The sequence below is a fragment of the Trichomycterus rosablanca genome, chromosome 2, assembly GCF_030014385.1.
Source record: "Trichomycterus rosablanca isolate fTriRos1 chromosome 2, fTriRos1.hap1, whole genome shotgun sequence".
Taxonomy (NCBI): Eukaryota; Metazoa; Chordata; class Actinopteri; order Siluriformes; family Trichomycteridae; genus Trichomycterus; species Trichomycterus rosablanca.
Genome location: NC_085989.1, coordinates 5,290,120 through 5,346,752, shown reverse-complemented (window position 1 = coordinate 5,346,752; position 56,633 = coordinate 5,290,120). Strand labels below are relative to the sequence as shown.

General features: G+C 37.7%; 1 protein-coding gene across 3 annotated transcripts; it reads right to left on the bottom strand.

Moving 5' to 3' along the window:
• Nucleotides 1-6,134: 6,134 nt before the first annotated feature.
• On the bottom strand, nt 6,135-29,487 carry sfpq (splicing factor proline/glutamine-rich). Of its 3 annotated transcripts, XR_010014761.1 has the most exons (12): nt 28,649-29,487; nt 26,566-26,754; nt 25,975-26,276; nt 25,796-25,891; nt 25,479-25,675; nt 25,282-25,393; nt 25,081-25,195; nt 24,534-24,570; nt 23,188-23,297; nt 7,341-7,389; nt 6,878-7,087; nt 6,135-6,791 (listed from the first exon to the last, which is right to left on the bottom strand). XR_010014761.1 is itself a non-coding variant. In XM_063010324.1 (10 exons), exons 1-10 carry the CDS (start codon nt 29,342-29,344, stop codon nt 19,261-19,263), a joined length of 1,974 nt encoding a protein of 657 aa, XP_062866394.1. In that variant the 5' UTR covers nt 29,345-29,487; the 3' UTR covers nt 18,894-19,260. The 3 variants fall into 3 exon arrangements, 2 of the variants coding, with proteins under 2 accessions (XP_062866394.1, XP_062866400.1); XM_063010324.1 differs by lacking the exons at nt 6,135-6,791; nt 6,878-7,087; nt 7,341-7,389 and adding an exon at nt 18,894-19,380; XM_063010330.1 differs by lacking the exons at nt 6,135-6,791; nt 6,878-7,087; nt 7,341-7,389 and adding an exon at nt 18,894-19,380 and having other exon boundaries at nt 25,309-25,393; nt 28,649-29,486.
• Between the last annotated feature and the right edge of the window lie 27,146 nt (nt 29,488-56,633).

The window sequence follows — 56,633 nt, the reverse complement described above, 5'->3', positions numbered from 1 at the left end:
TTGAAGGGTTTCACAAACCGTTAAACTGGGCTGGTTCACAGAGGACCTGGATCCACACAGAATTTTGTTCATTTTTTAAAACTTGTATAAGGGTCATTCTATAATTTGGGGTACATTCCATGTCCAATGATAATAATTATATTTATTCTAACTATTTTCTTTAAAAATGTCATATTTTACCTATTAATGGAAAACATGTTGTAATATCACAAAAACATTATGTGCATCTTATGCTTCATTTAGCTTGAAATTTGTCATGATCTTCCTAAATGAACAGTTTTTGCTGTGTCCGTTTTTTAAGTTGACGGTGCCTTGGTTTCAAAATAACGAACAAAATCATTAAGGGCAACAACATCTATTTTTTTTATTTATTTCAAAAGTTTAAATACTAAAGAAAAAAAATATTTTTTAAATTGAGTTTCTCTTTTAAATAATTTAAATATCTTTATTTATTAATGTCTGCAAAACTTCTGTCAACTATGTTACTAACAGAACTCCACTCAGCAACTCAAAAATGGTTCTAAAACTATGTGACCAGCATTACATGATATATTTTTTCTCTGTGGTTGAACATTGAACTGTGTTGAATGTCCTCTTATTTTTTAAAATATTTTATCTATAATAGAACATTGTCAATGAGTATATTAATTGACTGTCAACTATGTTACATACATTGTCATGGTTACAATTTTTTAAAATAATTTTTATTCAAATGTATGTTCAAATTAAACGTTATTCTGTTCAAGAAATGACATGTGGTCAGCCAGGCAAGGTCTACCACTGAAGTTATGGGTCAAAATAGGGAAATTGTCAACTATGTTACCTGTCAACTAAGTTACCTAGTAGTCTACATCTACTGTCCCTTTTAAATAAAAATTTAAAAAAATAATGTTTAAGCTTTGCAACTAGTGGATATGTTATACTAAAGAATATATTAACTTGAACCACTGATTGTTTTATTGAGAGAGAACACTGTTTTTGTACTTTTTTGGTGATGTGAAATGTACCCCAAATTATAGAATGACCCATAACCATTACTGACAAAATTACAAACAATCACCAACTTAGTTGCATCTTGTAACTATAAAATATATAAATTTGATGTCTGCAACAAGTGGCATGTTTACCAATGTGTTTGGAAACAGAGGATACTATTTGTTGATGTTTTGCAAATTCAATTTTCTGAAATATCCATGGACTTTCTGAGAAAATGTCACCTGGACGACACATTAGACAGTATTTTTTCTAAAATCCCAATATATGCCTCAGAATTTGCTTTTGTTCTGCATCTCTTGTTGCAGCAGCAGACTGTGCTAAGTGAAAATGGTTTTCTGAAGTACTCCTGAGCCCATATGGTATTTTTTTATTACAGTAAAATGATGTTTTCTCATGCAATGTCATCTGAGGGCTTGAGGGTCACATGCATTCAAAAGTGGTTTCCAGCCTTTCATACACAGGCTAAGATTTCTCTGGATTACCTGAATCATTTACGGTAAATGTGGAAAAACCCAAATTACTGACCATGACCATCCAAGGGGTGAGCCACAACCCATCTTTTCTTGCAGAGACTGAGCCTTTGGTGGAGCCTACTTTTACTCTTGGAGACATGCCTTGGGGGAATATGTAAATAGTTATGGACTGGATAAAATAAAGCAATAAGCCACGAGAGGTTGTGCATTACTGTGATTTTAGCACGGGGATGACGTTTTTGGCACGACGCGAAGCGGAGTACCTAAAACTTCTTTCCCCGTGCTAAAATCATAACAGTAATGCACAGTCTCGAGTGGCTTATTGCTTTTATAAAACGGCGGTCAACATAAAATATAATAAATACAACAATGTTTAATTCATAAATGTATTTATTGTGTATAAACTTACAATAAAGCATTCTTCCGCGACGCAAAATAGTTCGATTAACAGTGTTGCTAGGCAACATGAGGGCGAAAATAACATTAACTTTTTGTATTCAGTGGCGTATTAATATGGAATGATGTGAGGTGGTCCTAGGTGTGCGTTTATCGGGGATTTTACAACGGCTTCGAACGCGGCTCAGCCAATCAGATTTTAGGACCGGAACTATCCGTTTTATAATAGTCATTTTATGGGGCTTGACTGATTTTAATATCAGTGATGCTTAGGCATAGTTTTGTACTGTGCCCATTGTTTCCAAATGATGCCACGACCCTTACCAGAATAAAGCTGTTAGTAAAAAACTAATGGAATAAGGAATAAATGGAAAGGAATAAATGAATGAATAAATTAATGTATAAATAATAAAAGCAGAGACAGTTTTATAGAGTTTTATTTCATTTACGTTTCATTGCAGGCCCGTGGTGATAAACATAACGACAAAATCACACACTTCATCGCTTCATCATCAACTGTTCCAAATTAGTTCCTAGAGATGTTCCAGCACTAGACTGTCCACTTCTTTTAGTTTTTGTTTCTTGTTTCTTCAGGATTGCAATTTTATGATCAACTTCGTCCATGAAACCCTCGTCAATAGACTCACTGTCTCTGTTATCTTGCTCTTCAGTGAGCTCGACTGGTATAAAAACATGCAGTTGCTTTCTGGTCATGGTGGGTACAGGCCTGCTGAAACATGCTGTTCCTCTTATTGATAAATCCTCCTGAAATCGAGGCTGTTGATTTTGCTTTACCAAAGGTCGAAGCACACGCTGGCTATTATAAAGCCTCCAAGACGGGCTATCGACGGATTTGGGCTTGGAAATAGGCCGAAGTGGATGAGAGAAGTGAGTGTACACAGGTCGGTATTCCTGTCGAGGTCCATCTCTGGGTTCTGGAGTAAGAGTGTGTTTTTGGAAGGAAGGGTGCCATTTGCAGGAAAATGGCTCAGACAGCAGTCGCTGGGACGGTGTGAACAGAGAGGGGTCACTGGTGCTGGTGATATTTGAAAGAGATGGAAAAAAAAACAGATAAGGATACAAACTGATGATTTCATGAAGATAATCATTGTGAAAAGTTTTATTAAATTGTACTTTTTAATATTTTACATTTTTTTGTACTTTTATAATAACATATAACGGGCAATGCCAAACTGCTTTTGTTTTGACTTGCATTCAAGAAGTTGGCTGTAAATAGTATCAAGCTGAGCATCTGCACAATAGTAAGGCAGTAGCCAGGAAAGGACATGCCATGGCATGACTGTAAACTCTCTAGATTTGCAGTAAGGTTTTAAAAATACACTGCTCAAAAAATAAAGTCTGTCCAGTTTCGAAGCATAAGCGGATGTGAATCAATTTCACCTGCCTCGGTGCCAATTCATTTGACAACAGGGGCACCAAAGAGGGAAAAAGAAGACAACCACCAAAAAGGAAACGTAGTGGATTGGTGCCTTGTCCAGTGTTTTCCAGTGAAACCAGACCCACGCTACCCCAACCAGAATATTGTGATTGATTAAAATAATAATAAAAAATACATAATTTATTTTAGCACTGTCTAAACTAGTCAATAAGTTTTATAGACAATACGCACGTTTAAATCAAACGAACAAAATGTGTTGTCTAAAGTTAATTTACACAAAGCTATGGAAATATCTAAGCAAACCTCACAACTGACATCAAAGTACTGATAAAGGCACTTGGATGCATCAATGATTTAATGTGCTAGACCATCACCAGAGTGACCAAGCTTTGAGTCCTGACTCAAATACTCTGGGCTGTCAGCAAAAAGAAGTGACCGGCAGTTTTATATTTGGTGAATTAGGCATGGTCTAGGCTGTGACCCTTCTCATCTACCATGGGAGCTGTGTATGTGGTGTGGGTCGTGAATGCAGTGAGGAATGGGAATTGGATTAACTGAGATAAAAATGCAAAAGACTGACCAAAAACACTGACAGGCAGATTAAGATATCTGACCAAGACAAAACCATTTATATTAAAAAATAATAATGCTAAAATATGCATCAAATGTAACACTGCAGGCTTTATCTTCCCAATGTTTGTTCCTAAACATTATTAAAACTGGCAATTCAGTTAGCATATGCAAATGAAAACAAATATATATAAAATACCGCAGGACTAATACTTATTTGCTAGTCTTGACTGGTTTAGTTGGTCTTCAGCCTACAAAGCTTAGGATGGCCTGGTCAACCTGTCATTCCCAGCCTAAATAAAAAGAACTCCTAAAAAACAGCTTTTCATTAACAAATAAGAGTTTATTAAACGGTAATTATATGGTTGTAGCTGTTACTCAGGTTTGAAAAATCTCCCATTTTCCTTAAGACTGATGAAATAAATATTTAACCTGGTTTTACTTGTAGGTGTGTTGAACAGCACAAATGACATTTTTATATCTTCATGGCTTTCATTGCTCGTTATACAACACTGCTATCACTACCATCTTACCTGAGATGCTGCAGTGTTCTAGTCAACAATGGAAGTTTAAAAGATTCAGAGACTTCAGTTCCATTTGACGCTGGCGCAGGAACCACTGAGCTAGAAAGCAGGTACATTTGAGTTTTGGTACAACTACTCCTCATCAGTTGCAGCTGTTTTCTCTTTGTAGCATCCATGCCTATGCCAGGACGATCTGGCACTGCTCATGTCTGGACAAACAAAACAAACGTTCCTGTCTCTGGGGGTGCATGTGTTGAAACAAAAACATCAATGATGAATGAGCATTAAAGATGCAAAACACTGGTCCATTGGCCACATGCTACCCAATTCTCTCTTCCTCTCCCACTTCCGCAGGTCAGGTTACGAGCGGCTGCAGGGGGCAAGATGCCCCACAACATGGACGTATTGGTCCACAAGCCAAATCACGTCTTAGGGAAGTGTGTGGGTTATTTCATAATATCCTTTTCAAAATGTATGTAACGCTAAGGCTTTTAATTCAGTGATGCAGAAAGTTCGTATTTAGTTTATTATGATTGTAGATTGTGACTTTTTTGGTGCCTATTTAAATAGAGGTAGTTTGACTGCACATCACACAGTACATAAAAGTATATGCATCAATGATTTGCTCACAGAACAAATGTATGTTTGTGTTTTAGTGGTTGTAAGTTCCCAAACTGTCCCTCGATTTGGGGATTTCTAATTCCCAATTACAATTTCTCCTGCATGCAAGGATCATAGGCTAGCACAAAGCTTTTTGTGTGTAAATGTGAGGATCATATCTGATGGTGCCTCAACCAGTCAAAGAGTCAGCATTCCATCCAGCCTTTCCCTTTTTTAGATGTTAATAAATAATGACAATACTTGATGTTTGAGACTCCATACAGTTATTAAAATCTTCCAGCACTTTCTGGTTGGCAAACATTTTCCCTTTGACCTCATCAAGTCTGGAAAAGTGCTTTTTCAGTCATCTGTAATTATTTTACGTCCTTGTTTACCTGATGTAAGCAACTTGAACGAAAGTCTGGTGTTGTGTGATACGTGTAATACACCCTCTAGTAACTGTTCAGTTATGCAGAACTGTGGCACAAGTGTTTAGCAGTTTGAACGTGTAAGACATGCTCATGTTATATTAAGTGATTAAGTCAGTCAATGTTTGCTTTTGTTGCTAATAATAATGCTGTATTTTCTCCATTAAACGATAATAAAATGGAACTTTTATGGGTCTTCTATAGTAGCCCACCACAGCTGTGCTATCAGTGTATGTTCACATACAATTCTGCTTTAAATCCAGTGTTTCCGTTCAGTGTGACCAGTCATTAAAAATAAATATTGACTATTAAAATGTTCATCGAATGCAATAGTGCAGGCTTTATTTTTTCAAGGAATGTTCCAAAGCATTGCTGACTATTAAATTAGTATACGCAAATAAAAACAACTGAATGTATATAAAATACAATGCAATTAGAAGTTCTTTTGTAACAGGAAACAAGGAGATAAATTTTGGTAGCAGAATTCACCAATAAAAATTTTTTTTTAGGTAACAGTTCAAGCTTTTCCTTTTGGCCTTGCAAAGATTTTAAGTGGTGTGTTTGTCGTCTGGCTAAAAAGTCGAGGGGGTGAGAGCAGAAAAGCGAATTAATTAGTTAATTAAAAAAAGTATCGTCACAAATTTCAAATTATCGATGAACAAACCAACTGTAGGAAAAATGCATTGTATAACAGTGTATTATATATATATATATATATATATATGAAAAAAAAAAAAAAATCACCATAAAGCTTTAAATAGAACATTTATTAGTGTTATAAATGTAATTTGACACATACAGGAGAAACAAACTTGAAGTTTTGACAGTTCAGAAACTGATCAGCTAGACGGTCAGACAGAAACAGTTCCGTTCACGGTCACGTGTGTTGTGCGCTGTCAGCTTGCCGTCCAAAACAATCAGAAGCACCGACAAGCCAGAGATTTCCAACAGTGATAAAACGAGTGAAACGTAAACCCTTACACTTAATCCCTCACAACACTCCACATGTTGCCAAGATACACACAGGTCAGTCTTCAACGAGAAACACAAGTCTTCTAAAATATCACAACAGTAACACGAGCATGTGATCTTCAGGTTTTGTGATGCACTATATGGCTAAAAAGACACAACAGTCCGACAGATAACAGGTCTTTCATCCAACATGTCTGACCAATGATTTTTTTTATTCTTTTTTTTTTTATTGAATGAGTACAAATTCCCATTCCCAATCCACACCAGACTCCACTCCTTTAAGGCGGCTTCCTGCAACATGATTCCGCTTTGCTCTGGCCATATAGTGTAACACTGAAGCAGAAGGAAATTATAAACACACATGAAAATCTGTAATTAAGTCGGCTGCAGAACTCCTCACATCCCTCTTCACCGTTTCATTCAGCCACTCTACCTATAACAGAAACAAATGCTGTATTAGTATTACTCTGTATATGAAGTTAATAAAAAAAATCTACATTAACAGGTCGTCACACTCACATCTGAAGATTCTTCAACCTGGACTTCATTCTGAAAACCTACTGGATCGTGATTATGAAGTGCAGTCAAGTCGACTCAAGACTCCCGGTGAGCAAATGGACAGAGTTTCTCCACAACATCCTGTACTCTGTTCAGGTCTTAAGGCTTCTTTAGAGATCGGTCATTGTTCCTCTATTTGGATCCACCAATAGATTACTGATATCCAATGATCTAAAAAGGAAAGCATTAAATGTAAAATACAGCAGTAAAATGAATTTATTTTTTTTCTTTTACCTAAATAACTAACAAATGTTTGAAAGCTTTAGTAAGGTAGCTTTACCTATGTTGTTGGATTCAGTCCCATCTTCTAATAGAGCACTAGCTAATGACTTCATTTAAAAGCTAATTTATAAAATTGCAAAAAATCATCATGTAAAACATTTGCAAATTTTCCCCAGAAGACATATTTTTACAAGGGACTAACCTTAGCTCCAAAGGTGCAGCACTCAGCCTCCACCAATAACTCGAGGACCCTGCAGCGACAAACAAAGTGAGTATGTGCACACAAAAACCACATGGTCTTCAAATAAACTGAGAACAGACTGTAGAGTAAGTCAACTCAATAACCTAAAGATAAAACAAAAAATTATATTTTAATATAATTTTTAAATATTTTAATATACAAGTGAAAAAGCAGTGATTTTTTAACTTGAAACTTGACAGATTAGGGGTGCAAAAAAATACATCAACTGATTGGGAAAATTTCTCGATTAACATCCCAAATCTGTCGCCACATTCAATTTGTCTAGATAGAGGAGCAAAGTGTAAAAACAGTTTGGCTGCTATCGTAAAGCAAAGAACAGCCGGTTACTTACTACCAACACTGATATACCACATTGCAGTGTGTTTTACATCCGAGCCTAGTTATGATTACAAACTTATTTGGTGCATATAGGGGGAAGACGATTGAAAAGTGGCACATGTGAAATTTCTGCTGTGGCCATTGAAACCTCTTTGCTTTTTTTTTTTCAGCGTTTCTGTGACGTTTCAAATGTCTAGAAATCTGCTCCTTTAAGGCTTTTAGACTGCCAGTCTGCAAATATTGGTCATAGCGAAGCAGATTTATCTGTTTAAACTTAATCTCTAACACGGTCTAATCTTGTCAGCTGAATGCTTTGAATTTACACAAATAAAGTGGACATAATTGAGAAGCACATTTATGAATTTCAGGGCAGCTTTGCTGCCAGTATGTGCAACTTCTGTATGAAAAATTAACAATGTAAAGCATCAAAAAACATCTGTTTGTTACACCCCTAATGTATATGCACATCAATCATATCAATCTTAAGATTGATAAACTGTTAAAACTGCAACCTAAATATACTTTTAGAATAAATCCTAGAACTACCTACAGTCCATGAATAACGACAGAGTGCAGACATGGGTAGGATAGAAAGATGTCACACGTTGGTAGTTTGCTTTTGTGAAAACACCGAGTACATTGTTTAGTCATGGAGTAAAAGTTGCTATGATTGTGGACATGTAGAACCTGAAGAACTGGGTCAAACTCCACTTTTCCCACAGATGACTGGCAAAGTGGGTAGTTCTGGCATCACACTCCTTAACCAATAAATTAAAGCTAACTGGAGCAAGAAAGAAAGAAATGGATCACAGTGCAGATACAAACACACAATCCTGGTCAGCAGACACACTGATCCAGGGAAGATTCTGGCCCCTCTGTAGGGAGCACATACACCAAACACCTAGTCGGTACAGCAGCTGGATTAAAACATTTTGTTGTCACAGTGTTGTGGGTTAATACAGTGAGTGGGATCTTACACAGAAAATATCAAGAGTGGAATCACAGAATAAACAAGCAACAAAAAGTGAATAGTGGTGTCAAACTCGCTGTAGTAACTGCTACTACATGATCTGTAGTCTGATATACATAAATTGGGTAATAAAAAAAGTCTCAAACTGGATATATATATTTGAATTAGACAGTAAATGGTTTCTGGATAAATTCTTTACTGAGCACCCCCCCCATTATTTACCCAATCTAGTCAAGGCCAATTGGAGCTAATCTTTCTCTTTTTACTGCTGCTGACAGGTCAGCAGAAGCTTTAACTGCCCAACGACAAAAAAACCCTGTTTCAGCCATTGTCCAACCCTCTACAGACAAACAGCCAACTGTGAGTGTGTCCCTGGCAAGCTGATAGCAGAGCTCTCGAGAGCTTATGATCTCTGCACTAGTAAAGAACTGACATCTTAAATCAAAATTGACAGTCATGTTTGTTGAGTAGCACTAATGCACAAAAGGAAATGTTTCACTTGTTTTGTCCACCTTTAGCTATGAAAAAATTCTATTATATGTTGACTTACAGTGAGATGTGGGTTTGTCAATTGTAATTGTACTGTATTATGTGTTAGTCACGAGCTGACAAAACATTTGAAGAGTCATGTAATTAGCACCAGTAAAAAAAAAAAAAACTTGGGGTAACTCATAGCAGTAAATTATCCTAAAACAAGAATACAAAAACTTGGCTTCAGTGGTTTAAAATTCAGCCCCTTGTAAGATAGTATATTTTTTTAATTTACTGAATTATGGAGTCGAAAAAATAATAAAAATATAAAAAGGCCTAATTTATCCTTCCTCTCTTAAAAACTTAAAAAATTTCTTCTTTGGCCCACTGCATATCTCTTTACCCACTCCTTAATTCTTTTAAACAAAGACAATCGTTAAAAAAATTGAACAAGCTTAACTTCTGGAAGATGTATTCCACCTAAACACACAAAACTGAGGATTGCTTCATTCAACGTTGCATTGTTACTGAGAAACGATGCTTAGATGGTGGATTTTTAAGACCACTTATATTTCATTAAATAATTCGTAAGCAAGACACAGTGTGTTCTAAATGAAAAGTAAAAAGTGTGTCTATCATAACCATTGGTTACAATATGCATACAAGATTGTTCCACAACCTTGCAGGTGAAAATTCAATGTTTTAACTAAAATGAATCCATTCAACAATTCTTTTCCTTACCACTGTAAATCTAGGTACTAGAGTATTGCACCACCCCGGAAACTTGGAGTGGGCACTCAGTTCACATTGAGCAATTAAAACACATTATAATGAGACTGTTTGTATTATCTGCTAGTTAAACTACAGAAGTAAGAAACTTCACCTTTAAGTTAGCTGAAGCTGATTAAAGATGACAAAAGCATTTTCATCTGCTGTTTTTTTTGCAATACGATTATAGATACTTGCTCCTTTGGTGGCAGTCTAAAACTACATGCTAATATGCTATATCAGCAGTAAGTTTTTTTTTTTTTTAAGATTTATAACTAATTTGCCTGAGACCTGTAATCTGAAGTCAAAAGAGAGAAAAAAGGAAAAATCAGGCAATAAGCCACAGGTTGTACATATTGTGCCATTGTTAGCAACGTAAAAGAAAAAAAATCCTAGGATTTCCCAAACACCAACACATTCATGTTCAACACTGTTGCTTTCCTAAAACATGTGAAATCTGCCCATCATAAACCCATCCCCGTCACCTGCTGATTTTATGCATTTATTCGCTGCAAAGGTCACTGCAGTTCACAGAAGAAAACCAAAGGCACTCATTAGCCATCCTGAGTTCACACCAACAACAGATCTGCACTGTGAATCCATTTTCAGAAGTGTGACGCCAGAACCCCAGAACAGTCTTGATGGACTACAACCCTTATGTTTTCATCTTCGTTGGACAGAAGACATGTGCACTTACCTTCTCGGACGACATGAAAACAAACCTCTTGATGAAAACAAGTCCAGGCTCAACTGTCCACTGATCTGCAGAACTACTCATCTTGTGTCACTGTAACCAACTGCTGGGGTGTCAACTGTAGAGCGGGGCAAAGCTGGACACTGGTTGCTACTGCTTTAAGCTACGGCACCAACGTCCTCGCCATCCACGGTACACACACATACACACAATAGCTCTTCTCACACAGAACTGATAAGGGCATGCTTGGATGCCAGAAGCCAACGTTTGCTGTTGGATGTTACTCCTCTACACAACTTAAATGCCAATATGTTTGTAGTGTCCATTAGAACACCATGTGTTTTATTTACATATTAAGTAGAGATTAGTTCCCCCCCCCCTTTTTTATTAGTGTATCTAAAATGCACAACATTTTTGAAAATAATTTAGTTCTACAAAAGTTTGGCTACTAAATTTAGCACCTTTACAGTTATTGGCACCCCTAAAAGATGTTAAAAGTAGTGGTCTGAGATGTGGGGCAGTTTTTTCTTTGAAGGCCCAGGGAGTCAGGGGTGCCAATAATTATGGAGGGGACTAAAACTATAGCTGATCGGGTGCAGTCCTAATGATTAATCTTTAATCCTAACCTTTTAATTACAATAAATCTTCCTTAAAATTTGTTCTGTAGTTCACTCGGTGAAAACAGTTGATTTGCCATAGAATATCAATAATCATTTATTATAATGTGCCATGATGTGGCTCTTCTATTTGACATTTGAAAATAACCGATTTAACAAGTTTGTGTTAGGTTTCCTTAAAGCATAAAAACTACTGGAAATACTAATTTATATAATAATAATAACAATAATACATACATTAATTATTATTGCAATATTACTTTAATAAAAAAAGAATTATTAGTTGTGCAGGTGGACAGTACGCACACAATCTGCTTTGTGAAATTCACATTAGGGGTGGGCGATATGGCCCTAAAATAATATCACGATATTTCAGGTTATTTTTGCAATAACGATATTTTTGGCGATATAACAAAACACTGAAAAATATTTTATTTAATTCGAGAAAACACTATAGCAAAAAAATATATAATGTTCAGGTTTTTTAAAATTAATTTAAGTTAACACATTGTAAAAAAATTTAGGAAGTATGTAAGAATTACACACACTTTTCTTTATTTTGTCTTTCCAGTAAAAATAATGTAACGGCGAAGTCAGACGATTTTCATAGGGGTGGCCAGACAGACCATTGCTCACACAGGGGTCGCACAGAAACTGATACTTTTTTTTTTATGTGGTCACTTATTTATTTACCTATACAGGCAGTGAGTGCCATGTAGAATTACATCACGAATACCTGCATACTAATAATAAGCTTTTTTTCTCTTTCTATTTTCACTGACAAGTAAAAAAAACCAAAAGAAAATATAGCCTATAACCTTAACATTATGAGAAAGAATTTCAAAGATATTCCTTTGCAATACTTGATCATTTGGCTGCTAACTTGTGTGTAATTATGACACTCAGTTGAACCCCAGAACATGCCAGTGTGAATGCATGGAAAACACATTTTAATTTTCTTTTAACAATATGATAGACTGACCAACACTATTAAGCCAAATGAGCATTGAAAATTGACTTTACTTTTAATAGCCTTCTACAATGCTGGAGCTTTTTAAAACGGAATATTTTCTTTTAAATAGAAGTGTTATTTAACTGCTATTAAATTGTTTGGCGGATAACCGCCCAACCTGGCAACACTGGAACGCGCAGAGCCCGGTGGGCCTTTACTCGTAGCGCGCCACAATTACTACTAAGTACAGTAGTATTAGTACTAAGTAATAGTAGTACTACATCTGTGTTGGTGGTTGACATTATTGTTGAGAGTATTCCTGCACTGGTTGGTGCAGGTGCTCGGTTGAATTGCGTCCCTGTGTAAACCTGCGTGCAGAAATACTTCAGCAAAAAAGTTGCCGGCGGGTTTGGGTTGCCAAAGATTAATTTATGGTGGATTTGGAGTTTTTGGAACGAGCTCCTCCACCGCAGAGCCACGTTCTGCCATACTCGTTACTGTACCCAATTGACCCACGTAACGAACGTACGCAATTTGCATAACTGTGTGACGTCATTACGTAAAGTACGCAGAATATCGCTTTTATCCCGATATGGTACTTTTTGTATCGTTTGAAAATTATACCGGTATTATCGTGAACGATACGATATAGCACACCCCTAATTCACATGCAATTATTTTGCACTCTAAAATACAAGATGAATTTATTTCATGTTTGCAGTGCCAAGTAAAGCATATTTACACTGTTTAAAGCACTGGGAAAACAATTTAACGTTTTGGAAGGGAACGTTAAGGGAATAAAGACTTACTACTTACTACTAAACTACACTTACATTAAAAGCAACTGATTTCCAGAGTTTTGTTCTGCCTTAATTTTTTGACTTTGTTTTAGCACCTCGTTATCATTACCAGGGTTGCAGTACGAAACCAGCTTGACTTACTTTGTTGATTGATCCATTAACTCTTGCAACTTGAAATAAAAATTTTAATTCTCACAGTGTGAGAGAAAATCACTGACTACAAAAGTTCTCTGGTACTGAAGTACTCAATGGACCAAAACTGTAAGGTGAGTGTAAATGGTGTAGTGCCAGACCTGTCAGTTCCAAGTGAACCTCCAACAAGTACCTTGCTGATCCTGGGGCTAGTACACAGGCTGAAAAACCTGTAATGTAAGTATGCAACGTGAAGAAAATGGGACATTGCTAGAGGTCTGTTCAACGATGAATTATCTTTAAAGGCTTTGTTGCTTTGGCAGAACTTAGTGTCCTCACAACAAAACATTTAAATCAAACACTGTACACGGTATTGCCCAAGTATGACTTAACCTTGGGCTGCTTTCAGATTTCAAGTTCGTAGATGAATGCGTTATGCATGTTCCCATTTAGACTGCTGTCTGCAGTCACAATGCATTTGCTGTTTTAAAGCGTTGCCTTATGCTGTTGCAAGGTATCCCTTAACGCACATCACTGACTTCTGATCACTGAAAGCTGATTTCACATGGTTTTAATGGTGCTGATAGTGTGCAATTTCTATTGTTGAATTGTTTATTTGCACAAATATTTGTAGTATGAAATTAGAGCAAGTTTCTGCACTAAAAACAGTCGCCTCCAAAGCAAAATGCTGACATCCTGGAATCACATGAAGCCCAAAGGACTGTCTCAATGCTGCAGTGTATTTAAACACCCCATGCCCTCAAAAGCCTGTGTAACAGAGCTGCACCATAATGACTTAAGTGCCAACTTCATAGAAGACTGAAAGTTGTATAGGGCCATTATATGCAAGGTTCATGACCAAAGGATTAAACCAAAAAAATATTAAGCTTACACTTGGTATTGCCATACTGTGCTACACTTTTGTTTGCTTTGGCCTATTATGCCGATTGCCTCAAGTGTGTTAGCAGGCAACAAACCTTTGTGACTAGGTGTAAAAAAAAAAAAAAAAAAAAAAAAAAAAAAAAAATCTGGGTCTTATGCTTCCACCTAAGCATTTCATGCTTTAAAACAAGCCCAAAAACCACTGACCATGTATAATATAGTACTACTGCTACTAAACAATATCTTCTTAAAATGAATAACTGGGCTTTTGGGAGGTCAGCCTTTAAATTTATATTCAAAAAGATCAATGAAACAAGTTGTGTTTCATTAGAAGATGTGGCTGAGGCTGTTACTGCTAACTAGTATCATGTTAGCACAGAAAATCCGGAAGACTCAAAGGTTTTTCCCCAAATTACAAGCCAACGTGCTGAGGCGAAGCTAAAAAAAATTTGCTGTCTAAGGATGCACAAGTAAAATCCAAGATTTCTGTTGTCAACACAACAAATGGGAAGGTGACCTGTTGAGAAAGAAAATGTACAAAACCAAAAACAATAGCAACAACACGTGTTATAAATTAATTCAGCTCTCACCAAGTACATCTTAAGCAAGTGCATTTACCACATTTAGCAAACACATTTAGTCTACAAACTATATCAGTATAAAATAAACAAATTTCTATTTGACTTTTCTAAGCTGCTTTGATAAGTGTGTTATAGTAAAACTAAATTCATGGATCCAAGTAGAAATACCTCATGCGAAAGAGTCCTTTGCATGCTTAAGAACCATTCCATCAAAAGGGAGGGTACTGTGACGTCTTGTTTACTTTGCATCTCGTCCATCACATGATAGACCCACTGCAATTGGTTGGCTCCAAAAGTCAATGACTATCAAACAAGCTACAATTCTCTCAATAACATTTGATGTTTAGCGCTAACTTGGTCAGCTGACCCAGAACAATTTATATATTATTAATCTACAGATAAGGCTTCAGATAAGCTAGTTACATAAACTGATCATTGTTGACCATTGTGACTAAAAGGCTTTAATCATCTCATTTATTCTGATATGACGGACATTTCACCTTAATATTCAATGACGGCTCAATGATTATTTTATAAAGTCTGTAGGCAACGGTCAATAAAAGCCGAGTAAAGCGTAAAATTGGAAGCTATGTCCAAGATGCACTGGCTGCTTATGCTATCGCTTGAAAGTGAAGCCAGTACAAAATGGCAATTTTAGCTTGCTACATGGCTACAGGACATAATCTGAATGGTGAAGCTTTATGCATATGGATGAGGTAGGATCAGATAAACAAATGGGTTTTTGTACTGTAGTTTTGCTGGTCACTAAATGCATTATTGCAAACATCCTGCACCATTTAGGTTTTTTGTTTAAAAGAGGAAAGGGTCCTTAAGTGAAAGTCGCTTAAGATTGCTGGTAGCCTGTACTCTGGGCTGTGATCATTTTCCATACCAGCTCATTAATCAGAAAACAGGGTGCCTTGCTCTTTACTTGGTTTTGCCTTTTTTTATTTGTAAAATGCTCCAACTAATGAAGAATCACCTTGATGTGCCCCGCCTCATAATCGTTTCTTCTGTATTTAATCACAACATTCTAGTAAGTTTCTGAGCAACCAAAAAAATAGAACTCAAGCCAAAAATATTAAGCTTACACTTGGTATTGCCATACTGTGCTACACTTTTGTTTGCTTTGGCCTATTATGCCGATTGCCTCAAGTGTGTTAGCAGGCAACAAACCTTTGTTACTAGTTTTAAATAAAAAAATAAAAATAAAAAAAAAAATACGAGTCCACATATTGCTGGGTCTTATGCTTCCACCTAAGCATTTCAAGCTTTAAAACAAGCCCAAAAACCACTGACCATGTATAATATAATACTACTGCTACTAAACAATATCTTCTTAAAATGAATAACTGGGCTTTTGGGAGGTCAGCCTTTAAATTTATATTCAAAAAGATCAATGAAACAAGTTGTGTTTCATTAGAAGATGTGGCTGAGGCTGTTACTGCTAACTAGTATCATGTTAGCACAGAAAATCCGGAAGACTCAAAGGTTTTTCCCCAAATTACAAGCCAACGTGCTGAGGCGAAGCTAAAAAAATTTGCTGTCTAAGGATGCACAAGTAAAATCCAAGATTTCTGTTGTCAACACAACAAATGGGAAGGTGACCTGTTGAGAAAGAAAATGTACAAAACCAAAAACAATAGCAACAACACTTGTGTTATAAATTAATTCAGCTCTCACCAAGTACATCTTAAGCAAGTGCATTTACCACATTTAGCAAACACATTTAGTCTACAAACTATATCAGTATAAAATAAACAAATTTCTATTTGACTTTTCTAAGCTGCTTTGATAAGTGTGTTATAGTAAAACTAAATTCATGGATCCAAGTAGAAATACCTCATGCGAAAGAGTCCTTTGCATGCTTAAGAACCATTCCATCAAAAGGGAGGGTACTGTGACGTCTTGTTTACTTTGCATCTCGTCCATCACATGATAGACCCACTGCAATTGGTTGGCTCCAAAAGTCAATGACTATCAAACAAGCTACAATTCTCTCAATAACATTTGATGTTTAGCGCTGACTTGGTCAGCTGACCCAGAACAATTTATATATTATTAATCTACAGATAAGGCTTCAGATAAGCTAGTTACATAAACTGATCATTGTTGACCATTGTGACTAAAAGGCTTTAATCATCTCATTTATTCTGATATGACGGACATTTCACCTTAATATTCAATGACGGCTCAATGATTATTTTATAAAGTCTGTAGGCAACGGTCAATAAAAGCCGAGTAAAGCGTAAAATTGGAAGCTATGTCCAAGATGCACTGGCTGCTTATGCTATCGCTTGAAAGTGAAGCCAGTACAAAATGGCAATTTTAGCTTGCTACATGGCTACAGGACATAATCTGAATGGTGAAGCTTTATGCATATGGATGAGGTAGGATCAGATAAACAAATGGGTTTTTGTACTGTAGTTTTGCTAGTCACTAAATGCATTATTGCAAACATCCTGCACCATTTAGGTTTTTTGTTTAAAAGAGGAAAGGATCCTTAAGTGAAAGTCGCTTAAGATTGCTGGTAGCCTGTACTCTGGGCTGTGATCATTTTCCATACCAGCTCATTAATCAGAAAACAGGGTGCCTTGCTCTTTACTCGGTTTTGCCTTTTTTTGTTTGTAAAATGCTCCAACTAATGAAGAATCACCTTGATGTGCCCCGCCTCATAATCGTTTCTTCTGTATTTAATCACAACATTCTAGTAAGTTTCTGAGCAACCAAAAAAATAGAACTCAAGCCAACTGGGACATGCAGTAGCCCAGATGGAGTAGCTACTGAATTGTTTGGGCTAATCCATGATCAATGGAGTCGTTTGCTCCAATGCATTAACAAAGTTTCTCTCAGTTCATGAAGCTTTTCCATTTGCATGACTAAATGCAATGTCTTCTGTATTGCGGGCCGCTGGAAGCCCATATCCAACTGCTGGTGCTAATTTCTCCTTAAAATTTGTGCACGTGCAGCCAAACTTGGCTGAGTGGTCCTTTAATTCTTTAACATTACATTAAGGTTGACAAAACAAGCAGCAAGAAGGATTAGATGGAAGGCAAGATGACCAGTGCAAAGCTGATCATTCTGTAAACAAACATACCTACCAAAAGTGTGTCATTAACTGCAACGATGGTAACACCCAAGTTATGGAGAGCAAAATAAAGTTGTTGCCAGACTAAGAGATACTAAAGCTCCAGTCACACCAGAAATTTGCCACTCACAAAGCTTTGCAACAAACAAAATGAACTCTGCTAAAAATGAAGACTGCTCATAAATGCAACTCAAGTGTACAGCGAGATTTTCAGGTTGAAAGTTTGTAGTGTATTGGCTTTGCCAAACAAAGAAAAAAATGCCACAAAATTGACTCCATTTGGACCAACTGCAAACTATTGTGTTAATAGAATAATAATTGAGCCAGTTTGTTAATGTATAAAATAGCAGTCATTGTACTGGCTAATCAATGCTGGGCCTGAAAACCCCATAACAAATTTTGTTTGAAAAATGGCCTCTAAAATCTGATGTGACCGTGGCTTTACAGTAAATAGTGATGTTTTACAAAAAAAAATTAATGATTTCCAGCTGGACAGTGTAGTTGTGGCTCAGCTGTCAGGGTACTGGACAGGTTAAGGGTTTAAGCCCACTCACCACCAAAGTGCCACTGTTGGGCCAATGAGCAAAACCCTTAGTTGCTTGACTAGGTGTAAGCTGCTTTGTGTAAAGGCATCAGCTTTTAGTCTAAATGTAAACATGCTAAGTAATGCAAGATAGAAGGGCTGGGACGTTTTAGTAATTGCTAATAAATTGCTATTTTTAGAAATTAGAAACAAATGAGGGATTTTCCAACATACAGCGGATGACAAAAGGAAATAGAATCTCAAATATTATAGGATTCAGGTCTTCAATGCGTGGGAAAAAACAAACAAAAAAACTTCCAAATATTTAAGAAAGGACATTTTCTGTCCCAGACAAGTTCCATAAATACATGGTTGGATGAGTTTGGTGTAGAGGAACACCAGAGCCTTTGAACTCAATAAAAGATCAATAATATTGAACCTCAATAGTGAATGAGGCCTTTTTGTCAATCATTAATGCCTAAACGCTCAAATTCTCAAAGGAAAAGCCAAAATACTGCAAAAAGTCATTGGAGATAGGCAGAAATGACAAATGAGGCAATATACTAGTTATTTTGGCATATTTAAGTTGTCCCAGCCCTATTAGAAACAATAATAAAATATAGAATTTGTAAATCACATCTTTCTCAGATTTGCTGAGAGAAGGTTTAGGACTGAGTCAAACATCTAAAACGGTTAATGGGGTTTAAACAACCAAGTGTTTTCTTTATTGTAAATGTACATGAATTAATTCAATATGTTGAATGGCACAGAAAACTATAAAAGACAAGAACACCTTACAAGTTTAACCAGCATAAGTAACATTGCAATATATAGTGGAGGAAAGATTACATGGGATGTGTTAAGCAAGAAATCTCTCGCCAAGTAATTTTATTTTTTACTTCTATCTAATTGAAACACAGAAATTGCTAAGAAAAAAAAAAGTCTTGCCACAGGAAGGATCTTCAGGCTAAAACTGCAAAGAAATTTGAAACTTAAATACATTAATTATGACACCAGAATTTCTGGGAATCCACAAATAAGCTCTGCTATATAAAAGTGCCAGTTTAGAAGCGGGGCTTCTTGGCAGGTGTATCGAATTCCTCACGAACTCTGCCAAATCCTGAATTGCCAGGGCCTGAGCCCCTTGGACCTCCAGGGCCAGCTTGAGGAAAGCGCTCATTGCGCTATAGTGACAAGTTTTTTTGGGACATTGTGAGTTTCATGTGTCCATGGATGAAATAATGGGCAACATTGGCACAAGTTCGACGAGTTCATATTTTGAGCCAAGTGTATTAAAGCGGGAAATCCAAGGGAAACATTCGACGAAACATTCCAACACGCAGATCCACGGTCGCCACAGGTAACATAGAAAAAGGAAGAAAGGGTAATGGATTTGTTAGCAATATTCTACTATAATAGAATGTAAATAGGGAGCTACAACCTAATGAAGTAGTCCAGGTCAAGTTGTACTGAGTTCCGTTAAGAAACATCTAGTTTGCTGAATATTATTAATCACAATGAACACAAACTTCTACTAAAATGCAGCTGTATCACAATTTTAGATAGCTCACTTGAAATCATATTAATAGCAGCTCATTTGCCATCAAAATATATTTTCACCATGCCATAATAAAAGCTGAAGGTGAGGATGCTTTAATCTCACTCAAATTTGATTTCAATTAGACTACAGTCCACTCTGAAGTGATTAGAACCAAGCCATACACCTTCAAAAGGATACGACCCTGACACACCAATTAAGGGTCCCAAACTTATATTGCCATTTAAAAAAATTTTAAGAAGTACCGCTTGGTAAACTCCATCAAGCAGTAAATTTACCACTCAATCGGGCCCAAAATGTAATGTTCTCTAGTTTCACTTTCATTCTTCTTCTTTTGTGACTTATACAAAGAAAACTGAGAAATAAAAGGGCTTCTAAAACAGCAAACCCAGCAGATAGCAAACTGTCCAATTCAAAGAAAGACAAAAACAGACTTCTAAAACAGGCAAATGCATGAGGAATTAATCTGAGCAGCAGGTTTTGCCCTGGTGCTTGCTGGTCATCTTAATATAACCAGTTTACTGGGTATATAGTTTTATATTGGTAGTTTTAAATGATCAGATTATGAAGAACAGTGTAATCAAACAGTGTAAAAAGACACTGCAAATGGCTCAAGGGGTCGTCTGTTCAGGGTTCATCACTTCAGAATGGACCACAAATATAGCAGTGACCATTAAAATTGGTAAAGTAGTTACACTAGATAGATTTAGTCTCTAAATAGCTTTTCTAGAATCAGTACTTAATCTCGCTGAATCAAGTTTGACTTGTAAAGGGACATATTTTGTATACAAGTATAAAATGAATCTAGTATTATTATATGATGACCTACAGCCCTAAGGATTCACAAGCATTTATAGGAAGTATAAATGAAACAGATCTAAAAATCTACTGACATTTAACACCAACCATTTTAATGACCAAAACTGTCATTAATATACAGATGGATAAAAGAATGCAACATTTATTGAAATCACTTGGGCTTGTACATTTAGTTGCAGGTGACTGGATCTCATTGTCAGCTTTTTCACTATGAATTTAAAAAGTTATTAATCAAGCAAAGATGTGACCAATCCTTAAATATCACACGAGTGTCCTTCACATAGCAAAACAACAAATTCAGAAAGCAAGGGGGAAAGCTTAACGTACCAACATTGCCAAACATCAATAAAAACCAAAACAAGACAAAAAACTACTTCCTCCCTTTGGGAGTGAATATTTTAGAGGGTGTATATCATCAGAAAACATGGCAACAACCAACAGTAAGCTTTTTCTGACTTAATTACATTAAAAAGGAGTGGGATGCAGAATTAACAGCTTGAAATTACATGTACTATACCTAACATGGCAAACACAAAATGCTGAAACTGCAATATAATGTAGGAGGTGCTGAACTGTACATGCTAGGCTTTACATGCTACTGTAAACCAGATGTAAAACAAATTAGTTTTAACTGTCAGGTGTTCTTCATCTTGCAATAATGTAATAAGTGTGTCAGTGAGGTGAGGCAGATAAAGCAGTAGGTCATCACTGTTTATTTCTACTTGTAAGCTCAGAGATTCAGTCTAAAGTTGCATTTCTTTTATCCATCAGTATATCAATGACGTGTGGGCTAGAAAATCAGTAATATTAAACATGTTACCTTCAAAAACATTTACATGATTATGAACCTAATTGAATAGCATCTAATAGTCAATTACTCATCAGTAACTCATCTACTGCAACAAACAGTGTTCAAGTGAGAAGCTGCAAGTGTCAAACAGTGCATTCCAAGTCCAGGAACACTTTGCAGGCCAAAGAGAATCACCAACACAGAAATCACAAAATCCATGGTTATCACATAATGTGGGCATCATTTGCAGGTATTACCAAATCCCATCAACCTTTAAGGAAGGTTGAAATTTTCCAAAAAAGAAAAAGGAATTCCAAACTATTGCCACCAGTATCATTATTGTCTCGTCTTTGCCTTGGGCATCTTTAAAAAGCCGACTTATACAGGATTTTAAAGGATGATGAATGAATTATCTGCATCAGTAATCCTCGCACGGAATCTTGCGTTATTAAATACTTCAATCTTAAATGAGATCAATCTTAAATATTATGTCTTTGTAACATGAGCTTTATAACTCAATGACAAATTAGGAATGTACAGTAATTATACCAAGTCTGAGTGTTGGTGTATTTAGAATACAATTTAATTTAATCAATAAAAGTAAGTAATACAGACTGATCAGAAATAATTCATCATGGAATCTGATTGTTGTATGACAATCAGCTGAAGTTTGCAGTTGTGCAAAGCCTAATTTGAAGCGTGTAAGGAACAACTTTTGGATTTGGGAACTTATTAGAATCCATGAGTATCACACGTCTTTTAGATGTTGTTTAGCAACATATACAAATGAGGTAGGCTACAGTTTTACGTCATTTTAGCATCGTTTAATCATTTAAACAAGCCTTCCAACACAAACAAAATGTATAGTGCTAGGGGTTCGAAAAGTGATGAGCTGTGATGAGACGATTGCTCTTTAAATATTGCCATTACAAATATATCAATCTGTTGCAATACTAGTCTTTTCTTAGACGCCATTAAAGGCAAGACTTACAAATTAAAGTCAAAGACTGTTAAAGACTTGGCAATTTCTTGAATTATCATCACTTAAGCCATTTCCAAAAATGGTCATTTACACCAGCAAGTGTTTGTATCACATTCAGAGGATCTGCTCTGAGCTGGCATGAGATTAAAATGCAGCAACCACAAACCACAAAAAATAGCAACCACAAACATGACTGTACCAGTGACACTCACAAAAGCTCAGCATCCTCATTAATGAAGTGTTTCAAAATGTATGACCTTTTGCTTTACATCAGTCTGCACTAAATCCCTTGTCTTAAATACAGTGTGCCAGTTGGTCCACTCCATAAGGGAGGTATTATCATATCACCAGCCATTACAAGTCACCACGGTCAAACCTGCCAAAGTGCTAGAAAAGTATTACTGCCCGCAGAGGTACAGAGGTGTTTTAAGAAGAGTCCAGGTCTAGGTTTGTTTTTTGCAAAACTCCTAGATCACATTTCTACTCGTGCCATGCAGAATGTGCCCGTCTTTGCTAATTGTTTCAGACAGGACTTACAAGTGAGTTCTGTGAACATATCCAAGTCCAAGGTTCGGGATTTAGTACAGACAGACATTTGAAGCAAAACACGGTAGAGAAGCTAAGCTTAGAGACTGAGGATAAAACTGGGTACATCAGCCAAACTCTTGCAAGGAAGACGTCCACCAAGTTACTGAATCATCCACAGTAACCAAACCTTTCCTAGTGGCACTGCAATCACTCAACCCATAAAAGATCAAACTCTCTAGGATAGAAGTAGGCCATAACTGAGATCATTCATACAGCATACGGTCACTCTCACGCTACATGATGGGATACATTACCATTTCGTTGGGGCCCATTCCGCCAGGCACTGCTCCACCGAGTCCCTGCTGACCATCAAAGCCCATTCTAGCAAATGGGAAGTTCTGGGTGGGGGAGCCAAAAGGCATATCTGAAAAGGAAAAAAAGGTTTGATGCTTTAAGACATACCAAGTCTTGTATTTTGTCTACTAGTGCTTGCCTGACTAGCTAGACTAAAGTCTGCACAGCTCTGTTACAATGCCAGATACTTCTAAAGTAACAAAATAAGACTAGTATTAGGGGTGGGCGATGTGGTGATATACGATACGATACAATGTAAACTTAAAGTACAATGGCTGGTCACTGCTCGTATTTTACCTTATATTGTTTATAAGTTCTCTTAAAAACACACAACTTTGTACTTCTGATACATTCTGACTAATTAGTGTTTATATTTTGTATTATTATAAGGCTGTATTTGTATTAATATTGACAATATTTACATCAAACAAACCAGCAGAATCTCAATCACATTAATACTGTCTGTTTTACTTCAAATAAATGAGCATGAAAAAATCCCGAAAACATTTAATATTTGATCATGATTTGCTATCATTTAATAATGAAAGCGTGTCTGTCAATTATACAACAACCAATGAAGAGAGAGCTAAATTCGAAGTTCTGATTGGTTCATACATCTGAATCTCTGAATCGGAGTTGTCTGAAGAGAGTCGTTTCTGACTCATTGACTCAGTCATTCAGTTTCCATGCTCATACGTGAAGGAAAGCTCAGCGCTTTTGGGTTTTAAACGTTCTCAGAAGGTAACCTGTGTATTCTGTTCGTTCAGACAGTTTTTGTTCTCACATCATTCTCGGACTCGCTCCTCGTACTCACGCCGGTGCTTTTGCTTTAGGTGCTGAAATAAATGTTATGTTGCCACCGTTTGTCATCATCGTATTTTTGTACGTTTTGCAAGTTAGTCGTTTGTTTGGAGTCTGACCTTCTGTATCCGAAACACTTCCACACTAGTGATGTAGCTCCGCTTTTAGGGACTAGCTCATCCTCAGTGCTAACTCCGGTACTACTCTCTGCATCGGTCGCCATTATTTCACTGTTACGCGCTTGAGAGCGAGTGACGTGCGTTTGCTAACAATATCGCGATATGGCAAAAATATTTTCGAGTTTACAACTATACCGGTATTATGGTGAACGATAATACATCGCCCACCCCTAACCAGTATGAATACTTTTAGAACTTTTACTACCTTTGAGACCTAAAATCTGTGCAATTCAAAAAACAAACAAATCCTTGGGGGTCGACATGGGTATAATTTAATTAATTTTTGGAGATTTGAGGTTTCTATAGAAAAAATCTATAACTTTTACCTGCCAGTCCAAGACCACCGGCCATTGCCCGATCCCTCTGTTAAAAAAATTGAAAAGATAAAAAGATGCAGTTAGACAGTCAGTACAATTTAGACATGTAAAGACACTTAATAAACAAAAACTATTAATAAACTCTTTACTGTCCATTCAAAGGCAACAATTAAAGTGTGTAGGGATGCATCAATACCATTTTTTCCACACCGAGTACAAGTACATGTATTTTTGTACTTGCCGATACCGATACCAATACCAATACCTATTGGATCAGATATCTGACATGCTAGAAAACTCGATCCGGTCGCCGAGTTGCTCCCGAGCCGGCAAATCTAGCGCCGACCAGTCGCCCAGCGAAAATCAGGGCAAAAATCGTGTAGTGTGAACTAGGCATAACGCAGCAACGTGCACTAGGCACACGGTATCGGATGTTTAGTATCGGAGCCTCGTTTGCGAGTACGAGTACAAGTTAATGAGCGCGGTATCGGGCAAATACCCGATACCAGTATCGGTACTCATGCATCTCTAAATGTGTCTTCAATAATTAACTTACATTGTCCATGAATCCACCCATCCTGTAGGACTCTTCCCGCTTACGCCTTATCTGTTCTTCGATTTCCCTTTGGCGCAACAATTCCTCGTCCCGTCTGCGGCGCTCCTCCTCTTGCCTGTTGATTAGAACATGACAGATTATCAAACTAGTCATTAACAAACACCCATTTCAATAGAATGATATCAAAACGGCCATACATACATGAGCAGAAACGGGGGTGGGGTGTACCTGATCTGCATCTCCTTGCGTTTTTGCATTTCTTGCTTATGCTGCTCTTCCATGCGGCGCAGCTCCTCTTGCCGCCTGAGCAGATCTGTGATGGGTTTAAAGAAGTGTCAATTAGCGTCTATGCAAAAATGTCTGAAACGATAGTGGCTGATGTACACAAAGACACCCACCCTGACGGAGCATGTTGGCTTGATGATCGTGGTACGCGTCCTCCATCTCTGTCTCCAGCTTTTCACGAGCTTCATTGATATTTTTCTCCACTTGCTGCCTCTGCTGTTTCTCCATGTCATCAAGAGACTTCCAGCGCTGGGAGTATTCAAACTCAAAGGTGCCTGGTCTGGCAAAACGAGGTGGCTGCTCTCGTTCTCTGCAAATTAGAAGCAAAAAGACCATCTTAACCCCACTTCCAATTAGTGCTCCCAAATCTGTATTAGTCCGTATTAATACTCCTGCATTAAACCAGATATTCATGCATCACATAACTTACTTCTGATAGTTTGGGTTCTTCTGTGCAAGTTTTTCTGGAAGACCATCTTCATCATCAAACTGTTCCAAAGGCTCAACAACAACTGGGCGGGGTGACCTGGAGGTAAAATAAAATTAATTCAAAGCCCAATAAATACCAAAGGCAAAGTTAAGACAAATCCATAATGTGAATCATCTTACGAGGTGAGCAGGAACACTCCATCGTTGATCCGGTCAATCGCCTTTCTTGCAGCTGACTTGGTAGCAAACTCAACAATGCCCTTCCCAGTTGAGCGTCCACGGTCGTCCACAATAACTACTGCCCTCTCAACAAGTCCGAACTGGGAAAAGGCTTCCTCCAGCAGCTCGTTGGAGACAAATGGGGACAGGTTGCGCACAGACAGTGCAGCAGAGTGGGTAGCAAAGCGGACCCTGAGAGGTCTGCCTTTCATGGGGGTGTCGTCCAATTCAGCTTTTGCAATCTCTGCCAGAGCACGAGACTCCTGCAAAAAGAAAAGAATGAGTTCAGCTCTGCCCTCAAGTTATCAATGGAAGGCAAAAACAGCATTGGGATTATAAAATAACATGACTTGAAAAAAGTGCTAGAGTTGCATGCAATTCATTACTCTGATAACTAATGTGCTGAATCTGTACATGATGTACAATGTACATGAATGATGAAATTGTAATGATGTAAACATATGTATAAGAATATGTTTTTACTATTGGCTAACACCACATTACCACTAGAAGACAAAGGACAGGGTTGCTCTGTGCAAATAAATGTCTTACCAGTCGGATGAATCCGAATCCCTTCCCTTGATTAATGAAGGTCTCACTGGGCTCTCCGTACTTGGCAAACAATTTTCTGAACTCTGCGTCACTGATGTCGTTGGGCAAGTTGCCGATGAACAAGCGGCAGCGTTGGGTGTACATCTTCTCACCAGGTTTGAGAAGCATCGAAAGTGATGCCTTAAACTCCTGTGAACATAGTTGACATTAACCAGTTGCTGAAGACGACAATTATCAACTACAATGTTAAACAGAACTATCAGTGGTGTTCAGTTACACTTAATACTTGACTTAAGCAAAATTTCCCCTATTTTACCAGCATCAAAATGTGCTGCCTTAAAGAAATAAGATATTGACTACAGTGCATATTACACAATAATGTATCAGTTGAACCTTGTTTATGTTAAAAAGGTGGACATTTTATTGTGGCATAAGCAAAGTTACCTCATTATGCCTTGACTTGTTACTCAGGTTGAGGGTTGCTTAAAACTACAGTTTGAGTAGGTTGTTATTAAAGTACCATTTAGTAAAGTGTCCAAACATTTAAGCACACCAGCAGGTCGAGTATTTAAAAAAACATAAATACATAAAATGACTTTTGTTTGGTTTGTTTTTAATATTTCTTCACAATGTACCAGTTTAAACGCTAAATACATAAAACGTCTCAACTGGTCACTTACAGTACAAGCAATTGCTAACGCATAATAGGGCTAAAGGTTAGGTTATTTTACTAAAAAAAAAAGATTAAATACATTTTACAGTCCACAAAGTCAAGCTTGGAGAGGTTATACAAATTACTGTTTGCTAGTCACGTAGAAACGCTTACAAACAGGACAAAGTATCATAAAATATACTAAATATAAACGTTTAAGAATTAAACTATATATTTCAATTATTGTATTTATATATTCTGCACAACTGAGGCACCACACCCCGGAGTTACCAGGCAGCAGAAGCACAATCACAGCAAACCAAACATTTAGCCTGTTAGCTCAAAAACGGACAAAATGTCTGCAGACCGAAGTGAGCAAAAGGGCCGCGTCCCAAATGTGCGCCTTTTTAATTCAAGTAGTGCACTAAACAGGGCGCAAACCATCGAGTCAAACACTAACCAGCGCACTTACATAATAAACGCGTTTGTAGTCCCAGCTTCAATTAATACATATTAACATATTTAATTAAACATATATCTGTATGCATTTTGTAACCAATTAGTTCAATTAATATGCTAAAATGTTTTGTTTTTGTGGGTACGAAATATTTCGCATGTTAGCTTCTAGCGCGACAAAATGGCTGCACACAATGGTATCTCAAAGGGGGCTGTGTTCTAAATACCTCCGTATTCAGTATCATAGTGCGTACACGGCTATTTCACACAGTAAATACTATATTTATATAAAACATTAAAAATTATTCACATTTGTAAAAATGAGTCTGTATTGCTACTTATTTAGCAATGAATAAATCGCATGTTTTAAAGCCATTTCTGTTAACCGGTGCAGTTTGTAGTGTAGTGCACTTGTATAAGAGCTGCATTTGTAATTTGTTGTGTTTCGATAACGCTTCATGGTCAGGAAAACTAGCTTTAACCATGTTGTAGGCAACAACTGAAAAATTCAAGTTTATTTCGAAAATATATTTTCCATCTGATGAAACCAGACAATGGTGCTTTTGTTAGACGAAATGGTTGCATCCCAAATGCAAAGATTTGTTTTAAACAACATTAGCAGTTTAAAAAAAGAACAAATTGATGTTGTGGGTGAAGTTTCTGATGAGTGTCGAGATTAATATTATTTTGAGGTAAAACGTATGCTCAGGTTTCATCGCGATTCCATTAGAAATACAAAGGGCCGCGTTTCAAATACTGTCAACTTGCTAATCTAGTGCACTACACAGAGCGAAGACACAATTGCGTTACACCCTACTTAGTAGACTTGTTGAAGATGAATATTTGCTTTTGGAATACGGCCCGAGTCAGGCCTAGTTTAGCTTAGGTCTATTCACTCCAAAAATATAAATCTTAAAGCCAACAAAAAGACGGACATTGTTTAGTCTTTATAACATATTGAATGGTTTTCTTTACCTGTTGTTGTCCCGCATTCTTGTCGTCAGTTTGATGAGTCTGAGGAGGCCGGTCATTAGGTTTATGTGCACTGTTCGGTGGTTTATGTAGATTCGAGCGTTGTTGGTTCTGATTCTGCGGGGTTTTAGGATCAGTTTTTGGGGTGCTATTTTTCGATGGAGGAGACTGGAGCTGTGGTGGTGGTGGTGGTGGTGGTGGTGGCTGCTGTTTCTGCTGCTGCTGTGGGGGTGGCTGCTGTTTCTGCTGCTGCTGTGGGGGTTGCTGGGTTGGTGAAGGTCCTTTGTTCTGAGCTGGTTGCTGGTTCTGCTGCTGGGGTTTCGGTTGCTGATTCTGGTTCTGTTGTTGTGGTGGTTTTGGTTGCTGATTCTGCTGCGGCGTTTTCTGTTGTTGATTCTGCTGCTGTTGTTGATTCTGCTGCTGTTGTTGCGGCTGGTTCTGCTGCTGCTGCTGCGGTGGAGGAGTCTTCACCTCAGGCTTTGTGGTCGCATTTGCTCCATCCTGCTTCTGCGGGGTGGTCTGGTTAGCCTGATTGGGTTTAAACGGCCCAGCAGTAGACAACTGAGGCCCTCTGTTCTGGAAGGAATGCTGGTTCTGGTTGCGATAGTTCGGGTTGCCCATACCGCCCCTGATTCCTCCTCCACCGCCGCGGCCTCTCTGCTGAAACCCACCGCGGTTTCTGAACCGGTCCCGAGACATGTCTAGTTTAAAACCGTATTAAGCTACTGTGTGTTTAAAAATAAGAATCTTTCTGTTACAGGGAACAGAAATGTGTTATTTAAATGTGAGTGCGAAGAGCTGCTGCTATACGACGCTAGACGAACGCACTCTGTAAAATGGCTGCCCGTCTGGAACAAAGCGCTTCATATACTGCTTGGCTAGCCGTTGAGTCTGTTGACGTAATTTCCGGTCGGTGAATGTGAGAACGCCCTCTACTGTCTGCTAGTGGCAACTACAGAGCCGAGAGAAAGTATTCAAAAACAAACCACATAAACACCCGCATAGAATTATCAAGTGAAAACAAAATAACTGTTTAAAAAACAGCTGTAAAATGATAAAATTGCTTATAAAATATGAGTAATTATGTTTAGTTTTTTCCACCTCATGAATCTGGCTTGTAACCCACTCAGTCCCTCAGTCGTTTAGCATGAGGCGCTAGTTTATATTTAGTAGTCAGTGGTGTACAAAGTATAAAAGTATATAAGTATAAAAGTAATTTCCTTATTTTAAAAGTACAAGTATCTTAGCAGAAATGTACTTTCATACAGTGGTGTATAAAGAATAAAAGTATATAAGTATTTTCCTTAGTTTAAAAGTACAAGTATCTTACCAGAAATTTACTTTGATACAGTGGTGTATAAGTATTAAAGTATAAAAAGTATATAAGTATTTTCCTTATTTTAAAAGTACAAATATATTACCAGCAATTTACTTTGATACAGTGGTGTACTAAGTATAAAAGTACAAGTATCTTGTCAGAAATTTACTTTGATAGAAATAAAAGTAGGCCTACAGTACATTTATATATGTATGTATGTATGTATGTATGTATGTATGTATGTATGTATGGATAGATAGATAGATAGATAGATAGATAGATAGATAGATAGATAGATAGATAGATAGATAGATAGATAGATAGATAGATAGATAGATAGATAGATAGATAGATAGATAGGTCACTTTATTAATCCCCTAGGAAAAGTCAGTTATTACAGCAGCTCAAGATACTTTAAAGCAAAAAGTATTAAAGTACACAAGTATTAAAGTACAAAAGTATTGTTGGACAACACTATGTATTTAAATAAATACAATGAAAAAATGTAGTATGTAATATACATTTCTGTATATAGGTTCCAAATAAGTTAATGAGGTGGTAAAGCAGACAAAAAAATGAATGAATGAATTATTCTGTATATTACTTTTTTTTTTAAAGTAATCAGATTGTTATTACACAATTACTTTGCATGTAAATATACTCTGTACAGTCCTTTATAAATTGGGAGTAGGTGAAAATGTTTGGACCAGCTGCATCCTAATCTTGTTTCTTAAATTAGTTCTTAAATGCTCATTTACAGATTGTTAATGGTTCTGTGGGTGTAGACAGTGCAGAGTAGGGTGGTTGGCTGATGGGAATGAGGTGAGAATGGTTAGAGACTCTTAAGGTCTTTCAGATTTGCAGTAGATTGTGTTAAGACAATTGAGTGTACACCCATGAACTGTAGGCTGTTCTTTTGTCATTTAAATTTTTTGGCACGTTTTAGACACTTTTTAAACCCTTTTCAAATTGATAAAGTAGATGTAGCTGTAAACCCTATAAATGAAATAAAAATAACTGAAAACGTTTTAAGAAATTAAACTGTTCAAGTCTTCAGGAGAGTCAGTATTGACTTTGACCTGAATCGTTTTACAGTATCATATATGGTAGATAGTAAAAACCGTATGATGAGAAATGCTCTTTGATTGACAGTTCTCTGATGGTGAGCCATAACCTATCTTTGCTAGCAAAAACTGAATCTTTGGTGAATCCTCATTTTATACCCTCACCTGTTACCACTGCTTATTGCGGAATGTTTCTATACTAATCTTTTTTTTTTTGCCAACCTGAATTTTTTGGGTGTTGATAAAAACATATTAATTTTCATATTAGTTTTAAGTTTATCTAAGTTTTAAGATTGCAAATCAAGTTTCAACAAATTACCCACAAAAGGAAAGATGTCTCAGCTGCAGTTGGGTAAGGGGTTAAGGGCTTAAGTATGGCTACCTGGCAGTGATGGGACTTAAAACAGTGATATTCTGATACCTGGAGCTTATGTTGCCTTGGTAACTAAGCAGCACTTGAGATAACATTTATATGAAACCAAAATAGCTAGAAATTGAGCCAGACTAAGTATGTTTGTGGAACAGCCCTTAGATTTAAAGTGTAATATCTAGACAACCAGTTTTAAAACCTCTATCAAATTAATTACACATAAGCAAAGAAAATCTCTGCATGTGCTGCAGTTTATACAAACATGATGCATGATGATTAAATGAGCACCCTTCAATTTGCATTTTATATTAACCACCAACATTAGAAAACACAACTTGGTGAGTTAGTAATTAGATTCCACTGCATGATATGTGAGGGGCAATAAACTGATGAGAACAGCCATTGTTTTGAACTGTGCACTTTTAAAAATGCATGGGGGCTCTCGGCTGTGTGTTGCTAATGAGCTATGTCTGTAATATTTGATTGGTTCTGTTTAATCTTGGAAAATATTTTAATTGTTGTTAATAACTGATGCAGAAAGAATATATGTAAAACACATAAGCTACATTAATAAGCTTGTTTTGATTAATTATTTCTGCCTAATGCACCCTGTAACGTTTCATGTGAACTGGTGGGGTAATGTTAATTTGTTTGCACTTCAGAGCAAAACCATTTCAATTTCAAAGTGTGATTAGCATTTTAAACTCGAGAGCAAAATAAAATGATCGTTTTTTCATTAATTATATAATCAGTGTAAATATTTATAGGCTCCAGTTTTTATTTTCCTCATTCAGTTGAATCAAGGATCAGACAGATTCATTTTTTTCCCCACTAACAAACACAACATGGTGCTTTTTAATGAAAACAGTTATAGAAAGCGATGGTTAAAATTTACCTGGGTCTGACTTACTTAGGATTAATATTTATAGTGCTAAATTACATTTCCAATCCAAATTCCAACATTTATATGCTACACCTGAGCTACTTCTATTAACAATTTGAAGCACTGTATAATTAAAAGTAAAATATTAAAGGCTACACACTGATGTTTGACAGTATTTTTTATTACCATAGTTAATGGCATATTAATAAATCATTGTGCTTAATGACATTCCTTCCTTGAGACAACTCTAATTGTAAAACCTTAATGTTAGCTTCATGTGTAAGCTTCACAACCAGCTTATGTTAGAATGTCATGACTCTGACTAAGCTTAGGCTATGTCTGGTAGAATTACATAATGATTATAATGTGAATCATCTGAAAAAAGAAAGGGTATAAGTATCAATACCCTAGCATCTTTTATTAAGATACTTTGGCAATGTGCTGGGTATCATTGTCTTGCTGAAAGATAAACTTCCTTTCCTTTTCTTCTGGGAGCAAAGTTCTGTCCAAAATCTGTACCGTTTGTACTGTGGGCAATTCATTAACTACTCGTTACTATCCTTCCCAGTTGACAAAAGCCATGATGCCACCGCCATCACATTTTGCACGGCAAGGATGGTACTTGGTTAATTTTCCTAATTAGATTTACACTGCAAATAACTTTTAGTATTCAAGCTAAGCTCCACTCTTGTCTTATCAGGCTACAAGCCTTTGTGCCACACTACAAAACATTTTAAGTAATGCTTTAAAAATTCTTTCATTTAGGCTTTTTTGCAATTCTTTTAGCCTGTTCATTTGGTTTTACTGAATAGATATTTATTCGCTTTGATTTCTTCAGTGTAGTCACAGTAAGAGTGGGAGTCACAGAAGCCATTCTGAACAGTTTTCCTTTTAATGTGTTTAGCAGGGCAGCCTGACCCAGGCAACGTGGCCTTCACTCTTTTCTTTATAATAGACTAAATTAAGCTGTATCCTTCTCCAGAGATGTGTTTCTTTATTATTGGGTCATACTTTTTAATGTTCCTTTATTTTATTTTAATTTATTCCATACAGTCTTTGTCAAGTCAAGTCAAGTCAACTTTATTTATATAGCGCTTTTTACAATAGACATTGTCTCAAAGCAACTTTACAAAATCCAGGACCAACAGATACAAAAACCCCTGTTGAGCAAGCCGAGGGCGACTGTGGCAAGGAAAAACTCCCTGAAAATTACAGGAAGAAACCTTGAGAGGAACCAGACTCAGCAGGGCCCATCCTTCTTGGGTGGCCTGGAGGATACTTTAAATAAATACACGATTTACACAAATCATACAAACACAGAATTAAATGATCTAAAAGTCATAACTGGTAATAAATAGATAAATAAACAATTAAATAATAATAGAGTTGTTATCCGCTCTAGTCTTCAATAAAGTCTGTAGTGATCTCTTGTCGTTGCAATTACTCCAGACCCGTCACATCTGACAGGAGCAGCATCGTTGTCCCGGCAGTCTCGACTATAATCCTTAACCTCGGCGGGTAAACAGGTTTCCATCAGAATGCCCTCGGGGTAAAACAACAGAGAATGTAGTTAATAATGTACAATGCTAGTTGACAAACAGTTTTACAGAGAGTTTTAGACTCCGGCAGCCCTAATTATTACAGCATAACTAAAAGGGAGAGCGAGCAGGTAACAAGGTCATGAAGGCTTTCACAGGACATCAGCGCCCATCTCCCCACCGTCACCAAACCTGAGTGATCGGACAAGAGAGGCAGAACGACAGCAACCCAACATCCCTGATCACCACAAGTTTCTATGACCAAGAACCCCCAAGCTCTGCGCCTTTGTCTATACTAATCAAAAGCCTGAGAAAATAAATATGTTTTCAGTCTAGACTTAAACATTGAGACTGTGTCCGAATCCCGAATAGAGGCAGGAAGATTATTCCAGAGTTGTGGAGCTTTGTAAGAAAACGCTCTTCCACCAGCCGTGATCTTTTTAATTTTAGGAACTATAAGTAACCCTGCATCTTGTGAACGAAGTGGACGCGCTGGGCTGTAGTGATTAATAAGTTCACTCAGATACTGTGGAGCCAGACCATGTAGCGCTTTATAAGTTAGTAAAAGTATTTTGTAATCAATGCGAAATTTAACTGGCAGCCAGTGTAGAGATGATAGAACAGGAGTAATATGGTCAAATTTTTTAGTTCTAGTTAGCACTCGAGCTGCTGCATTTTGAACTAATTGGAGTTTGTTTAAGGATCTACCAGAGCATCCAGTTAGAAGAGCATTACAATAATCTAACCGAGAAGTTATAAACGCATGGATCAGTTTTTCGGCGTCATTAACAGATAGTATATTTCTTATTTTAGAAATGTTACGCAAATGATAGAAAGCAACTCTAGTAATATTATTAATGTGTGTATCAAATGAAAGATCTGAATCTATTGTGACACCTAAGTTTTTTACATCTGAGCTGGGAGTAACAGAGAACGTGTTTAAGTTTAGCACCAGGTTAGACAACTTGTCTCTTGCAGCTTTAGAGCCAACAAGTAAAACCTCTGTTTTATCTGAATTAAGTAAAAGAAAATTACATGACATCCAGTTTTTTATGTCGTTTACACAATCTTCTATCTTACTGATTGTGTCAGTATCATTTGGTTTGGCTGATATATACAGCTGTGTGTCATCTGCATAGCAGTGAAAGTTTATGCCATGTTTATGAATAATTTCACCTAGTGGAAGCATATAGAGTGTAAATAATAGCGGTCCCAGTACCGACCCCTGTGGAACACCATACTTTACTTTTGTAGTTTCCGAGCATTTATTATTTACATAAACGAATTGAGAGCGGTCAGTCAGATATGATTTAAACCAAGAGAGTGCAAGTCCTTTAACACCTACTGTATTTTCTAGCCTCTCCAGTAAAATGTTATGATCGACCGTATCAAACGCTGCGCTAAGATCTAATAGAACAAGAAAAGAGACACATCCATTATCAGAAGACATTAACAACTCGTTAACTACTCTAATTAATGCGGTTTCGGTACTATGGTTGGGTCTAAATCCTGATTGAAATTTTTCATGAATACAATTTTCATTCAAATAAGAACATAACTGTTTGGAAACTACTTTTTCTAATATCTTAGAGACAAAAGGAAGGTTTGAAATTGGCCTATAATTAGCTAGTACATGTGGATCAAGATTAGGTTTTTTAATCAGGGGTTTAATAACAGCACTTTTAAACAATTTAGGTACATATCCAAGGCTACAATAGCTGGGAGTAAATCTTTAAGTAAACGAGTTGGAACAGGATCGAGTATACACGATGATGACTTCGATGATTTAATCAACACAGTTAGTTCATTTTGGGAGATTGGATTAAAGGAATTTAGTTGAATTAACTCGTTACTATTATCACCAATGCTGCTCGGAGTGAGTCCATACTTAACATTGGCAAGTGACACACTCTGACTCTGAAGTCGTATTTTTTCTATCTTGTCATTAAAGAATTTTAAAAAATCATCGCTGGTACAGTCAGGCGGTATATTAGATTCAGTTTCATTAACGTTTTTAGTTAATTTGGACACTGTCTCAAAAAGGAATCTGGGATTGTTTTTATTTTTCTCTATTAGGGACGAATAATATAAAGATTTAGCTTTTATAAGTGCATGTTTATACTCAGTTAGAACATCTTTCCAAGCAATCTTATACACTTCCAGTGTAGTGTGACGCCACTTGCGTTCTAATTTCCGTGCTGCTTGTTTAAGTGCGCATGTGTGGTCATTGTACCAAGGAGCAAGTTTTTTCTCCCTAATCAGTTTAGTTTTGAGTGGGGCTACGTTATCTAAGGTTGTGCGCAATACAGTCTCTAGGTTTTGAGTTGCCTGATCTAGTTCTTTAGGTTCTGATGCTGGTATATTTGGTAATTCTGGTAGGCAGTTTATGAACGCTGCTGCAGTTGCAGATGTAATAGTGCGCTTATATTTAAAACGATGCGGTTGCTGTATATTATTGGACAGGGACACTTCATAAATTAGTAGAGAGTGATCAGAGATTAAGTCATTCTGTGGTACAATTTCCAGGTTGTCTATGTTTATACCATAAGTAAGTATTAAATCTAAGGTATGTTTACAGCGGTGAGTGGGTCCTGTTACATTTTGGGTGATGCCTAAAGATTCTAAAATAGAATCAAACGCAGTTTTGAGTGGATTACATTTATCCTCATAATGGATATTAAAGTCACCAACAATTAAAGCTTTCTTAGTTGATAAAACTAATTTAGAAAGAAAATCGGCAAATTCGTTAAGAAATTCTGAGTAAGGACCAGGGGGTCGATAAACAGTAACCAGCTTAAACATACTAGTTTTATCAGATGAACATTTATTGGTTATGTCAGAGATAAGAACTTCAAACGAGTTTGTTATGGGAGTTGATTTTACAGTAAGACCTATGTCCTTGTCATAAATTGCGGCTATTCCTCCACCACGACCACTAAGACGTGGCTTATGTTCATAACTGTAACCCGGAGGAGATGCTTCATTTAAACCTAGATACTCATCAGGTCTAGCCCAGGTCTCAGTTAAACAAAGTGCACTAAGACTATTATCTGTAATTATTTCATTTACAATTACTGTTTTGCATGCAAGTGACCTGATGTTTAGAAGTCCTAACTTTAGTTTAGCTTTACTATGGTTTTCATGATGCTCATTTAGATTAATTTTAATTAAGTTATTATGACATACTTTTTGATTTTGTTTTGGCTTACACCTGCCACGGTAAACAGACACAGTCTCAATGGTTTGTGACCTAAGGATTCCGGGTGACGTCCGATGGCGACTCGCAGACAGTCGGTTAGGCCTGTTAGTCTGCTGCCTGGTCTTGGCTCTGGATAGTCATTTAACACTATCTGCCGCTACACTAACGCGGTGGTAAAGCCTGTCACCTATGCTGCAAGAAATGCGAGCAGCACCCTCCCACGTGGGGTGGACACCATCCCGCTTCAAAAGACCAGGCCTTCCCTCAAAGGTGGACCAGTTATCTACAAAATCAATGCAGTTTTCTGAGCACCATTTAGACATCCAGCGGTTCAGCAACAACAACCTGCTGTAGGTTTCGCCACTGGGTCGAATCAGTAAGGGGCCAGAGCACACTACTGCCTCAGACATCGACCTAGCTAACTCACACACCTCTTTAACATTACTCTTAGTAACCTCAGACTGCCGTAAACGAACATCATTAGTGCCGACGTGGATAACAATCTTCGAAAATCTACGATTAGCATTAGCCAGCACTTTCAGGTTTGCTCTGATGTCAGGCGCCCTGGCCCCCGGAATACAAGTGACTATGGTTGCTGGTGTCTCTATGGGGGTTGCAATACGCACGTGTCGGAGCTGAGAATCTCCTATAACCAGAGCACTTACATTAACAGGCTGCTCAGCGGGTGGCTCACTGAGTGGGGAAAACCTGTTGGACACGTGCAACTGAGATGGTCGGTGCTTTGCCCTACGACTATGTCGCCGAGACGTCACCCAGTCGCCCCGCTGTGAGGGCTCTAATGCCGGAGTCTGGGGTTCTATACCTGAACTGCTGGCATTCGGGGCTGCTACAGCTGAATCTAAGCACTCACTAGTAGTAGTCTGTTCTAATGCCCGAATGCGCCCTTCTAACACTGAGATCTTCTCCGTCAGACTAACAACTAATCTACACTTATCACATATAAAGTTATCACTAAACACGGAGAAGGAATAACTGAACATGTTACACTCGGAACATGGATATAATGCTCCTGCTGGGGCCATAATAACAAAGAAATGTACTTAGCTTTACAAGATGAGTTGGAGATGATGTTTATGTTGGATTCACCGGCGCTTCTGCTGGTAGTCACAGAAGAACGGCTTTAATTCCGGATGAAACAGGCGATGATAAGCTGGAATACAAAAACCACCAACCAAACCAACACAAACGCGCTTCGTTCGGACAAAAGCGGCTGTAATTCTAAAGGAGAACGGTGTTATGCGCTGGTGTACTAAACAAATAAAACCTTTGCTATATTGATAGACCTCACAGAAGGTGGGCTATGTGTCCTTGTAAAGTAGATGAATCCACAATGAGTTGCTAAAAACAGACTTAATTAGCTAGGGTAACCATACGTCCTTCTTTTTCTGGACATGTCTTCTTTTTTCGACCTAAGAAATGCATCCGGTCAGGTTTTCAAAATCACCAAAATGTCTGGGATTCGGCTTTTGTAGTCTGCACACACTATTCTTTGCATGTTTTTGCACTGATTTCACCTTTCTATTTAGACCCTGCCTTCATGCACGTCTCTAATTCTGTCAAATTACCTCTATTGAACTACCATGTCAAATATTTAAACACCTCTTTTGTACACATTGTCATGGTAAAATTACCAATCAAACTCATTCACCACCACCCCCCCTTCCTGAACCAAACCTTCCACCCAGCGCAGGTGTCCGTCTGGCCCATGCTGCCATCCTGCCAAGTGTCCTCTTTTTTAAAAAACAAAATATGGTCACCCTAAATTAGCTGATGATGTGCTACGTTAGGTTAAAGATCTTGAATTACAAGGAACATGATTTTTAAATCTCCCTATTTTTAAATAGCCCTTTTCTTTTAACTTGACTTGCACTTTGTGTTAAAATGACTTTATTTAAAATGTGCTGTCTAAAATAATGTCACAAAAGTGGTTTACAGGACTTAATACTTTTTTAAATGTGATGAGAAGTTAGAGTTGCTGCAGTAAGTTGCCTCCTCCTCATGATGGCTCTGTTGGTTCATTATAGTGGGAAGGAGCACAAGTCACAACTGTTGAACACAGATTCTGTTTATTTCTATTCCGTTCATGTTCACGCTGACTGCAAGAGCTTTTATGTTCTATTCACAAAAACCCTCAAATAATTTCATTTATGTTTTAGCTATAATGCTACAGATCTTCTGGATACATGCTCCTGTAGGACTTGTTGACAGACCCCTAATATTAGCCTTGAAATATTTTGCCTACATTGCATAAACAAACTTTGGGATTTTTTTCTAATTCAACCAAGGGAGAAATGAATTCTGGGCTGAATTGAATGATCCTGAAAGCAATGATTGTGTAAACACTGCTCTTTAATTGCATTCAACTACTGAAGCAGCTTGTTTGTTTACAGCTCCCAAATCTAAGTGAATATAAAACTAAGTGATGTGATTTATTCTGGACCCAGATGTTAACACGAAAAAGTCTGCATAGCCTTATACTACCACAGATGTGTGAGAGACTGTGATTCAGTATCCCTGTACTTAATAAAGTGCACCAATATTCAAAGATGACAGCAAGCCTGGTGTTGTTGGCGCTGGTGATTTTGTGTAAACATACACGAAATAGCCAAAAGTTTGTTAGCACTTGGCCATGACCTTGTTGGACATCCTATTCCCACACCTTTGGCACTAATGCCTTTTGCAGCTATAATAGCTTCTAGTGTTCTACTGTAGAAAGTCTGTCCACAAGATTTTGGTGTGTGTCAGTGTGAATTTGTGCACAGTTACACAAACAGTATTTATCAAGGTATTTAATAGGGTTGAGGTCAGGGATCTGGGCTTTGTGTACAGTCAAGTTGAACCCAAAAACTGCTGCCCAAAGTTGGAAGGGTATAATGTATATAATATAATTGATTTAATACTTCTCGTATCAATGGGACCGGCTAAAACACATGAACTGAATAATCAGGAGAGGTGTCCATATACCTTCAGCTGTATTGTGTATTTATTTGAATTACACACGAATCTGTCTGCGTTTCTAGATATGCTGTGTACAAATTAATTTGTTCCACAATTTTGTCTCTCTGCTGCAGTTTTTTTTGTAGTTGGGATGTGGACCAGTCTCTGTTTGTGTTTGATGAGCATGACATTTGCAAATTGATTCTGCCTTCAGGCAGCCTGGATACACTTCAGGATCTTGTCACTGTAATTCAAGAGACATTTCGAATTCTAATGTTTGCACTGGTGCCTCCAGCTTCGGATTTCACAGGTAAGCTTTTTACTTTTACTTCAACTGAAGGCATTAAAGACAAGGACATATTGAAGATTAAGCAAGTTCAAGCAATTATCCCCAGTCTCAGTGCAGAAGATGAATTTTATTTAGTAGATAAGTCTGTTGATAGTATCTCTTGTCACTCAGCTGGATGTCAGGTACAATCCGGCTGTTCTTCTCTGATTAAAGTGTCAAATCTTGCCATTCAGTAAAACAGTGAGACAGCTAAAGATGAAACTGAAGGTACGGTATAACCGTTCTCTATAATACATGCATTATCCTACACACTCAAAGTGTAACCCTCAAGGTTTTGGTGATATACACTTACTAGCCACTTTGTAAGACACACTGGTGTACCTGCCTGCTTATATAACCAGTCAGGTAGAACCAGTGCAGTGCATAAAAACATCAGAACATGGGTGCTTGGGGGTGCAGGTCTGGTCAGGTGCTCTACAGACACAGTCGGCTGTGTCTAAGGGAGGAAGAACCAGATGTAATATTGCTGTGACACTGACTCCTACTGTCTGGTCGAACAGCTGTCACAAAGAATAACTGAAGCGTGTCCCTCTGTGTGGGTTTTACTGCTCTATGTAGAAGTCCACCGCTGACTGGTAAAAAGAAGAGCCAGAAAACATCCAGAGAGCAGCAGTTCTATAGGTTATGTTGAGAAAAAGGTAGAAGGAGCATTTCCGGACTGGTTTGAAATGACAACAAGGCTAAAACTGTGATAGAAATCGCAGGAGTGGATGTTGCCACTCCTTTACTGGGCACATAACATATCCTGGTTGGATGAATCTCAATATTTTTAATGACATGTCGATGGTTGGGTTAGAATTTGGCATAAACAGCATAAATCCATGGACATGCTGTAAAATGTAAAGCAGAAAAATGCTCCAGATTTGTAAAATAAATAGTAATTCTGAGTGGAATCAATATACTGTATATATAAACAAGTAATTCTAAATAGATTCTAAATACATAATGAATTATGTGAGAAAAAAAAAAACATATGAATTTAAACGTTCTTTTTTGTGGTCGACTGCGGCTCTTTTTTTTTCGTACAGAGAATCGTGCTGTGCACTTTGTATTCTTACACCACTCACGCCAGTGCAACAACCAAACAATAAGAGTCACTCGGACAAGGCTATTATGAGCAGGGTTTTATGGCTGACTGTAGCTCTCAAAGGACAAGAGAAGGCTGAAATATGAAGGATGTATTATTATTCAGGCATTGTACTATTTATTTGTTATAATGTATTCACACTGATGAATAAAGCATTTCAACCCATAAGTGAATCAATTAGAGGATAAAAGCCAGTGTGCTGAGGACTATAATGAGAGATCAAAAATTCAGAGAGCCATTTAACCTGGCCGTGAAGAGCGCAGGGAAATGTTTTGTGAAAATGCAGGGGTTCATGCTGCGTCCTTTTTATGGTCTTACAAAATAATTTTTAACCTTTTCATTTCAAGACACAATTATGGATGTATACAAGACATTTTTATTTACTTCTTAGGTACTGGAACTGCTAGCAGTCATACTGATACAGAAACAGGTATACTGGTACTGAAACAAATCAGTCCAAACGTTTAAACCTGGCGAAACCTGACTAATGTGACATCAAGTGTCATTTTGTTGAAGTTGCAGAATTTTATGGTTGTGATGTTCGTGTGATGTCTCTCGGGCCAGACCTCTCTGATGAGATTAAAGCCTGGAAAATATGATGGGAAATTTGGGCCTAAATGTAGGTAGGAGATGCTCAGATGGCACAGAAGATTCAAGGAATATCTGGACAGGACTGGGGCCTGTCCAGATATTTCTTGAGAAAGAATACATACAGTACAACCCTACAGCATTTGCATAAGAACTGAATAAGATGGTATTTGGGTGGTGCAGTGGTTCAAATGCCAGACTGTGTTGCCAACCTAGACAGGCACCCAAGTAGGCACAGTTTTTGTGCCCTCTGCTGTCTGGTTAAGAACTATGGTGGGGTATGTGTGGAACTAATATCCTTTCTTGCTTTGAGACTCCACCACTGTCTGGTTAAGAACTATGGTGGGGTATGTGTGGAACTTCTAGCCTTTCTTGCTTTGAGACTCCACCACTGTCTGGTTAAGAACTATGGTGGGGTATGCATGGAACTTCTAGCCTTTCTTGCTTTGAGACTCCACCACTGTCTGTCTAAGAACTATGGTGGGGTATGTATGGAACTCACAGCCTTTCTTGCTTTGAGACTACATCACTGATTGGTTAAGAACTATGGTGGGGTATGTATGGAACTTCTAGCCTTTCTTGCTTTAAGACTTCACCACTGTTAGGTCAACAGATGCGGCCGGCAACTGTGCACATGCCCAGAAGTCTCAGTTCTCCTCAGCCAGTGTGGGGGTGGTGCAGACAGCAAAAGAACTGCAAAAGATTTGGTTAAATATAAGAAAAAATAAGAGAAAAAGAAAATAAGAAAAATATTTCTGAAACGTTTACGTTCAATAGCTATATTGTTTACTTTAGAGTGACACATCTTGTGTGCAGTGTGTACATGGAACTCTTTGAGTCTTGGAGAGGATATAGAAAAACTGTGACAATAAAGGTAAATACTTCAGTGACATTTTACCAAACTTCAAATCAAAAAAGTGAATGACTGGCAAAAAGTTGGCTTCGGGAGACTACACTAGAAAAGCCTTGATTGAAGAGTTGGAAGGAAACTCCGAGTTTACTAAAAAATCTGCCAATTATAATTTTTAAAAAGTGTCAAAAATACAGTGGTCTGATAACACTAAATGTTATTTAAGCAACTGGAATTTGGCCATAAAATGTACATAAAATGTAATGTGAGAAAGATTTTTTGGATGTTGCCCACTCCTGCTTTTAGTCATTAGCTTTCCTCTGCTTTCAGTAATGTATAATGGATTATATGTTTTAAGCTGTTATGTACTTTTCACTAGACAAACGTTTGAAAGCATGAGGTCCTACTCATCTACAGAAATGAAAGGCTGCTTCATGCATCTACAGATGTCCAGTGATGCTGACTGGCAATGCAAAAATTGCTTGAAGGTTTGGAATAAATGAAAAGCTGCTATCCATCCATCCATCCATCTATTCATCCATCCATCCATTTGGTGTCATCATGAAATGAGTTCAGTCTGTGACTTGAATCACATGACCATGAGCTTGTTGGTTTACCATGGAGCTTCTTTACAGCCGACTCTTCTTTATAGACATGTGCATTTTCAGCATTTAGCAGATGATTGTATCCAGTTGTGACAGTATACAATCTAAGCAATTGAGGGTTAAGGGCCTTGCTCAAGGGCCCAACAGTGGCAACCTGGCAGTGGTGAGGCTTGAATTGTCAACCTTTTGATTACTGGACCAGTACCCTAACCACTACACTACAGCTGCCCTACACTAGGCTACAGAGGGGCACATCTATACTAGAACACTAAAGAACCCTTCCCAAACTGTTACCACAATGTTTAATTTCATTCAATTTTCTTTAACAGCTGGTCAGATCGCGGCAGGTCTATTTCCCCAAGGAAACACTAGTGCAAGGCAATGGCACACCTATCCAATGATGGTCTTCACCTACCACCCCCCTCATCACAGATGAACGCCCGGCCAACTGATAGCAGTGGTGGTGGGCAAGCGTAATAGACCACTGCACCACTGCATAATTTATTTTTATATACATTTTTATACATCTGTTAGCAGTGTTTGTGACTGAACCACCTGAACTCAATAAGTAGGAGGGGTATGCACATACTTTTGGACATAGAGTGTTGAATGATCATTGTGCCAGAAGGGAAATTTGGGACCTGGGATTTGATCAGATGTCATTATTTGTATTGTAACTGCAAAAGTTTTTAAATGAATCTTAGCCACATTTGGGGCTTTTACATTTTCAGCACTGTTAAAGAAGCTCAGCTTTTCTTTAATCGCTCGTGCTATAGAACCATGATGTTTTTGTTGTTTACCACACGTTTATGTTTTTCAATTAAAGAGAAATTGAAACTAGAAGACACTGAGCTTACTAAGTTGTGCACAGTGATCTTCATGCTGGGTTATGACAGTTCGCTACAGACATGGTGTATAAACAAACTATACTATAGTTTCATTTTACAAGGCTAAAATATAAAACTTAAACAGAGCATGTAATATTACCTTTGTACTGTTTTTCTGTGCTTTGCTTTATTCAGAGAATAATTATGGATTTTTAGACTTTTTAACCCTGTAATGTTTTTTTCCCCGGGTTTGGTCACCCCTGGCCATTTACATATTTGTTAGCATGACCTGTACAGAACCCAGTATAAAAAATAAACACAAGAGAACTATGATTTTTTTGGGCGTATGTTAATTTAAATTTGATATACCTTTAATTTATGGACTCCCCTCTGATGGTAAAGTCTAGCCAATAGTACTGCTGGGGATTCAAAATAAACATAATTTCTGTTAACTATATACAGTGGAACCTCTATTTAACAGATTTTGGATTTAACAGACACAATCAGAAAAACCAAATGTCTGATCTGATTGTTTAAAATTTCCTTGAAAAGCAAACCAAGACCAGAACTTCAGTAACTATCCACTACCTGGTGCACAACTCTCTGTTTACATGAGTGATAGGTTTAATTTGGTCGGGAGGCTTGCTTTGTTCTCACCTTTTTCTCTGTTTTATGCTTAGTTATGCACCAGCAGTGCTTCAGACTCCACCACCACACAAGGTAAATGAAATTTCTCCCCACTAGTACAGTACACCAATTTTAATATTTATTTACAGGCATTACATTACATATTTACATTTCTATTTATGTTGTTCATTTGACTGTTTATCATATGTGCATGTTTAGCACTTTTGTGGACGTTAGTGCTGTGTTTTCGTATATTTTCGCACTCCCTGGAAAAAAAAACCTTGCTGCTTCAGACAATCGCATTTTACGGGCCAGTGCTCCCTCCTTTAGTCTGTTAAATCGAGGCTCCACTGTATTTACATAAGGAAGAAATATAGCCTTGTGAAATAAATCATATATATTCAAATAATTTCCAAATTCTACATATTTCTGTGGAAATAACGTAGTAATAATGTGGAATTATGAGCCACATACTTCTCTTTTATTCCCAGCACCTGTTTGAAATTGACTGTAACTATGCAGATATCTGATTTGTCACTATAAATGTTTTTAAAAAGCAGAACATAAAAGAGTGGGAGAACGGAATTCAAGCATTAAGCAGCAACAAAACACATGATTGTAAAATCTGGAGATCAGACATTCACCATGCTGTGGATAAAATTTTGACCCATTCTTCCTTTCAGAGGAGCATTATTCCAGCCACACTGAATGCTTTTACGTATGAACTGGCTCTTTAAAATCATGCTGCAGCATACACTGATTAGGCATAACATTATGACCACCTTCCTAATATTGTGTTGGTCCCCCCCTTTTTTAGCCTCATACGCAACAAACTGTGATGCACTGTGTATTCTGACACCTTTATATCAGAACCAGCATTAACGTAGCTCATCTGTTGGATCGGACCACACGGGCCAGCCTTCGCTCCCTACGTGCATCAATGAGCCTTGGCCGCCCATGACCCTGTCCCCGGTTTACCACTGTTTACCACTGTTTATTGTGACTGAACCACCTGAACTCAATAAGTAGGAGGGGTATGCACATACTTTTGGACATAGAGTGTTGAATGATCATTGTGCCAGAAGGGAAATTTGGGACCTGGGATTTGATCAGATGTCATTATTTGTATTGTAACTGCAAAAGTTTTTAAATGAATCTTAGCCACATTTGGGGCTTTTACATTTTCAGCACTGTTAAAGAAGCTCAGCTTTTCTTTAATCGCTCGTGCTATAGAACCATGATGTTTTTGTTGTTTACCACACGTTTATGTTTTTCAATTAAAGAGAAATTGAAACTAGAAGACACTGAGCTTACTAAGTTGTGCACAGTGATCTTCATGCTGGGTTATGACAGTTCGCTACAGACATGGTGTATAAACAAACTATACTATAGTTTCATTTTACAAGGCTAAAATATAAAACTTAAACAGAGCATGTAATATTACCTTTGTACTGTTTTTCTGTGCTTTGCTTTATTCAGAGAATAATTATGGATTTTTAGACTTTTTAACCCTGTAATGTTTTTTTCCCCGGGTTTGGTCACCCCTGGCCATTTACATATTTGTTAGCATGACCTGTACAGAACCCAGTATAAAAAATAAACACAAGAGAACTATGATTTTTTTGGGCGTATGTTAATTTAAATTTGATATACCTTTAATTTATGGACTCCCCTCTGATGGTAAAGTCTAGCCAATAGTACTGCTGGGGATTCAAAATAAACATAATTTCTGTTAACTATATACAGTGGAACCTCTATTTAACAGATTTTGGATTTAACAGACACAATCAGAAAAACCAAATGTCTGATCTGATTGTTTAAAATTTCCTTGAAAAGCAAACCAAGACCAGAACTTCAGTAACTATCCACTACCTGGTGCACAACTCTCTGTTTACATGAGTGATAGGTTTAATTTGGTCGGGAGGCTTGCTTTGTTCTCACCTTTTTCTCTGTTTTATGCTTAGTTATGCACCAGCAGTGCTTCAGACTCCACCACCACACAAGGTAAATGAAATTTCTCCCCACTAGTACAGTACACCAATTTTAATATTTATTTACAGGCATTACATTACATATTTACATTTCTATTTATGTTGTTCATTTGACTGTTTATCATATGTGCATGTTTAGCACTTTTGTGGACGTTAGTGCTGTGTTTTCGTATATTTTCGCACTCCCTGGAAAAAAAAACCTTGCTGCTTCAGACAATCGCATTTTACGGGCCAGTGCTCCCTCCTTTAGTCTGTTAAATCGAGGCTCCACTGTATTTACATAAGGAAGAAATATAGCCTTGTGAAATAAATCATATATATTCAAATAATTTCCAAATTCTACATATTTCTGTGGAAATAACGTAGTAATAATGTGGAATTATGAGCCACATACTTCTCTTTTATTCCCAGCACCTGTTTGAAATTGACTGTAACTATGCAGATATCTGATTTGTCACTATAAATGTTTTTAAAAAGCAGAACATAAAAGAGTGGGAGAACGGAATTCAAGCATTAAGCAGCAACAAAACACATGATTGTAAAATCTGGAGATCAGACATTCACCATGCTGTGGATAAAATTTTGACCCATTCTTCCTTTCAGAGGAGCATTATTCCAGCCACACTGAATGCTTTTACGTATGAACTGGCTCTTTAAAATCATGCTGCAGCATACACTGATTAGGCATAACATTATGACCACCTTCCTAATATTGTGTTGGTCCCCCCCTTTTTTAGCCTCATACGCAACAAACTGTGATGCACTGTGTATTCTGACACCTTTATATCAGAACCAGCATTAACGTAGCTCATCTGTTGGATCGGACCACACGGGCCAGCCTTCGCTCCCTACGTGCATCAATGAGCCTTGGCCGCCCATGACCCTGTCCCCGGTTTACCACTGTTTACCACTGTTTATTCCTTGGACCACTTTTGATAGACACTGACCATTGCCGACCAGGAACACCCCACAAGAGCTGCAGTTTTGGAGATGCTCTGATCCAGTCATCTAGCCATCACAATTTAGCCCTTGTCAAACTCGCTCAAATCCTCACGCTCGCCCATTTTTCCTGCTTCTAACATCAACTTTGAGGATAAAATGTTCACTTGCTGCCTAATATATCCCACCCACTAACAGGTGCCATGATGAAGAGATAATCAGTGTTATTCACTTCACCTGTCAGTGGTCATAATGTTATGCCGGTCAGTGTATTATATATTAATAATAATAATAATAAACTTAGACTTGCTCTTGTGCTTTACTACTGTTTTCTTGTTGCATTGGAGCTGCATTGGAGCTTTAGATCATGGACCGATGATCAGATATTCTTCTTTATTTTTTTTTAGCTACAAAGCATAATTTACAGTTTTGGCAAATTATGGCAAATTGCCTAAGCATTAACTGATGTATTGAATTGTTTAATTATGTGCTGATTGTTAAGAACATTTGGCCTAATTAATATAGCTTGAAAGTTTCATCAAAAATTAGATTAAGCAAGGCTGGCAGTAATTAAAACAGTAATTACTTAATTATGTATTTAAGATCACTATTACTTGTTATACTAATCTACTATGACATATATAAAATGCTAAATATAACTTATCTTTATTTACCAATTATTGCAGAGGTGGGTGTAGATTTCCTGAGCTTCAAGTTTAGACAGAGTCTTTTCCACACTGCCTCACATACAGCTTATACAAAGCATCATTCCAACCATCTGGAGACATCAAGTGCCTGATATGCGCCAAATGATACCACAAAGCAGGCTTTATTTGTTAAAATTTAAAATAAAGAAACAAGGGAATCACACCGTGTGTAGGTATGACTGATGAGGTGGATGAAACTGTAAGATGTGTGTTGGTGTGGCTACTTTATATGTTTCACAGTTCATAATGATGATGTATAACCTAATACATTCTTGGAAAAATATGTGATGGTGACTCACAAATTTGAAGTTTTTTTCAACTCTTTTTATATAAGGATTCCTCACCAAGCACTGTGGGTATAAGTACTGATCCTGATACAGATACAGATATATCTGAGATTTTCATCACACAGTTTGCAAAATGTGTGTGAATTCCCCAGTGGAGAGATGCTTTGCACATAAATGAACAGAAAGAAGGAATATTTATGGAATCTGACAAATTTATTTGAACAAAGCGGAGTTTCGCTGACAGTGTAAAAAAACAGCTGACAATAGTTTAAAAGAAAATTAGAAGTAATGTTCAGTGTTCAAAAATGTGAAAATAGAAAAAAGTGGAGCACCAGACTAACTTATGGTAAGACTTTTGTTTAGGATTTAATCTGAATATCTTCTCAGCTCTTTGTATCCAATTTATATGTTTTGTTATGTATGTTCTGTTTTAGGTTTCTTGCTTTATATCCTCAGATATAATACAATCTGTATAATTCATTCTCTCTAAATGTCAACTTTGATAAAAATCTCTTATTTTAAGCCAATGTGAATGTTTTGTATTATACAAAAAGCTTATTCTTTTTTCAATACTTTGTACATTGTAAATTTAAAGAATAAACAGAGATGAGATAGCCTGATGAATTTTAAATTGGATGTCCAACAAGCTGCACTTGTTGACTATAGTCCATCTGTTTCTCTGCATGCTTTGTTAGCCCCCTTTCATGCTGTTCTTCAATGGTCAGGACTCCCACAGGACCACTTCAGAGCAGGTATTATTTAGGTGGTGGATCATTCTCAGCACTGCAGTGACACTGACATGGTGGTGGTGTGTTAGTGTGTGTTGTGCTGGTATGAGTGGAACAGGCACAGCAGCGCTGATGGAGTTTTTAAACACCTCACTGTCACTGCTGGACTGAGAATAGTCCACCAACCAAAAATATCCAGCCAACATCGCCCCGTGGGCAGCGTCCTGTGACCACTGATGAAGGTTTAGAAGATGACCAACTCAAACAGCAGCAATAGGTGAGCGATCGTCTCTGACTTTACATCTACAAGGTGGACCAACTAGGTAGGAGTGTCTAATAGAGTGGACAGTGAGTGGACACGGTATTTAAAAACTCCAGCAGCGCTGCTGTGTCTGATCCACTCATACCAGCACAACACACACTAACACACCACCACCATGTCAGTGTCACTGCAGTGCTGAGAATCATCCACCACCCAAATAATACCTACTCTGTGGTGGTCCTGACCATTAAAGAACAGGGTGAAAGCACGCTAAAAAAGAATGCAGAGGAACAGATGGACTACAGTCAGTAATTGTAGAACTACAAAGTGCTTCTATATGGTAAGTGGAGCTGATAAAATGGACAGTGAGTGTAGAAACAAGGAGGTGGTTTTAATGTTATGGCTGATCAGTGCATATTATATATTTAGACAGTTTTTTCCCCAAGCAGCCTCGTCTACCGATTATACAAAACATCATTCCAACCATCTGGAGATAACACCTTTGTTAAGGATTTTATCTCAACAAGATCTTCTCAGCTCTGTGTATCCAGTTTATATGTTTGTTTGTTTTTCTGTTTTAGTTTTTTTGCTGTATACCCTCAGACATATTACAATCTGTATAATTCATTCTTTTGAAATGTCAACTTTGGTAAAATCTTTCTTTTAGCCTTTTTATTTTAGGCTTATTCTTTTTTTTAATGCTTTGTACATTTGCACATGGCACAGTGGATGAATTACACTCTCACTAGTCATCTTTATCATAAAGAATAAACAGAAATGAGAGATCCTGATGAATTGCATCCTCAAAGGATGATGGATTTGAAATTGGATGTCCAACAAGCTTACGGTCAAGTGTTCACATACACAGACTCTGATGATATTTCCTCTATAGACCCAGATTTTGACTGACCTGTAAGATTGTAACATGATGTAAGAAAGTCTGGGTAAGGTGAAGGTTTATGTGAAACTGCAGTTGGTTCTGAAGTAACATTTTCACCCTTGTGCTTCACACAAAGGCTTTAACTTTAATTAAAAAGTAGATTACATACCTTTGATCACGCTCACTCTTCCTCCTCCACCTCATAAAGGCAGCCACAGTCAGACATGAATAATGCTCAGCTAATTACAACTTTCTATGAAGTTTTGAATAATATAGTTTGATATGCTAATACATAGAGCACTCCTGAGCGAAAGGTACTCGTGATTTTCTGAAGAATAAATGTGATTCCTAGTTGTGACAGAGAGGAAGAACCAAACTCATCAGTTGCTTCCACTCACACATCATACAGATGAAGCCATTTCCCTGTAGACCTCCAGAAAAGATCCTCCAACTTGTTTTAGGTTTGCTTCACCCACACACTCTTCTGTATTCTCACACCTAAAGGCAGTTTAGAGCAGCCAGTTGCTAGTACTGGGATGTAAATTGAGGTGGGAGGAAACCTTCCAGACAGTGAGCAAGGTTTGAACCCAGATACCAAAGAAGATGTGATGTCACCATGCCACCCATATAATCTAGATAGACACCAAAACCTTCCATTTCAAAGCCATGGTCATTAACAAAGAATGTCTCCTGCCAGACAAATTTTAAGGTCAGGCCCAGCTTGCAACCTACATTCCAATTAATCCCAAAGGTTTTTAGGTTGGTTGAGGTGCTCTGTGCAGACCACTGGAGGTCCTCCACACCAATCTCATTAATTATATTATAAAGGCATCTTGCTTTATTAAATGGAATTGGGGGACGAGTGGCTTTCTGGAACAGGAAAGAGTCATCCTCAAAGTGTTGCCATAGAGTTGGAAGTGAACCCAAGCCAAGTACAACCAGTCCAAAAAGCAATTACATCAACCACTCCATGCAACACTAGTGTGTTTGATTTTCTCTAGATTATGAACTGCTAATGCTAAATACAGGCTATGTGTTATATAGTGTGTTATATATTGTGTGTATATTCTGATTGTGATGATTGGAATTCTTTGGATACACGATTTTAAATTTAGTGCATGTGGCTATGATCCAGGTTGCCAGATTTGTGTAAGACAACCAGCCCAAAAAGCAATTACATTGGATAAACAGGGAAATGGCAACCGCTACCTGCAACACTAGTGTGTTTGATTTACTTCATATTATGAACTGCTAATGCTAAATTCAGCCTATATTGTGTGTTATATAGTGTGTTATATAGTGTGTGTACATACTGATTGTGATGACTGGAATTCTTCAGATGCCAGACTTTAAATTCAGTGCATGCTGCTATGATCTGGGTTGCCAAATTGGTGTGATAAAACCAGCCCAAAAAGCAATTACATTGGTTAAACAAGGACATGGCAACCGCTCTCTGCAACACTGTTGTGTTTGATTTTCTTCAGATTATGAACTGCTAATGCTAAATGCAGACTCTATAGTGTGTTATAAAGTGTGTTATATATTGTGTGCATATTCTGATTGTGATGATTGGAAGGCTTTGGATACTTTAAATTCAGTGCATGCCGCTATTATACGGGTTGCCAGATTTGTGTGATAAAACCAGCCTAAAAAGCAATTACATTGGATAAACAGGGACATGGCAACTGCTCCATACAACACTAGTATGTTTGATTTTCTCTTGATTATGAACTGCTGACGCTAAATGCAGCTTAAATTGTGTGTTATATAGTATGTTATATAGTGTATACACACACTGTATAATATTGGCCCAAAGCAATTACACTAGTGTGTTTGATTTTCTTCAGATTATGAACTGCTTACACTAAATGCAGGCTATATATTGTGGTATATAGTGTGTCATATAGTGTGTACACACACTATATAATATTGGATACATAGTTTCTGTACATTCTGATTGTAATGATTGAAATGCTTCAGATGTCAGACTTTAAAGTCAATGCATGCTGCTATGATCCGGGTTGCCAGATTTGTGTGATAAAACCAGCCCACAAAGCAATTACACTTGATAAACAGGGACATGGCAACTGCACCCTGCAACACCCTGTTTGATTTTCTTCAAATTATGAACTGCCAATGCTAACTGCAGACCCAGTCGCTATGGGCCTAGACAGACAAGATTGCTAACAAGATTATGTCTGAGGACAATTTTTGCATCAAGTTGGCTGCGAGCAGTGTTGAAATCAAGTGTAAACCAGTGAGTCCCAAAGCACTGGTGTACTACTGATTGGTAACTATGCACCAGTGCACCAAAACAAATTTTAGTGTTGATTATTTCATGATTGTAGTTGCCAATTCCTTTAGCATATATTTATTCCCAGTGTGTCGTAAATGTTTTGAAATGTAATCAGTGATTTCCTGGCTGCAATCATAAACACACCGTAGTGCTACATGGTTCGGTTTGGTTCCCTTTAATAGAACTTTGTTGCACTTCACATTTGTGCTAAAACCTCTCACAGGTTTTTCCAGACTTAGCACATCAGCACATAGAAAAGAAAAGATTCTCCACCTGTTTCTCTCCTCAACTGCTTATAATACTGAGATTTCTGTCTTTTTGTCCTCCAACTTCTCTTTTTTTACTTGTCTCCAGTCTTCTGTATGAAGTATATATTTTCCATATGTGAATTTAAAGGCAATTGCATTCGTCATTGATTCACAAGTGCTACTGTCAACAAGGCAGATGGAACAGATGTTTAATTCCAGATCTTTGTGTAATGATGTATCATGATGTATCACTTGTGTAATGATGTATCATAAAGTATCATGACACACACCAACTGGCCTTAATAACATCCACTAATACAGGGATTTTGTATCCTCAGCTTCTCTGGAAAAATGTAACCATCAAACCCCATTACGGTACACGCCTCCTCCTCATCCTCCTGTTTTAATGAATGAAAAGTCATTAATTAAGCCACTTGCCACTTAATTATCCTATTTAGTCATTGACCTAAATCTAAAACTGAACACATTTAAATGCCATTGAGAACAATAGTCATACTGATGGCTGAGTAATTTTCAGAATAATTAATAAATCTCCTGTGATTCGACAGTCTCATAACGACTAAAAAAAAATACAAAAAGACAGATGGCTGCAGAACTCACACTCATGATGGGTAATCCATCACAATTGGTCAAACTTGATGTCAAAATGCTATCCCTTAAAATTCTGTCTAAAAAGCTAGCCCACCACCACAATCTTCAGTCTTGGTGGTGCCACTAGACTGGCTGGTGCTCAATATACACAGTTGGTCATGTCTGAGGAGGGCTGATTGTGGTAAAACCTCCTTACTGCTGCAACAGTGACTCCTATTGTCAGACTGAGGCATGGCATTATAGGTGAAGGAATATTGAGAGAGCAGTGTGGTTCTTTGTATGTGCTTATGCTCTCTGTAATGCCTAGTTCACACTAGGGTGAGGGAAAACGCAGGTGAGGACTTGTAAAAAGGTGGGACAGGGGGGGTAATATAGTTTATATCAGAATACATCAGCACACACACAAGTTTTATACAGTATTTCTGACCTCATCGTTTTCTATAAAACATAACACCAACATTGCATTGCAAAAATATTTATTAACCTCCAACTCAATATAGAACAATCCATGCTGTTCATGTAGCCAAATCCACTCAGATTCATTTTTTTTTTCTCCTTGATTTTACACTGCACATCAGCGCACAAACTTTGATCGCTCGCTACTTGTTGACGTGCATTTTTGGACGTGGTATCATAAACCTTTCGTCACTTCTTGCGTTTGTTTTCGTGACAAAACGTAGTTTGAGAGACCAGAGAAGGTCACCTGCGATTCCAGTTGGTGATAGATGGTGTAGTGTGAAACCCCCTATCGCCGATCAGTCGTGTAGTGTGAAATACACACTGACTTGAAAGACTCCCGATTACAAGAGATCCAGTTGTGTAGTGTGAACTGTACAGCTTATTCTAATTTTGTATTCTTTAGTCCTAAGACTACAATGTTTCTGACCAAAAGTATGCTGACATGCCTTCTAATGTTAGAATTGAGGAGCTTCAGCAAAAGTCTAACAGGTAAATAAAACCAATTAAATGATGTAAAATAAATCACATGCTTTTAACTAGGTGGCTACAGTTTGACGAATACCCTATTCCATTTCAGCATGACATTTTTCCCTGTGCAGAAACAGAGGTCCACACAGACATGGTTTGATGAGTTTGGTGTAGAGGAACTCGAATGGCCAGCACAGAGCCCTGACCTCAACCCCACTGGACACATTTTGGATAAACTGAAATGTCAATTGCAAGCCAGGCCTTCTCGTCCATCATCAGTGTCTGACCTTACAAATGTTTTTTGAATGACTGGGCCCAAACTCCTTCAGAAAGACTTCCCAGAGGAATAAAAGCTGTTATAGCTGCAAAAAGGGCACAACTGTATATTGATGCCCATGGCTTTGAAAAACTTGTGCGTCCACAAACTTTTGGCTGAGTACTGTATGTCATCACATGAGAGAAATGTAGAACCCTTTAATAAAACAATATGGTTCTAGCATTGCTTGATTACTGTTATTTTGTGGAGCTAGGGTCAGTCAGATCTGGCAACCCTGATCAACCTAGCTTAAAGGAAAACTTTTCCAATATTGTGAATTTTTCAGAAACCAGGAGCCACAGTCAACCACAAATAAAAAAAGCCTTAATTTTTAAAACCAGTATACATTTTTATCCGAAGAAAACCAATGAAACCAGAAAATGATCAGTTGTATTAATCCACTTCACAATTTTTACTTTTTCTTTAACCCCACCCACCTTATTCTCCAAATTGTAGTGATTCCTGATTTTATGCTAACCTGATGATGGCTGTGGAAGGCCACAGACTAGCGTCCAGCCCCTGTGAATCCAGCTTCTTTACACCAGCTAGCAATGGATTCCTACAGAGAGCTGTACAGTGTATGAACACACTACACCTTATACAGACGCTCTACACTGTGCCTCGACCATACAGCATGAGTCCACTTTCTATGCGGTTGCCGGTTTAAACTCCACCACTGGCAAGTTGCCACTGTTGGATCCCTGATGATAACCCTTTAGCCCCAATTGCTTGCATTTTCTCTGTTGTGTGGCATAAAAGCATCTTCTAAATGGCATAAGAAGAAATTATAAGTGCAATGAGAATGTGAAACCCTGTTCGACCTTCTCGGTCAGGCTGGTAGCCATGCTGAGACTCGAACTTGAGAGCCTAAAATCTTCTCAGTGGTGGGCTAGCATTTAAAAATGCTGCATCACTTGAGCACTCCAGTGTCTTATTTAAAATTGTCTGTATTTATCACTTATCACTTTGTTTTGAAAGGCTGGCGTGTTTTCCGCTGCTTTTTTTCTATTTATTTATGCATTTTCTCTCTTTTTTTCCCGAAATGGTGTAGCCGATTAGTCTTCCACTGCTGTGCGATCCCGACTGCATTTGAAGAGGGTATATTTGCTGCTCCAGGTCCTTTCCGATGTGTTCGCAGTCCCTTGACCCCTTCTTTTTCGCCTTTTTCTTCTGCACAGGTGCCTCGGTCTGCTAACCAGGGTCCTTGCACAGTGTTTGAAGACCACACCCACTCAATCCGGCCTTCTTTCACCCAGAAGACTTATTTTGTCTGCCAATTTTGTCTGCTGCAGGCTCTGCCAATTGTGCCCACTTGATGGCACCTAGAAGAGCGTTAACAGAGCCGAGATGCAAACCGGGAAATATCCCACTGTGCCACCTTTGTTTTCACCATTTGTACAGCAGCATTTTATTTATGCTCCTAAACGAAGCACAATTTGCAGGTGGTATCAGAGAACAGCTTTAGGAAATGAAACACTAATGCCCAGATTTGTATTCATATTAGGGTTGTGCCACAGTAGCCGAGTCCTACA

Bases quoted from the DNA above. Each gene is read 5' to 3' on its own strand.
- sfpq (XM_063010324.1), bottom strand. From the start codon at position 29,344: ATGTCTCGGGACCGGTTCAGAAACCGCGGTGGGTTTCAGCAGAGAGGC. The intron at 25,196-25,281 runs GTATGTATGGCC...TCTAATCAACAG, and splicing joins CCACCCCCGTTTCTGCTCAT to GCAAGAGGAGGAGCGCCGCA. The intron at 19,381-23,187 runs GTAATGTATCCC...TTGTCACTATAG, and splicing joins GAATGGGCCCCAACGAAATG to CGCAATGAGCGCTTTCCTCA.